At 34.5% G+C, this 58,766-nt stretch overlaps 1 protein-coding gene and 1 pseudogene across 8 annotated transcripts; one reads left to right on the top strand and one right to left on the bottom strand.

Annotated features, from left to right (window-relative positions):
• Positions 1 to 21,175: 21,175 nt before the first annotated feature.
• Positions 21,176 to 47,677, bottom strand: LOC104901234 (probable 3-hydroxyisobutyrate dehydrogenase, mitochondrial). Of its 8 annotated transcripts, none has more exons than XM_048634625.1 (11): positions 47,203 to 47,675; positions 43,562 to 43,650; positions 42,887 to 43,001; positions 37,771 to 37,942; positions 36,913 to 36,995; positions 25,503 to 25,598; positions 24,876 to 25,018; positions 23,651 to 23,735; positions 23,463 to 23,542; positions 22,422 to 22,477; positions 21,176 to 21,484 (listed from the first exon to the last, which is right to left on the bottom strand). In XM_048634625.1, exons 1-11 carry the CDS (start codon positions 47,344 to 47,346, stop codon positions 21,363 to 21,365), a joined length of 1,185 nt encoding a protein of 394 aa, XP_048490582.1. In that variant the 5' UTR covers positions 47,347 to 47,675; the 3' UTR covers positions 21,176 to 21,362. The 8 variants fall into 8 exon arrangements, 7 of the variants coding, with proteins under 7 accessions (XP_048490582.1, XP_048490583.1, XP_048490586.1 ...); XM_048634626.1 differs by having other exon boundaries at positions 37,771 to 37,921; positions 47,203 to 47,673; XM_048634628.2 differs by having other exon boundaries at positions 21,291 to 21,484; positions 22,376 to 22,477.
• Positions 47,678 to 54,355: 6,678 nt separating this feature from the next.
• On the top strand, positions 54,356 to 56,735 carry LOC104901244 (uncharacterized; annotated as a pseudogene).
• Positions 56,736 to 58,766: the final 2,031 nt, after the last annotated feature.

Raw genomic sequence — 58,766 nt, 5'->3', positions numbered from 1 at the left:
CATCCATATAAGGCCTCAAAAGGTGCCATTTTGATACTCGCATGATAACTATTGTTGTAAGAAAACTCAATCAAATCTAATTGGTCCTCCCAACTACCTTGAAAATCAATCGCACATGCTCTCAACATGTCCTCCATAGTTTGATTAGTCCTCTCAGTCTGGCCATCAGTCGCAGGGTGAAAGGTTGTACTCATTTCAATGTTGTCCCAAGATTTAATTGGACGTTTTTCCAAAATTTCGATAGAAACCTAGAGTCACGGTCAGAGATAATATTCTTTGGAACTCCATGTAGTCTCACCACATGCTTAATGTAAGTCTTAGCGAGCTGTTTCTTTTTCCATGTCTCCTTAATAGGTATAAACACGGCGGATTTGCTCAAGCTATCCATAATAGCCCAAATGGTGTCATTTCCACTTCTCGTCTTAGGTAAGGCAATCACAAAGTCCATAGAAATAGAATCTCACTTCCATCCAGGAACATCTAAAGATTGAACCTTCCCCATAAGGTCTCTATAGTCTATCTTCACCTTCTGGCATGTTGGGCACTTAGACACATACTACTACCTCTCGCTTCATGTTTGGCCACCAATAGATACCCTTAAGGTCTTTATACAATTTATCACCTCCAGGGTGCACAGAGTATGGAGTATTATGTCCCTCATCCATAAGACGTCTCTTAAGGTAATTACACTTCTGTGGTACACACCACCTCCCTTTAAACCTTAGACTCCCATAATCATGAATCTTAAAATCTTCTTCCTTACCTTGCTTCATTTTCTCCTTGATCTTATCTAGGTGCTCATCACCAACTTGACCCTCTATGATCTCATCGAAAACTGACAATCCCAAAGAAAGGGTACTAAGTCTTGCCTCACTTTCCCCAGGATTTAAAATTTTTAGGCTCAACCTTTGCATATCCCGACACAACTCCTCAGGGACTATCAAAGCACTTAAGCTATGACTCGATTTCCCACTCAAGGCGTCAACAACCACATTTGCTTTTGCCTCATGATACTGGATGTCTAGGTCATAGTTCTTTACCCATCACGTGCCTAGAATAAATTCCTTACCCATCACGTGCCTAGAATAAATTCTTACTCACTCATATATAAATTAAATAATAACTTTTATTCTTCCATAAAGGGTATTTAATAAAATAATGTCATAATAATATATTTTCCTAAAACAATAATTCTATAAAATTTCTCTATCACTGTTGGTCAAACATCCAACATTATTTCTATGATAAAACTAGTATACTATATATTATTAACCAGAGACATAAAATAAATCTAAGGTACTACATTATTAGTCCTATCCTTAGCTTCCTTATACTGATCAGGCATAAATGTTGCAACATCAGTTTCCTCTTCTTCCCCATCCTCATCATAATCGATGTACTTCTTTTGCCTTTTGGATCTTCTAATGGGTCGCGTATCCTCATCCTCTTCAGGTTCAGTTTCAGTTTCATACCTGAAACAAGCATGATAAATGTCCTCCCTAGTTTTGCCCCTAGTACTATCAAGTTCTATTATGGCCTCGTCATCACTAGGTATTCCTTTCCTCAGGATGCAACGCATAATCCATTCTAGATTAGTGTATTCTCTATCGTCGACGGGTGCAATGTCTTCGTCAACTTCATCGTCACTCAGGACGATGGGGTTATAACAGCTTCCTAGTATGGCAGACATGTTTAGGGAACTACAATACAATAAAACATAATGTCTTAGAGGGCGTTTGGTTCATATTATGGTATAGGTTTGGAATCAGGAATGAAACCAAGGTGGTATGGGTTTGGAACTTGATACTTAATACCTTGTGTTTGGTTTCATTTAGGAATGAAAATTCTTCTTTATTTGATACCTAGAGGTAAGGTATGAGCCATACCACCTCCCCCATGGTTTCTAAACCCATACCTTATGGGTTTGAGGTATGGGTTTAAAATTTAGAAATGACTTAAATAAACACTAGGTATGGGTTTTGTTCATTCCAAACCCATACCTCATACCTAAAACTAGTGAACCAAACACCTCCTTAGTACTTTCTCTAACGTATTCCCACAAGAGACAATAAGAGTAAGTACCAATCAAAGGCAGGAAATCATAGCATCTAGCAGGCAAGAAAATATAAACAGCTAGCAGGGAAGAAAAACATTCATGCATCATTAGCTGGGAAGAAAAATATAATGCATCATTAGCAGGGAAGAAAAATATAATGATGCTGAACTAACTTTCAAATGCAGACGTATAATGTTTCTATCCTATATGCCGTTCATATACTACCCATTCTCACAATGCAATACTATAAACTGTAAAGGCATGAAATATAATGCAGACACTTTTATAACTAATAATAATTAAGTGTCTTAAAAAAAATTTCAACTTTAAAAAAAATTTCGGAACTATAAAGGTCGGAAAAAAATTTTCGAATGGAAAATAGAAAATTCGAAAATTTCGAACCATCCAAAATTTCGAGAGAAAAAAAAAAGTTTCGAACACAATATTATTTTTCTTTTCGGAAACAATATTTGAGAAAAAAAAATTTCGGCCTCTTGAAAAATAAATTTTAGTTTCTCCAAAAATTATACATTCCTATAAATTTTTCAAAATGAATAAGTAGGAGCAATTCTAAAGTTTCTTTCAATGAACTAGTAAGCTAGTTAATTAATTAGGCGCCTATAAGTTTTGAAATACCTAAAGCTCCAGATATATACACATTGTACACCCGATAATTCTCTCTTTTTAGAAAATACTTTTATAATGTACAAGTAGAGAATTACCCAAGTATTATCGCCCGTGTGATAACATATCGGCTTATTCAGAATTTTGCAGCGGAAAACAATTAACTAAACTTTAACATTATTATAATAAGTAAATAAACAAGTGTTTAAGACTTAAACAACCAACTTAAACAACCCAAACAAACTTAAATAAAATATGTTCTTAACAAAATGTAGAAAATAAACTATACTAGTTACACATTCTCTCCATTCCAGATTCCCAATGATGCACATTTGCGAACCTGTAATGTCAATGCTATACTGAATCTGCTCACCATAAAGGATCATCACAGGATTAATAAGGCAAAGCCATGATCACACACACAAAGAAAGCACGTAATCAGCAAAGTTGAGTACTACATACCAAAACATAAACATTCCTAGCATGATACTAAATAATAACGTGCAGGGATAAATAATCATATAATCATATAACATTCTGCAGACAACTTTTAATGAACTAAACTCTAAACATCTTTTTATTACTTCAAATAGAATAGTTATTGGACCCTTGTAATCCCCCATGATTTTAAAGGATTTTATAAATATATTTAAGTATTTATATATTTATATTTAAACACAAATTAGTTTTGAAAGGATTTGACTATTTAAAAAGGTTGACTATTTTAAAAGTCAAATGAAATTATTTTCATGACTTAATAAAGTTGAAAATATTTTAATTAAGCATGTTTTGATAAAAGGTTTAAATACTAATTTATATTGAAAAAGAAGTCTAATGGAATTGAGGAACCTAAAAATCCTAAAAGGATAAAAGAAAAAAGAGTCATGTTGATGATTAAAGTTAAGTTATTTATCTTGTTCATCATCAAATTTCATTAAACCTTATCTCTTTTTCCTAAGCCCAAAAAGGAAGCTCTTTATAAATATCTTAATACCCAATTATTTATTCCACATAAAGATTTATTTTTCTCTCTCCTCTCACTAAATCTCCATGCCACTTTCTGTTCTTTCTCTCCTCATGGTTTTCTTTCTCTCCCTTCACTCGTTTTTTCTCTCACCCGAATCTGAGTGGCTTCGTAGTTCCGTTTATTTTTAGCCAAAACTTCTTTCTTGAAAGTTTTAGATCTCAAAAAGTTATTGAATTTAGGCTCAAGAATCACTCTATTCCGATTCTGATTCTATTAGTTATGACCTCTACAAGTTTCGCAGTTCCGCTGTCATATTTCACTCGCGATTTCGGTATTTCACTCTTTTTCTCCCTTTTTCTTTTCTTCTTCCTCAAGTTTCCATTAAAGACTATGTTTTTATGCTTTCTTTTAATGTTAATTATGATTATTGGTTTTAATTTACCGTTTTAATAAGTAATCTTGATTCATGTATATTTTATATTACAAGAATAAAAAATCAGATTTATTTATTTTAATTAGAATGAAGTTTTAACCATTAAAGCATAGATTTTTAGGGTTTTAAGTACTAGAAAACCATAGTAGTATATTAGATACTATGTTATTTCCCTAGGAACACTACAAGAGGGGGGGTGAATTGTATGTGTAGAAATAAACATAACTTTTTGCGGAAATTTAAACTTAAACAAATAAACAAGCTAGAGGAACACAAAGGATTTTTACGAGGAAAAACTTCTTGGGCCCAACAAGAAGAAACAACCTCGACCACTAGGGATTTTATACTCAACTCTTTCACTAATTAGGCCAAACAACTTTGTTACATCCTAATTCTATTCCCGAGCCACACCTTGAGTTCCTAAACTCAAGTTTCTGAGCCACTGTTCCCTTAACAACAATTCCTCTCAACTTCACTCGAAGTTTTCTCACTCTTACTAGCTTTACTCAAAGCTTCTCTCTTACAGAACTTCACTCAAAGTCCCCTTACCCAAAAACCAAAATACAATTGATCGAAATGAGCTTAGTGGAATTAGAGTAAGTAAGCAAAGAACAAATGGCTATTATGAGAGAATGAAGGTACTGACACTTAATTAGTTAAACTCACTTAATTACTTAGTAAGACACACTTTGGAACTTATTTAGACTTCAATATTTATAGGAACAATAATGTAGAACATGGGAATTAAAAACTGTGTTCATGTCTAAAACCATTATCCCATGATGTTCCTTCCCTTAAGGAACACGTTCCTTAACACACCCTATAATCCCATGATCGTTGTTTTGGACGTGGGCATGTTGTTGTTACTGCTCCTAGATTATAGGAGTTGCTTGAGCTTTATCCGAATATCAGTTCAATTTTAAAATAAATTTAATTTAAAGCTGAAATTAAATCTTTTAAGAAAATATTATCTTTAAATAAAATCTTCAAAAACCGAATAATAATTTTCTTATCTTTTGAAAAACAAAATCTTTTCCTTAAAAGATTTTCTATTGAACTGATTTTTATTTAGAGAAAAATGGTTACCTATTATTTAGGCATGATTTACTCAACTTTATAATTGAACCGTTATACTTCTTCACTCCTAAGTCTAGTTCCTCTTTAATTGTTAAGTTCCTTTAACAGATTCGATGAGTGCAATTTAGTTTGTTCCATAGAAAGGAACAAACTCTCATTCTCAAATAAGACTACCAATGTTCCTTACTAACATTACTTGATCCTTTTACAATGGAACTAGAAAATAAAACGCCTTGCTTTTATTCTTCTTGATCCAATGCTGCTCCAGTATCAACTTCTAGAAACATCTTTACTTAGTCTTTGAAATCCTCTCTTGACTTCTTCCTTGACTTAGTATTCTCTTTGTTCCTTTCAATGATACCTTAAAATTCATACACTTAAATAACTCATTAGTTCACTACTTATTGCATCTTTGTTCTTTTGTCATCATCAAAACTAGGGTTCAACAATGAGATTGATTTAGATTATGATTTTAAACATGTTTATATATGTTTAAAGAAGGTTTCTTGATTTTTTAAAGTTGCTCGAATTTCAGAAAGGTTTTATTGATGGAGTTTTAAGAATTTTAATTACTAGTATGGTAGTACTATGCTAGGAATTAAAAGTAATTGAAGTTTTGATATTAAAATTAGTTTTTGAACATATTTAAAGGGGATTTTAAATATTTTAGAGTTGCTGTATTTTTTATTTAAGAGTATTGATTTTAGTTAAATTGATTTCTAGGCGGAGAATATTTCGTAGGGAACTTTTAGAGAGTTAAAAGTGGCCTACAAGCTAGTTTACACGAGGTACGTACATAATTGCATGCTATGTGATTAGTATCATATTTAAGAGATTTTTAATATAGGAACTTATTATGTTCATATATATATATATATATATATATGATTTCTAGTATTTGATTGTTACATGTTTTATGCCTGTGTGCAAGCATGTGATTTGAGATTTATTATGAATACTAGATTGTATGTTTGTATGGAATAATTGATACAAGCACGAAAAGAAAGTTTATTTATTGATTCGCATGAGGAATTTATATACGTTATCGATATTGAATCATGTTATTCATGTATTCCTGGCAAGTATTATTTTTTTTATCTTATGAGGATTGCTGGCCTTATTTGGTAAGTTAGAGTTATGCCTATATAAAGGTAAGTTGGATTGCTGGCTAGGTTCAACAAATAAAAAGGATTGGATTAAAGGAAGTAATTTTGGATTGTAAGTTGTGATCACTTATTAATTCCAAAGATAAAAGAAGTTCATTGTGATTAGTTGATTATTTCCGTGTTGCTTGTATGTGTGTGTCATTACAAGTAATAATTGGTAATTAACGTAAAGTGTGACGAGAATAGTTGTAGACTTTAGACTGGTGCACGTATAGACTTGGACATTGGGACTTGGGGTTATGGTGAGCGTGCCATAACTTTTTCTAGGATGGATTGATCCCCATTCCTCTTTTAGCTCAAAGGTTCCTCGATATCACAGGTCATTCGGGAATACGGAGTCATGACCGTATTTCGTCTTCGTAATGAAGGCTGGTTGGTAGGACAACTCAGGGTCCAATAACTATTCCATTTAAAGCAATAAAAATATGTTTAGAGTTTAGCAGTAAAAGTTGTCTGCAGAATGTTATATGATTATGTTATTATTTATCCCTGCACATTGTTATGTAGTATCATGTTTAGGCATGCTTATGTTTGATATGTAGTACTCAGCTTTGCTGATTACGTGCTTTGTTTGTGTGTGGTTGATCATGGCTTTGCCTTATTGATCCCGTGATGATCCTTTATGGTGAGCAGATTCAGTATAGCATTGACCTTACAGGTTCGCAGATGTGCATCATTGGGAATCTGGAATGGAGAGAATGTGTAACTAGTATAGTTTATTTTCTGCATTGTTAAGAACATATTTTATTTCAGTTTGTTTGAGTTGTTTAAGTTGGTTTGTTTAAGTCCTAAACACTTATTTATTTACTTATTGAGTTTTAATAAAGATAAAGTTTAGTTAGTTGTTTTCTGCTGCAAAATTTTGAATAAGCCGATACGTTATCACACGGGCGATAAACTTGGGTAATTTTCTAAGTTTTATATTATAATGGTATTTCTGAAAAGAGAGAATTATCGGGGTGTTACAACCCTGAGTTGTCCTACTAACCATCCTTCATTACGAAGACGGAATACGTGAGCCACTACGTATTCCCGAATGGCCTACGATATCGAGGAACCTTTGAACTAAAAGAGGAATGGGGATCAACCATCCTAGAAAAGCTATGGCACGCTCACCATAAACCCAACTCCCAATGTCCAACTCCAGACGTGCATAGTCTAAAGTCTACAACTATTCTCGTCACACTTTACGTTAGTTACCAATTATTACTTGTTATGACACACACATACAAGCAACACCGAAATACTCAAATAATCACAAATGAACTTCTTTTATCTTAGGATTTAATAAGTGATCACAACGTACAATCCAAAATTACTTCCTTTAATCCAATCCATTTTATTTGTTGAACCTAGCTAACAATCCTACTTACCTTTATATAGGCATAACTCAAACTTACCAAATAAGGCCCACAATCCTCATAAGATAATAAAATAATACTTGCTAGGAATACATGAACAACATGATTCGATGATGCTCTATAACGTATATCAATTCCTCATGCGAATTAATAAGTAAACTTTCTTTTCATGCTTGTATCAAATAATCTATACAAACATACAATCCAGTACTCATAATAAATCTCAATTCACATGCTTGTACACAGGCATAAAACATGTAATAATCAAATACTAGAAATCATATATATATGAACATAATAAGTTCCTATACATGATACTAAAAATCTCTTAAACATGATACTAATCACATAGCAAGTAATTATGTACGTACCTCATGTAAACTAGCCTGTAGGCCACTTTTAACTCTCTAAAAGTTCCCTACGAAATATTCTCCGCCTAGAAAACAACAAAATCGAAATTAACAATCTTAAATAAAAATTAGAGCAACTTTAAATTATATAAAATCCCCTCTAAATACATTTAAAAGTTCATTTTAATATCAAAACTTCAATTATTTTTAATTCCTAGCATAGTGCTACCATACTAGTAATTAAAAATCCTTAAAACTCCATTAATAAAACCTTTTCTGAAACTACAACAACTTTAAAAATTAATAAACCTCCTTTAAACATATATAACATATTTAAAATCATATTCTAAATTGATTTCATAATATCTAATACTCCCTCCGTTTCCTAAAGATCTTCGACGTTTCTTGTTGAAGGAGAAACGTTATTTGAAGAAGAAGAAAAGTGCTTGAGAGGAAAAATGAAGGAACGAACGAAGAGGAGAGAGAAAAACCGAGAGGGTGAATGGCGTGAAAGGCATGTGAAGAAGAGAGGAAAAATAATTTGTGTGGGGAAAAATAATTGGGTATTAGGAAAAAGAGATAAGATTTAATGAAATTTGATGATGAACAAGATAAATAGCTTAGGACTTTAATCATCAACATGACTCTTTTTTCTTTTATCCTTTTAGGATTTTTAGGTTCCTCAGTTACATTAGACTTCTTTTTCAATATAAATTAGTATTTAAAACTTTTATCAAAACATGCTTTATTAAAATATTCTCAATTTTATTAAGCCGTGAAAAATAATTTCATTTGACTTTTAAAATAGTCAACCTTTTTAAATAGTCAACTCATTTCAAAACTAATTTGGGTTTAAATATAAATATATAAATACTTAAATATATTTATAAAATCCTTTAACATTATGGGGGATTACAAGGGAGATCATTTAGAGTCGTCATTCACTTAGCTTATGATTTAGCTTCTGTTGGAACTCTGAAACACTTAAGTAATTAGTAATATTTCATGAACGATTTACTTGGTTGTAAGGACTAATTAATTTGAGTTTGGTATGCTTTAATCTAGCCTTGCATTTATTTCCAAGGAGATAAGTGTCGCGGTAGCGCTCCCGTCGAATCGAACCCTCGTGGAATTTTCCCCTATCTCGAGTTTATTAAATGAAGAAGGGTCGGGTCGGCGGGGGTGTTACACCAACGTTGCTGGAATCTTCTTCCACATGCCTTCATCGTCGCTGCGTAGATCTTGTTGAATCAGATCCAGAATTTTGGTTTCATTGTCGTCGCCGCATCGCTGCATCCTGATCCAGGATTTTAGGTTTTTTATTTTATTTTGTGAGTTTAATTATTTGTCAATGTTTTGGAATTTTAGGTTAATGTCACACATATCTTATTCGATTAATCTAGGGTTGTGTTTAGGTTAATTTGTCAACGTCAACGTCAACGTCACCCAGATCTTCTTCGATTCATTTTGGTTTATTGTATGAACAAAAATTTTAATTTCGTTTTGTTGTCGGATTAATCTAGTGCTGTGTTTTTTTGATGTTCTTTGTTTTATGTGCGGGATACTGGCATTTCACCACTATATACCTTATTAATTATGTTGTAAAAGTTTGTGTATACTATTTTTGCTACGCTAAAGAAATTCGTTCGTAGAATTTGTGATGTTTACGGTTTTTTTGATATATTTAGGAGTAAAAGAAATGATAAAAAAAAATTTATTCTTTTTTTTTGGGTCACAAGGGCTGCGATTATGGCCAAAACCGCATCCCTTTGTAGAAAGAAGGATTGCGGTTTGGGGCCTAAACCGCAACCCTTTATTGTGAAGGGATGCTACGGGAAGGGCGGCTGGCCAAAAACTTGGCCCTTACGACTGTTTTGACCGCAACCTTTCCACTGGTGAAAACAATTGCACTCGTATTGAGCTACCTACGTACCCTAGGTGTTACATAAGTGGAGTGATCTCACACTGCAATTTTATGTGATAATGGGGACTCAAGCTGCACGTAGTTCTCTTATACTAATAGCTGAAAGATTTTTCTTCTTTTTTTTTCTTTTTTTTTGATGGGCTAACCCCTTACAAAATGTTTACCAAATATTTTTCCTTTCTGTCATCTGATAGGCATGAGAAAATTAAGGATCTTTGTGGTAGACAAGAGCTATGTTGGCGATCTGCTTGATGCGATAACTGAGAGCATGACATTGGCCGGTTTGTGTCCTGACCATCCAACTGAGGATAATGGTAGTTGTTGTGGAGATTTGACCCTACAGGACTTACCCTTGGGCGTCTAGAAATGGAAGAATCTGACGTTGTTCGACGACTTTGCGGAAAATATCAACTTGTGATTGCGGTTGAGGGCGCACCGACACTATCCTTACATGTACTTCTTTGTGGGTTGGACTAATGATGCCTCGATCAATCTCCGGCTTTGAACTTTGTAGTAAAGATCATGGCATCGATCAGTGTCATGCCCATATTGGCGACAATAAGTGCAGTGTTTTTTCATGTCTATTCTAGGAAGGGGTAAACAACATATACGCTGGGGATTGAATTATACCTTGGCTCCGAAGACGATCATACACCATACTCAATGATTCGTCCATCTTAGCAAAAATCTTTGGATTTGCATTGGGAGTTTCAAGATTTTCCCGAGGTCGTTTTTCTTGCAATTTCAGAGCATCTATGTCGAAGCCATGTTGCTCCATGTGGTTGTGGCAGGTGTACTTGATATTAACCATGTGATTATAATAGAAATCATTTAGGTTCCGCAACAATAAGCATGAACGCTTGATCAGTAATAGGGAAACGAAGTTGTGAGCAGGTATGAGTGCATCTCGAACAGAAGTGCAAAAAAGTTTCTAAGGCGCTTTGACTCAATGTGACTAGCTTGAGTTCTTGACATCAGTTTGTTTATGCTCGAGATCCCAATTAACGAAGGTTTGGCTAGCGATTTCCCAGCTGGCTTTATGCACATAATCCAAAGAATACTACCAGTCCAGAGCTGATTCTTCTAAACACTTATCAAACATCATGGGGCAATCTTCTTCTAGTATTCCCAACTAAGTGGACAAAAGGATCACAATTCCCATCAAATTTCCTAATCTGTGGTAACTCATGATAATAATCTTCATGTTGATATCCTGGAAAGAAATCAGTTATTCGTGTGACCCTATCTGATAATGCCTACTACATTAAAGTCTAGGTCAAAATCATCAATCCTAGATCTCTTCTTTGAGTCATTATCATCATTATTGTCTAGAGGATTGCCGACACATGATTCCTCTGGTGCTTCAACGAACGTATCATGAGTGCCAATGCTTGGAACTCCTACTTCTTCCTCATCATCCTCACTGTACTCCAGCTCTGTTTCTTGAGCACTTACATCTGGTATGGCTGTTAAGATCCTATTCGTCCATGAATTTTCAGGTCCTGCTAGAATACTGTTGATAGTGTAACCATCCAACCTAGTGCCCTCTTCTTCGTTTAGATACAATACAGACTTCTCGGTGTTGGAAACGGTCATAATTTTTGGATCGCCAGAAATAGTCACAACACCCTGATCAGTGAGAAGCTTTACTTTTTGATGTAGAATAAAGGTCATTGCTTTATTTTCATGCAGTCTTCCTAGTAAGAGGCTAAAACATGCTTGAATGTTAATGACCATGAATTCCACCTTCCTTTCCACAAGACCACATTTAATGAGGAGGCTGATTAAACCTAATACTTCTCTCTTGGCATTATCATATGCTCTGACCACCTGGTTGGATGTTACCAGATCTTCTTCTGATTGATTGAGTCTTGTTAGCACACAGAAAAGGCAAACGTTGATTGTAGAGCCATTGTAATCAATACTCTAGGTATTACCCAACCATTACAACGTACAGTGATATGTAATGAATTGTTGTGGTTGATATTATCAAGGAGATCATTGTATGTGAACATGAGAGTTTGATCTACACCATGAATGAGCCCCACCATTTGGTGAGGTGTTATGGAAGAGCTTATAAGGCTTCATTGAGATGCTTTAGAACTATTGTCCTATGAGTCTGGGAATGTATTAACAACTTACAGCTGCAAACATTAGCATTTACTTCTTTCATGCACTTGACAGCATCATTGTCTTTGTTACTATCTTTTGCCATTGGCTCCTTGCCCTTTTCTTTCCTTCTCAATACTTCCAAAGGATTTTCATCCTCTAAATGGAATGGTTTAAAATGACGACCTGCTCTCTAGTTAAATGAGATATGTCCATCTACTCCTCTTCACTAAGATCATTGAGACAGATGGAGCGCCGATATGTATTTTGAGTGGTGAAATGACCTCCAGTGCTTTTCTCCACAATTGTCAAGACCAAAGAGGCATTTTCATCAGCATCATAGTCCAAAATGAATAAAGCACCCATAATCCATGGTTTCACATGGCTCTTTGTTGAGAGTGAAACTGGGGTCTTTACAAGGCATCATTTTGACCTTTTCTTGAGTGGATAGTCATAAACCAAGCACTTATAAAGCTATTGTCAATTCATACATTTGGGGAATTGTCTTGCAGATTAACTGGATTGGTTCGCATCCGTCTAACATATAAGAGATTGCATTAATGGAAAATGAAGGTTTATGATTAGGGAGGGGGGTTTTATGATGTTGGGTTGAGAGTCAGTTGGTTTAGTGGTAGTGGACCCTAAAGAGATTTTTTCATCATCCACAAGATTTTGAATCTGATGTTTAAGCCATGCATTTTTCGATATTATGCCCTAGGCTTTGATGATATTCACAATTTTTGTTTTGGTCATAACTAGGGTAAGGATTTTTACCTTCAACAACACTAAGTAGTCTAGTCCCATTCTCTTTCAGATATAATACATGTTCACCTAATTTCATGGCTTCAGGACAATTTACAGCCCTAAAAATCTTTTCAAACTCCCTAATCCAACTATATAAGAAGGTATGGTCAATTTACCTCTTAAAATACGGTGGTTTAATCTTAGCTAGTCTTTCAAATATGTCCCCGGCGGGATCGGGACGCTCAATTCTTTCTTGAGTCAATTTTTCTGGAAGTAGGCAAATAGTAGAAGGTAAGGCGTTATCCTTGTTAGCTATTCTACTGCGCGACCTGAAATTATAACGTAATTCTACTTTAGATTTCGATACACAACTTGTCATTCTCTACAAAGGCAACAATTGATACAACCATACAAGGTCGCATCAAAATACAATTCTCATGAAGTTACAATAGTGCCACATTCATTCATTATAAATCATTATCAATTATATAATCATTCGTGAACATCATTCACATCAACAATATATACACATGAGGATCAAATAAAATTCAATGACAACAACAAAATAAAATATTTTCCATTTGCGACAGCGTACTAAAAAATTCTTGCTCCCTTTGAATAAGTAAATATTTACTTTTATTCCTCAAAATGATGATGCTAATATTTTTCCAATCAATAATAATTAATAAATATACTTATTCTTTAACAAAGATAAATATATTAAAGAAATAAATTTAAACCATTATATAACTTGTCCCAACTAATCTTAAAGCACATAGTCTATGGAGATACATTATCAGTCTTATCTTCCAAGTCTTCATCATCCTCACCCTCTTCTGATAAAGAAAATTTTGGTTCACCAAAAATGGTCCTCATAATGGCATAATAGATATCCTTTCGGGTTTGACCCCTAGCACGGTCAAACTCCTGAATAATCTCATCATTGCTATTAGGATTGCTAACTTTGAACACATGGCACATCTCCAAATCTAGGCTAGTGAAACTATCACAATCAGAATCAGACCCTTCATCATTCTCATCATCATTCAACACAACCGGGTTGGAGTAGCTTCCTACTCGAGTATCTTCTCGATTAGTCATATCTCTAGGTCTGTTTACTGATGAATACGACATATAATAATAAATGACACTCTCACTTAGCATATGTTCCCAACAATAACAATAAGCAAGAATAAACAATAATTTAAAGCATAGGAATAGCATAAAACAATGAAGCATGGAAGAAAAATATAAACATATTGAACTAACTATTTAATGCAGACATATAATATATCTATCCTATAAGACTTGCCTATAATACCCACCTCTCACAAACTTAAACAAGCAACCAATATAAACTAGGAGTATTAAAATAAATAACTAACCCCCCCCCCTCCCAACACACACACAAACACACACACACAAACACACACACACACACACACACACACACACACACACACACACACACACACACACACACACACACACACACATATATATGTATATGTATACACACACACACATATATATATGTATATGTATACACACACACACACATATATATATATACATAAAATTTGGAAATAGAGAACCAAAAAAATAAAATAAACAGAAATTTTGGACCTAAAAAATTAATTCGAAACCAAAAAATATAAAATATTTCAAACCAAAAAATATTTTCGAACTTATTTGTAAAATTTTGAATTCTTGAAACATGTTTCTTAAGTGACTCAAGAATTTTTTGGTTCATTTTGAAGTACTAAAGTTACTTAATTTAGATGGAATAGACAATGGAAACAGTTGTCCAAAAACCAAACCAGACATCAATTTAGAAGATGAAGTATGGGCGCGACTGTATACTCCTCTGACCTACGATATCGAGGAACCTTTTAAATAAAAAAAGGACACGGTGATCAATCCGCTCCCAAGAAAAGCCATGGGCTACCACCATGTACTCCAACTCATACTAGTCCAACACTTCAGAGGTGCACAAGTCGAAAGCTTATTGCTATTTACTTTTCACTTTAAATTATTAATAAGTTATGTACTTGTTATGACTCACAAAGTAAGATAAACAACATAATCATCAAGGATACGTAAACTTCTGTGTTTTATCGTAGGATTAGATAAGATGATCATCAACTTAACAACCCAAGAATAATTCCAATATTAATTCCATAACCATTATTTATTTGTTGATCCAAGTCAACAACCAACCAACTTTTCATAGGTGAATAACCAACTTACCAAATAAGGTCCTCGGTTCTCATAAAGTAATTAAAATAATCAAAAGGGAACAACATGGTCCAATCCATGAGCCAATAACAACATACTTATTAATCCCTCTTGTGAATTAATAAAATAAAGTTCTCAATCCTAAATGTTTGCATTAATCATCCATGCAAACATAATATAATCATCATAATCAACATGATTCACACAACAGCCTAAAACATGCAATTTCACTTGAATATAAATCACATATGAACTATAAATAGTTTCATATACATGATACTACATAAATCTCATCCTTAGCACATGATACTAATCCAACCAACATATAAGTATGTACGTACCTTGTGTAGACAAAATGCGAGGCTACTTTAACAAGGTTAATAGTCGCCTAAAGAGAATTCTCTGCTACTAAATATCAGCGTGACCACAAATCAATACTCTAATAAATTTCCAACAACTTTACAATACTTGAAACCCTCCCTAAAAGTATTTAAAAACTTTTTAATTATTAAAACTTCAACTACTAATACCTCCTATTATAATACTACCATACTAATCATTAAAAACCCTCAAAAGCTCATTCTTTGACAACTAAAACTACATCATAAGCATACTAATAAAATTCTAGCAACTTATAATGTGTTTAAAACCCTTTAAAATATGCTCAAACATAATCATAAGAGTACTCAATTTCATAAACTATAATACCATACTATGAATTTCCAACTCATAAAACAGTAAAAATCCATGCTTTTGATACTTAAAACTTTACTTTAAACATAATAAATAAATCTAAAATTTAATTACTTCACTATATAAGTTATATAATTAAAAATTTATATTTAAATCATCAAACTATAAACAATCATGAAAACGTTAAATCAATCCTTAAAAACATAAACTTAACCTTCAATACAAATAGAGGAGAAAAATATAACCAAATTAAAGAGAGGAAGGAGAAAGGGAGGAAACGGCAGCGCAAGGGGAGGCGCTGGTGGCTGCACCCTCTGCTGCTGTCGGTCGATGGTGGTGGCCAGTGGGCAACTGCCGGTCGGACGAAGGAGGAGGGAGCCAAGAAAGAGAAAAGGAGAGGAGGGGAGGAGATTTGAAAAAAAAGAAAAGGAGGAGAAAGAAAAGAGACAAAATAAAGTGGAGAGATTTTGGGTAATTTTAGGGTTCATATAGTTAACTCTTTTGGGCTCAGAGAATTGTGTTTGGGCTTTCAATAATTATTTAATAATTGGGTACTTGAGCATAGTTGGGTTCCACAAATCCATTTTAAAATCAGTTTTACTAAAATCAAAAGGATGTTTAAGCTATTTATAAAATTCATAAAATTACAGGGGATTATAGATGGGGTTTGAGCACTTGAAAGGGCTATATAAGACTGATTTGGAGTTTGTTTCAACCGATGAAGCTCCTAGTGACTTGTTTATAATTCAAGTTGGTTTTATCTTCAAATGAAACAAGCTATGTGTTCCTAGCTAGATGTAGTGCGTGTGAACTTTTGGTTCGTGAAGTACATGGTGGAGCGATTGTTGGACACTTTGGCATTCAAAAGACACTTGATACTTTGAGAGAGCACTTCTATTGGCCTAGCATAATCAAAGATGTTCACATGGTGTTAGTAAGTGTGCTACTTGTCAAAGATCTAAAAATACGTTGCATAAGGGTCATTACACTCCCTTACCTGTTCCAAATCATCCATGGGATAGTGTGAGCATGTATTTCATTGTTGGCTTGCCTAGGATTCAAAGAGGCAAGGATGCTACAATGGTGGTTGTGGATAGGTTCTCAAAGATGGAACATTTCATTCACATGCACAAAACAAATGATGCTTCACATGTGGCTGATTTGTACTTCAAATAGGTAATTAGGCTACATGGCATACCTAGAAGCATAGTCTCGGATAGTAACTCAAAGTTCCTTAGTCTTTTTTGGAGATCCTTGGAGAAGATGGTGGGAAGAAAGCTCTTATTTTGCACTAGTCATCACCCCCATTCCCCTAAACTGATGGCCAAACTAAAGTTACAAATAGAACTCTTGGTTTTTTATTGCGTGGTCTTGTGAGAAAAACTTAAAAACATTGGGATGTGAAGCTTGCATATGCGGGATTTGCTTACAATAGGTCTTATTCACCCACTACTTTGCATTCTCTATTTGAGGTAGTGTATGGTGTTAATCCGTTTCTCCGTATTGATTTTGTTTCTCTTCCTGAAAATGAGATACTTACGGAATCTAAGAAGAGGTTGGAGGTTTTCAACAAGACTTGTGCTCAAGTGAAAGCTCTAATTGAGAAGATGAATGCACAATACAAAGCAAGAGTTAACAAACATAGGCGCGAACCTAAGTTCAAAGAAGGTGACTTGGTATGGGTTCATTTGAGAAAAGAGATGTTTCCAAGCAAGACCCCCACCCCACCCCCACCCACCCCCACCCCCCCCCCCCCAACCCTTAATGACTAACAGCGTTAAACTTCATTAGTCATTAATCCCTAATCTCCTCTAACCGTAATTAACTAACCTAAACCTACTTCTAACCTTAAACCTAACCGTAAAATACCTTACCCCTAACACCCCACCCCACCCCTACAGGCTGAAGCACTACCCCTTCCTCCACCACCCCTGCAGCCCCCCCTTCCTCCTCCCCCTTCCCCCGCATCCACCATCTCCTAAATTTCTTACACTCTCCCCTTCTCTAAGATCCTAAAACCACTCCCAATCTTAGTAGTGATGAACTCAAACTCCCCACCTCCATGGGAACTCCTGCAAAAAGCTCTAACTTTCATCAAAATCACCAATTTCTCTCTCCTCTCCCTCTATCTCTTCTTCTTTATGTTCTCTTCTTCCCTCTGTCCCCTCACATTATTCTCCACCACCACCCCTATTTCTCATTCCAATGCCCCTTTCGCTCCTCCTCCATTACCGACGCTTCTAGAATGGGAAATGTCGACGCAAACGATACAATAGTTGACGACTTTAATGTTGGCGATTTCGACACAAAGATAGCAAACGAAATGGTCGCTAATTTCACCTGGAAAGATGAGGAGAGGGAAAATGAAATGAAGGAAGTTAGGGTTAGGGGGGTTGAGCGATTCAACAAGGGAGGGGGAGGGGGAGGGGGGCTTCGGAGGTGGTGGGGAGGGGGCTGCTGGGGTGGTGGGGTAGTGGGGAGAAAGGGTAAGGGGTGGGGGAGGGATGGTTAGGGTTAGAGTTAGGGTTAAGGTATTAGATTAGGGGGTTAGGATTTGTCTTAGGTTTAGGTTTAGGTTAGTTAATTAGGATTAGGGCCTAATGCCTAACAGATGTCTGACACCGTTAGTCATAAGGGCAAGTTGATGTATTTTTTGAAAAGTGGAGGGTATATGGTGAATTTGGAAACTTGTAAGGGTATATGGTGCAAAAAATAATTTGTTAGGGGTATATGGTGAAAAAACTGTACTTTCATTATTGGTGATCTATCTCCCTATTATCATGATGAGAATATGAGGCAAATTCTTTTGAAGAAGGGAAAATGATGCATATTCTAAGGCAACTAGTCAAGATGAACCTATTACACTTCTTATGGAACATATGGGGTTCACTTTGATGGCTCAAAGGCAAGCTTTTGTTACTTTGTTTCTTTGACTAAAGATGTAACTAGTTAGCATTTTCAATTAAGTGTTCTAATTAGTTAAAATATTAGTCAAATTAGTTTGAGTTGTTTTTAGTTATGTTTCGTTGAAATAAGGTTTGAAATATCTAGCTAAATTTGGTCCATGTGAGTCTTAGTTGTCATGAATTATATTTGAGAAAGTATCCTTAAATTTGAGTTGTAAATCGTGTGCAAGGAAGTGTTGTTGTTGCCATGTGATTCTAGAGTATTTAAGGAAAGATGTGCACTTCTTTCCTTATGCTTGTGTTTCCTTAAGTTCTAGCTAATTTCTAGGCTTCAATTAAGGGGAAAGTTTCCTTATTTTCCCTTATGTTAGTCGAACTTTTAGTGTGCTTGGAGGGAAATGTTTTCTTGCTTAATCTATTATAAATAGTAGCTCCTAACCATGTTAAAGTTAGAGTGATTTTATGATTAAACATTATTGTTTAGTTTGTGAATGTTTCATAAACCTAAATTTCCATTAATAAACTTGATTTTCAAGAGTAATTATTTAGTTAATTTTAGGAGCGATTTGAGGGTGTGTAGTATTCTTTGTTGAGTAATTAGTAGTGATTACTTAGCAAGAAATATCATTGTCACTTCTAGTTTCGGATTACTTGTGATTGTTGCATCAAAGGAACATTTCTTTTGAATACTTAGCTTACGTAGCTTGGTGTTCATATCAACTACCGTCTCTCAACAAACACACATATAAATAACATATCGAAATCTTCAAACATAATCCTTGGCAAATGACATAATACGAGAGCCATCAAAAGATCATGCAAAATGACCATGAGAAAATCATACGTTGTTCCCCCTAAAACTGCTGATGATGAAAGATCGAACCTATAAGTGGCTTTAACTTTTTGCAATGACATCTTCATTTTTCTCCCATGAGGATGACGATATCCAAAATTCATTGGCAAAGACATCAACTTTTCGAACTTTTTATATTTACTCTTGATATCTTTTATTAGAATTAATTATAATTTAGTGTTCAAGTAATTGTTTTGATCAGAATTCATGAACCAATATTCATTTAAGGTCGTTTCATCATTGACAAATTTTCATAACAGAACAACAATTTGGTATAGAAATTACATAAATAACATCATTTATTATAAAAATTATAAAAATAACAACATTTTTTACATAGAATAAACACAATGCCAACTAATGGTCTCAACAAGAACATTGTTATGGTCAAAATATGCATGACATAACGTCAGATGAACAACGTCTAGACAATAGATTAGTAACGTAATAACACTTGGAACGACAGTTGAGTCCGTCTGGACGACGGATGAGTGACGTCTGGACGACGGATGAGTGACGTCTGGACGACGGCCGAATGACGCTTGGACAACAGGCGAATGACGCTTGGACAACAGGCGAATGACGCTTGGACCAGAGACGAGCAACGTCTGAGCGACATATCATAAACGTCGTGACGACAAGAAAGTAACGTTGCGACGACAAGAAAGTGACGTCGTGACGACAACAAAGTGACGTTGCGACGCAAGGTGAGTATTGTCGCGACGCCCGAAAGCCAGCAGTCGACGCCCAGCAACATAACCAACTCATAAGAAATCCCTAAGTTCTAGGAGGCGGTTACCAATATCAAAAGAGAGTCAAAAGTTGTTCCTATGTTTGTGGGATCCTTATTTCCACTCACTTGACTATTCAATTGACACATGAGATAAAGGATTACTTGGGAACCAAGGTCAAAACAGTTGGAGAGAATCAAGGAGCCAATCAAGGACAGTTACAACTGATTTATACTCTATGTGACACCAGCAATACTAACCGACGCGACGGATGCAGTCAACCGACGTGAAGGAGCAATAGACCAAACGAAGTTGTTGCAACCGCTCCTCTAATCAAGGAAGCACTTATTACTGCCCTAGAACGTGTCAAAGCAATATACATTACTTGGAGGAGTCTATAAACAACAAGAAGACTAAGTCATAAGTACAACCACTATGTCCTACATTGTAGGAGGCAAATGTCTCTTCGGTCAACCACTTACAACCGCCTAAAGAGCTATAAAAGGAGAACACATCAGCATTATTAAAGGGAGAGGAAGAGGAGACAACCTAGAGAAAATACATCACCAAAGGCCATCCTCACTCAAATACTTTTCACTCCACGATCATCAAAGTAATTGTATTTTCTCAAATATACTCTTGTATAACTCTTCCCTTAGTCAAATACTTTAGATTATCAATGATTGGCATCGTGTAAACATTCAATGTACATGTCTTCAACGTGGCTTTAACACCGGTACCATAGTGGATTGGTGGACATCCAAGCCACCCGCAGTTTTTACCCATATTCATTGGGGTTTTCCGCCTCACCATTTCTTGTCTTCCTTTTCTTTATTTTTGTCATTTGAATTTCATCCTTTGTTTCTCTTATTTTAATCTAGTTATCGACATCCCAACCAATGATCGTCCCTTGTGCAATTTTTGGCATAAACAAACATCATACTATAATACAAAAAATATTTTTTAAAATCAAAACAATATACTGCATAAACAACTGCACCAACAACGAGCGTCCATCCAAAATAGGCACGTATGGTTAATAGCCTATTTTTGGACGCTTGGATTCCAGCTACATATTAATGTCAATTCATATACAAACTTAATAATTTTTTATACAACATGTGTCGACACTAGCTTATAATGATTGTAGGTTCAATTTCAATGGAATTGCTCGTCCTTTCCACCATAATAATGGCGGAACACGCAAGAAAAATCCTTCGCTTCATTGCCCTCGTTGCACAATTTATGGAATCTGAGAAAGGAAAGAAACTTATATAAGTACGAGAAAGTTGTAGCTATTGACACCAGGTTAGATTGATGAGAAGGCATAAGTAAAACTCAAGAAGCCCATCTCCTACCTAACTAAATGTAACAAGTGCAAGAATCTGAAGAAAGAAAACTCGAGAGACATATAAATCTTAGTATTCCGGAACAATAGGCTAGGAGTAAGGAAGCAAAACAACTTACAAAAGCTCTCACCTCAGCTATAATAGAATGTTGTATCAGGTATTGATATGAATTTTAAGTCCGGAAAATTCACAAAAGCAAGAAAACCTTGCCCTCCATGACTACTACAACCCATGGCCAACATTAAGGAAACAAGGAAAGTTCCTCCTAAATTAAAGCCTAGAATCTACCTCAACTTAAGGAAACTCAAGCATAAGGAAAGATGCTCTAGAGTTTCCTAAAATGCTTTAGAATTACACGCTACAAGGAATACACTTGCACACCACTTACAATTCAAACATAAGCAAACTTTTCTAAAATACAAGTCATGACACTAGACTCTCTAATGCACCAAAATTTACAAAGTATTGCGAATTTACTGAAACTAAACAGCTCAACTACTTTAAGTAACATAACAATAATCGACATATTTTTGGTTACATGTAAAACCTTTACTTTAAGAGTAAAGTAAAACCATGCAACAACCTAAGAAAGCAAATAAAGATAGTTGATGAAGTAATCTATGCACGTGTCATGCATCAGGTATATCAGTAGTAAAAAGCAAATTGCTTCTCCAAAATGCAAATTTAACTACATTATGATGGCATGCTTGCTTTGTAATTCAAAATGGAGGGGGGTAGCTAAAAAATAAACAATTTGCTTTAGAAGGTAGATATAAAGTTATAAACAACTGAACTATGAATGCTCATATTAACGATGGTAGGCTAGTAGCAGTAGCACACCATGTAGAGGTAAGATACCCGTATATGTTCTGCATAACTCTTGGTATAGATCCTGTCTAGGAAAAAGAAATTTATCTCCAAAAAGATAGCAACTTAGTCTAGGAAATCATAATCAGATATAGCAATGTCATACTAAAAGTATACAAAGACACTCCAAATAACTTAAAGACGGGGACTAATCGAACATGCACTTGTGTAGTCAAAGAATTAAAAAAGAAAGACATGTAGCAGAGGTACCAGTGACAACTTCATTGAAGCAAAAACAACAAATTTAATTCCAACTGATCATTTCTTCCCTTCGAGCACAGAAAATGCAGAGAGTTAAGAAAAGTCTATTTAAAAATCTAAATCACATTACCATTTCATTTACCAAGTTAGCGCAAATAAACAATGTTTATGACCCACAAAATCTTCAAGTATACTCAAAAGGAAAACCATATTCAATGCAATCAACGAAAGCTTTCAAGAGAAGTGGGAACCCGATGGTAGCACTCCCACCTCCCAATCATGAGGCTGGGGGTTCGATTTTCGTCACCCTTAGGTTGGGGCATAGTGGTAGTTTCCTTGTGGACGAAAATCCCAGATCACAGAGTAATTGTCTGAGGTTTCCTCATGGGTTGGACACTCTTATATCCCTCAACTTATAGGGGCTATGCCATCTATCTTCCATTGACTTCCTTATCGGGAAAACAAAGCCTTTCGGATTGTTAGACGTCACAAACAAGACAAATTTTTAAAGGGGGTCCATTGTCTTGATAGAAAAACAAACAATTCATCAAGAGAAAGAGTAAGCATGTTTATAAAGGTGAGGAAACCCCAACAAAAAAGGTCGGAAACTAAAAATATTCAAAGGCATCGTAATATCGGTCAATTACATAGTACATGCTCACTAAGAACGCATAAAAGTACTTCCAGCACATAAGGTCCATGAGTCCATCACATTGTAACTTAAGCAGCTTAATGATTGCTTTCATCATATGACAAACAACAGTCAAGCTTTCAGAACAAAAATTAACACAGCCCATCATAGGAAGAGAGTACATGTCTTGTGCTTGGCAAGTCAATGGGTGTTTGATTGCTGCCTCATTTGCTGAAGCAGCAGCAATATCCAAGTCCTTTGCCTGCCAAATTGTCAAATGTTAACAACTTTTGATGGCAAACATATACTTAAGAAAACAAATACCGTGGATTGAAAACATAAAGCTCAAAAATAAAGGTCATCAACATACCATAAGTTTAGATGCAAAACCACCTTGATAATCCCTTGAAGAAGGAACTCCATCCATCACCCCTGGCACAGGGTTATAAGTATCACTGAAAAATAGCCATGTTAGTCATATGAATTTGAAAATATCTCAACAATTTTAGGTCAACTTACACTTGAATCTCGAAATTTTGGGTTTGAATATGTTTAAGACTATAAGTACAAGAAAACATGAATTCAGATTATATGATAAACCTCAAATCATCACAATCTAAGAGTTAAGTTCAATAATCAACCACCAAACAAACATAATTGAAGCTTGGTCCTTTCGTGATTGATACAAGAGTGAGTCTGGAAACAGGTTTGGATCACAAAGTCCTTCAGTTTACCACAAAGGCAAGAAAATTATTCTCATATAACTCAAAAGTGGCACATTTGTCATCAACATTACAGTACTAATCACCAACATCATAGATATATGGTACTTTTCCAAAGATATAATACCCCTCCCTCCACCCATTGCAACAAAACCATAGTTATTAGCCTATTTCCCCTTTATATATTAAATACATATCCCTCAAACTATCTCACACACTTTACTTGTCATGGTGCAGTATTACTCGGTTCACAACAAACCACGTCTCACTTCCCAAACACGAGTTATAAGAATATGGATCTAGAATTCCCAAATAACAAGTAACAACAGAAGGGATAGATTCCTAACTCGAGGGATATTTCGTCAATACAATTAACAATACGAACATGGCAGACATGAATGCTAAATAGAAACAGGTGCCAAACTATACAGCAATCGGCTTCAAGAACAATTTATCTATCTTACAAGACACCACCTCTTTCATTAATCAGACAAGGTTGGGTCGCCAAGACAATTAAGAACTTCAGCTGGCAACATTCAAATCAGACCTACTGAAATATTCCATGCATAACATAGATCTGAAGCGTCATAGAATCAGTATTGAATAAAGGATTCAAAGAGCCAATTCTTCTAATCATTACAGCTAATTTAATAATTAAATATTAAAAATCAAGTAGTATATGTATATCTGAAATTTAAGGTTTTCACTTCTGCACAATGCAGAAACAAGAGGTATAATTGCTATTTCTTTTGACAACATCCCAACTTTATTTCCCTGCAAACGGAAATATATTAACAAGATACCTATTTCAGCAAAGAGCACTCAAAGAGTTTATTAATAAAAAATTATATGCAATCAAGATAAGCTAATTACCTACTCCAGCAACGAGCAGTCGAACAGTTAAATATCCTAGATAGAGTACTGGCAGTAACTCCCAAAGACTGACCAACAGCAAGGGCCTCCGACACTCCAATCATGCTAATAGCCATAGCCAGATTGTTGCAAATCTTTGCTACCTAAAATATCCATTGAAGAGAAAGGTGTTCTCAAAAAGGAAACATTACATAACCCAGTTTCTTCAAATCCTCCCCAACAAATATGCTCTAAAGAACCCAGCAACCTTAGCCTCACTCCCAAATGTTTTTCTATTTTCTCTTGGAAATACTATAAGTATTCATCAATTCAGTGAATAATGTATGCCGTTTTGTTAGGGCTGGATTGGACTTCTCTGCAGTTCAAGGCTCTTAAAATCTTTGTTTGTATGGTTAGGCCACTCAACACCTAATTATTTAAAGCATGAGCTTTGGCATGGCATGAAGCATCCGTATCGAGAGTTAATCTTTTCAATGTGCCAACTTTTTAACTAAATTATTAAAGAATAACTCATCAGTAATCACATGCTAAGAACATTCATAAATGATTCCTAGATACAACCACCAACCAGTGAGCACTCAAGACCAGATTATTGGCAAAGAGCTTATATTATACAGGAGAACCTACTGAACCATTTCCCGCTCCACCACAATAAATCGAGTCTCTGCCCATGGAAAGAAACAATGATTCTGCTGCCAGGTAGGCTTCCTCAGAGCCTCCTACCTGAAAATGATAATTAAAAAATTAGAAATCAACCAGAGAACAAAAGAAGAAAGGATTATTATGCATCCAGACATTATAGAATGTCTAGGTGGGCCAGGAACAATAATTGTTTATTGTAGCTTCAGTTTAGAGCCAACTGATTGCTGACACAGCTAAAAGTTGTGACCAAATGGAAATCGGATGTGATCAATATCATCATTCAATGCAGAAAACCTTTGATGAAGATCTCAAACCTATTGCCTTTCCTCATCCTTGCTTACTTTGTATAGTTTTTTCCTTATCTATATGCATTGTTATCAGTGGAATCTTAAAGCTGCAAATTTAACATTTTACAAACTTCTACAGATTCTTGCTAACTTTTGTATGATACAGTGTGGTGTATTGATTATGAAAACAAGATAATAAGAACTGTAAATGAAGAAGATGAATATAGGGAAGGTTGTGTTATGGTGTACATTGATAAACCCAGTAGGGTGAGTAAGATATTCAGCATTTGACAGGCTGATTCTCTCCAATTAGAAAAGGACTTCACATATTTCTCAATGCCTTCCTCTCTCCATTATTCTGCTACTTATACTTACTAAAACCATTATCTGTAGCTAACTTCGTATGAGTCACCCTTTGCTTCTCCATTTTCCCAGCAACAATTATCATTTGCCCTCCCTTCATTCTGGTGTGAATTAAACGTATAGGAGGCTAAGGGTAAGAGGGTTCAGCACAATACGTTAAAAGTAAATTTCGATTGTAGTCAACAGGCTTCTGCTCTCCACTTTTGACTTGCTAGAATTCAGGCACATATATTTTAAAGGGCAGTTTGTGCTATGAACTCGGGTGATCAGAGTAATTGGGTCAATATTAACAACCAGATAGATAATTGTATTGATCAACCAAGGAAGTAAATCAATTAAAAACACTCATTCCAGAAGATTATGAGCTCTCCCAAGTAACTTTTCCCTCTTCTATTTACTGAATGACTTTAGAAAAGAACTCAGCTCCTCATTTATACTCCTCAGGCAGTATTCCAACCACTCTGAAAAGATTTCCTCCACTACTAACAAACTCCTTACATCATTCAATAATTCTATTTAATTACAGCATGTGTGTAACATAGAAAAGTATTAAACTGATTCCCCCCTCTCAAAGGGATCAAATCTTTCAAACCAAATGCTTGATTGGAGGGAAGATATGTTCGATGATCATTGATGGAGGAAGCTGCACCAATGTCGCCTCATCTTCTATGGTGGACAAGCTCAATCATGCTACTTTCTCACATCCAAAACCATATAAGCTTCATTGGCTTAATGATGGCAATTGTGTGGAGGTAACAAAACAAGCTTTAATTAGCTTTTCTTTTGGTGATTCTTATAAGATGAAGTTTTATGTGATGTATTACCTATGGATGCATGTCATGTACTCTTAGGTAGACCTTGGCAATCTGATAAAGAAACCTTGCATAATGGTAGGACTAATACTTACACTTTCATGCATAATAAAGAAGAAAATTGTGCTTAGTCCAGTACCATGGCCGAACCATTAAACCAAAAACAACACTCACCTAAAACACAAAACAAAAAAACCTTAATCCTTTCTAAACCTCAACTTGATAAAGCTGTAGAAAAGGGGAAGGTTATGTATTTGTTGTTGTTATTGGATGAAAATGATGAAACTTAATGAAGTGCACGAAATGGTAAGCCTTTAGTGAAGGAGTTTGGTGATGTTTTTCCTATTGATCTTCCAGTGGTTTACCCCCTAGTAGAGGAATTGAACACCAAATTACTTGATTCCTGGCGCCCCTTTACCTAATAAACCAGCTTATAGATGTAATCCTGAAGAAGCTAAGGAGTTGCAAAAACAAGTTAGTGAATTGTTAGCTAAAGGATTTGTGCAAGAAAGTCTTAGTCCATGTGCTGTGCCTGTCATTTTGGTTCCTAAGAAGGATGGTTCTATGAGGATGTGTGTGGATTGTCGTGCCATTAACAACATAACAGTGAAGTATAGGTATCCAATACCTAGACTTGATGATTTGCTTGATGATTACATGGTTCCACTATATTTTCGAAGATTGATTTGAGAAGTGGTTATCATCAGATTAGAATCAAAGAGGGTGATGAATGGAAAACAGCTTTTAAAACTAAGAGTGGTTTGTATGAGTGGCGTGTGATGCCATTTGGTTTGACAAATGCTCCTAGTACTTTCATGAGACTTATGCACGAGGTACTCAGGCCCTTCATTGGTATCTTTGTTGTTGTTTATTTTGATGATATTCTTGTATATAGTCAAAGTGAACAGGAACATCTAATGCATCTCAAGAAGGTTTTCCTTAAACTAAGGGAAAAGAAGCTGTATGCAAAGATGGAGAAGTGTGAGTTCTTTACTTCAAGTGTGACATTTCTTGGATTCATAGTGTCATCTAATGGCATTTCTATGGATGAATCTAAGGTGGAAGCAATCAAGTCATGGCCAGTTCCTAAATCTATCACTGAGGTTCGAAGTTTCCATGGTTTAGCTTCTTTTTACAGGAGATTTATCAAGAACTTTAGCACCATATTGGCGCCATTGACTGAGTGTATCAAGAAAGGGTCCTTTATTTGGACTCCTGCAGCACAAGAAGCATTTGATCAATTGAAGAACATGCTTAGTAAGGCTCCTGTTCTAGCCTTACCTGATTTCAAGAAAGTGTTTGAAGTGGAGTGTGATGCAAGTGGCGTGGCATTGGAGCTGTTTTGCAACAAGGAGGGCGTCCATAGCCTATTTCAGTGAGAAGCTCAATCAATCTAGACTCAACTACAGCACTTATGATAAGGAGTTCTATGCTATTGTTCGTGCCTTGACTCATTGGACTCATTATCTCAGACCAGCTCAATTTGTGTTACTTCAGACCATCAAGCTTTGAAGTACATAAATGGACAACATAAGCTCAGTCCAAGACATGCAAAATGGGTGGAATTCCTTCAGTCCTTTGATTTTGTTTCAAAATATAAAACTGGAGTTTCTAACATTGTTGCAGATGCTTTATCAAGGAGGCATTCTATGCTTTCTCTATGGAGGCTCGTGTACTTGGCTTTAGTCATCTTAAAGAATTGTATTATGATGATCCAGATTTCTCTTTATTGTTAGAAGCATGCAAAGAAGGATCTCATGGAGCTTATTCATTGCAAGATGGCTTTCTTTTTCGAAAAACAAGCTATGATCCCTAAATGCTCATTAAGGGATTTGCTAATCAAGGAGGTTCATGGAGGAGGACTAGCAGGACACTTTGGCATTAACAAAACTGTTGATGTATTGCAGGAACACTTCATCTGGCCGAAACTTGCAGGAGATGTTCATGCTATTCTAGCTCGATGTTCTATATGTCAGAAGGCTAAAAGTTCCTTTCATCAAGGGCTTTACATGCCTCTACCTGTTCCAGTTCAACCATGGGAAGATGTGAGCATGGATTTCATTGTTGCTCTACCTAGAACTCAAAGGCAAAAAATGCAATCATGGTGGTGTAGATAGATTCTCTAAAATGGCTCATTTCATTCCTTGTAATAAAACTGATGATGCTATTCATGTTGCTGATTTGTTCTTTAAAGAAATAATTAGACTTCATGGAGTTCCTAAGTCTATTGTTTCTGATAAAGATGTAAAGTTTCTTAGCTATTTCTGGAAGAACTTGTGGAAGCTTTTAGGTACTAAGTTGCTGTTTAGTACTACTGCTCATCCTCAAACTGATGGCCAGACTGAGGTGACCAACAGGACATTAACTATGCTGCTAAGGACACTTGTGAACAAGTCTCAAAGGGATTGGGATCTAAAGCTAGCTCATGCTGAGTTTGCTTACAATAGATCACCAACTTATGCTACTAAACATCACCATTTGAGGTAAATTATGGGATTAATCCTTTAAGTCCTATTGATTTACTTCCATTTCCTATTGAAGCACATAGTAGCAAAGAAGCTGAAGTGAAAGCAAAAGATGAAGCAACTTCATCAGCAAATTCGAACCAGAATAGAGAAGGTGAATGAAGCATACAAGGTTCGAGCAAACAAGCACAGGAAAGAAGTTCTTTACAAGCCAGGTGATCTAGTGTGGTTACATCTAAGGAAGGAGGTTTCCTACAAGGAGGAAGAACAAGCTAATGCCACGAAGTGATGGTCCTTTCAAAGTGCTAGAGAAGATCAACAACAATGCATACAAGATAGAATTGCCAGATGAAATGGGAAACATCTCAGCTACATTCAATGTTGGTGATTTAGCTCCATATCTTGCAGATGATTCGAGTTACAAGAAGACCTTTTCGAACCTGAGGAGAATGATGCAGGAGCATCTAGCTTAAGCAACCAAGGTCTTCTTCTACATGATCAAAGGAGAACATGGTAAAGGAGGTTCAATTTCTAAGCCTAACTAGCTCGGTTTTTCTAAAACCTTACTTAAGCACTTATTAGGCTAATCTATGTTAATCTCTACTTAAGCAAGATTAACTAATACTAATGACACCTTAATCATCATTATGTATTGGTAATCAAGTTTAGTAAGTGATTAGTAGCCTAATTACATGTTAAGTTAAGTAATCATGTTTAAGAGCTAAGCTAGTTTAGCTTCATTGTAATCCGGTTCTAAGCAAGCTTAGGAAGAAGTTTTTGCTGCTTTTGGATGCCACCTCAAGCTGAATTGAAGACTTACGGAAGTGTATAAAGCCATGTGAACTTCACATGGGTGAAAGAAGCCATAGCAAATGAAAGAAGAGTGCTTCATGCCAAGGAAAGCTGCTGCCCAGCTCCCAGCGTCCAGTCTAGCTTCTCTTTGAAGCTTTTGGGCAACAATCATTCCTACTGCAAATGGCTCAAGCTTTTGGGGATATTTAGTTTAATATATGTACTTTAATATTCCATTGGTAGTTTTTCTGATTTGTAACTTCCAATAGGGTATCTAAGCTAGTTTGTAGGAGGTGTGCTGGACTGATTGTAATTTTTGTTTCTTGTATTTTATTAGCTTAGTTGGCGTAACTATAGTTGTCCAAATCAGCTGATTTTTGGACACAATGTAAACAAATATGTTAGCTTTGTACTCTTTTGGAATCAGATCATTTTGAATGAAAATTGAAGCTTTTATGCTCAAAATACTCAGCTGTGTGCTAAGTGTTATTTCCAGTCAGTTTAGACCTTTATCAAATCTTTGCTTAATTCTTTCACTTAAACGTTGATTTAGTGATTGAATCACAAAGTAGACTCAAGCTAGAAGCTTATTGTTATAGCTTAGTATTTGATTGGTGGTAATTTGGTTGTGGAAAGTGGTGGTTGTTCAACTTGTTTGAACCGGTTTGATACAAACTTTTATGTTCTCTTTCTTTGTTCTTACTTACTTGTTCGAATGCTCTTGAATGCTTAATCAATATGTATCAACGACCAGCTAAAAGCTTGAAAATCACCCACGATAAGAAAAATAATAAGTTATGGCTGACATAGAAAAGATACATTAAGAAGCTACTCGAGAGGTTTATAGTGCATAAGGCTAAGCCAGTAATCTCCACTTGCAGGTTATACTAATTTTAGTTGTCAACAATGTCCTACAAATAGAAGATGAATAAAATTCCTCATGCATTTGTAGTTGGTAGTTTGATGTATGATATGGACTGTGCTACAATGCCTATTCAGTAGTAGTGTCAGTAGGTTCCTCTCGAATTTAGGTAAAGAGCATTAGGAAGCTGTAAAATAGATTTTAATTTATCTTTGTTGCACATATAAATGTGCTTATTCTTTGGTAAAGGAGATCTTATGTTAAAAGAGTACATAGACGCAAATATGGCAAGTTATGTCGATTTGCGAAAGTCACTATCTAGGTACATGATAACTTTTGCAAGGAAGCTATATCATGGCAGTCAAGATTACAAAAATGTGTCGCTTTATCATAATGAGTATATTGAAACTTGTAAAGAGATCTTATTGTTGAAATTTTTTCCAACAAGAATTTTCAGAAAATTCACTAGGTTTCCTCGCACTTTTGAAAATACACGAGGTACCCCTCGGTTTCACGATAAAACACCCAAATGCCCTTAATGACTAATGAAGTTAACCACCGTCAGTCATTAATCCTAATTTTTTGTTTTAAACCCTAATAAACCCCTAATCCTAATCCTAACCCCTACCTCTACCTCTAACCCTAACCCTGCCCACCCTTGCGGCCCCCACCCCACCATCCCCCCCTCACCCTCCCACCAATCCTGCGGTACCCTGCTCATCACTTTCCTCCTCTTCAGAACCAAGAACCAGGAATTTCAATCAACAAAAGTTGGGTTTGTCTTAGGTTACACTTATGTCCCCTTTCATAAGGTTTGTAACAAAAGTAACACTCTCCTTTCAACTGCTTCTTTCTTCTTTCCTCCCTAGAAATGTTAATATAAGGTCTGTCAAAATTGGATTGGAAAGGTTTAGTGTAGGTTGGGTGTATTGTAATTATTTTATAGGAACTAGGAGGGGTAGTTAACAATGGTGGTAAAGAAGGTTTTGAGTGATTCTTGGTTGTGAAAGTGGGTTTGGTTATTGTCAATTGACTAGCTGCTACATTTTCTTCCTGGAGCCTAGCATAATTTACTGGCTTAAAAGCTCTTACAAAGGGTTTAAGGTTAGATTTTAACCCACTAATGAAAGAATCCAAGAAATAAGAATGATCTCAACTCTTCAAATTCATCCACATACTCCTCCAAGCTACCCTTTCGTGAAATTTTATTAAATTTTTCCACAATATTGACCCCAACTTCATCTCTAAATCTAGTAGATAAGTCCAAGATAAATTCAGACCAGTGAACATTCTTTCTTTTAACAATGTAACTAGACATCCAATGTTCTGCTTTATCAATCATGTTTAAGCAAGCAAGATCCACCTTCTGATCCTCAACAATTTTGCACAAGGCAAAGTACTTACTTATTGCACTTTTTAATCCACATTCTAGAATTACTACCATCAAATTTAGGAAAATTCAATTTAGGCACATACCCTTGAACCCGATTGAAATTGGATTCTGAATATCTGGGTGTTCCTCCCTCATATCCCTTCTTGATTCTGCTTCCTTTAACCTCTCATTCATCTCAGAGAAGGATTGCATCATAGACATCATTAATTCTTCAAATTGTTTAATCTAGGTCGGTTGTGCTTCAATCTGCTTGCTTGAAGCTAATTATTGATCTTCCATGGCAGCAGCTAACTTCCTCGTCCCAGGTGCCAGAATTCCAGTTTTCAGTCACAATTGTCAAGGAAAATTTGTGTGAGTTTTCACTCAGACTTTATAACAAATACCTTTGCGCTAAAGAGCTTAACAATGGCGTTTGAATAAGAGTCGGCTACAGATTGGCTCTGATACCAATGTAGTAGCAGTTTCAAAGAGTGCTATTGATATGATTATTGAACTTTGAAAGCTAATAATCAAGTTTATGACTTCCAAGATTTCGAACAAGTACCTAGAAACTCGAACCAAGATATGAATTTATTCAAGAACACTCCTGAACCTTGAATAAAGACTCTAAACACCCTTAAAATCACTCCTGAAATTAAGTTGTTTAACACTAAGAACTAATCACTCCTGAAAAGTTATTAATGGCTTTCAATTGTAAGCATACAAGCACACAATTAAAGAAGAAGGAAAAATACTCTAAAAACTCTAAATTTATTGAAGGAATTCGTCCCCTTTATATAGGGTACAAGCTAAGCTAATTCAACTAGGAAAACATAACATTATCCTACTCCTACTTTACTTTGGACTTCTAATTAGACTCCTAAAGATAACATGTACAAGTCACATGTTTATCTTTTTAACAACTCTATCTTTTTAACTACTTAAACATAAAACAATAAAGATAAACATAGCAATCCTAATTCTACTAGGATTCTATGTAGCAAGCTAGGAGTAATCCTAATCAGAGTAGGACTCCTCTTTACTTCCTTTCCCCACGCCATGAGTAATCCTAATCAGAGTAGGACTCCTCTTTCTCCAGCTTCCATGTTAGCACACAAGCCAAGACTTGGTTCTTGTTCTTGTTTTGGAACCCTAAAGTCTCCATGGTCAAGTCAATAGGCTCATGGTTAACCAAAGCCTTTGCATCCATATCATTCTCCCCCTCCACAAAAGAATTTGCCCTCAAATTCTCATCATCATAGTAAGGAGATAAATCACCCACATTGAAAGTAGCACTTACACTTCTATACTCATCTGGTAAATCAATCTTGTAAGCACTATCTCCAATTACTCCAACAACCTCAAATGGTCCATCAGCTCGAGGCATAAGCTTGTTTTTCCTTTTATTTGGAAACCTTTCTTTCCTTAAGTGTATCCAAACAAGATCACCAACCTTAAACCTAGGTTGTTTGCGCCTCTTATTTGCTCTTGGCTTGTATTGGATATTCATCTTTTCAATCTTTGCTTTCACTTGCTCACAAGTTTTGTTGAATGCTTCTAATCTCTTCTTTGCATCCATAATACTTGTATTCACCTGCTTCACAACCAAAGCATAAGCACAACCTCCTTTTTCGACTTCATGCTCAAACTCCTTAGCATTTAGAAAGTAACTTGGTGCCTTAGGTGGTTGTTTAGGCGCCACCTGATTAGGGTTTAGAGGACGTAATCTAACCCTTTTTGAACCAACCAATACAGAATATTCATTAGTGTCCCCTTCATGAATAACCTTCCTATCAAATTGCCATGGTCTTCCAAGTAGAAGATGGCATGCACTCATAGGTAAAACATCACACCATAAATCATCCTTATAGCTTCCAATAGAGAATGATATAAGTGCTTGTTTCTTCACTCTCATTCCAGTGCTATCATCTAACCAACTCAATTTGTAGGGTTTAGGGTGTGCCCTTGTGATTAGATTGAGTTTAGACACCACATGATCTGCAATAACATTAGTGCAAGAACCACTATCTATTATCACATTACAAGTATACTCACCTACTTTGCATCTAGTATGGAAAAGATTCTCCCTTTGTGCCATGTTAGGTGTGTGATCCATGTGTAAGGTGCGTCTAATGACTCCAAGAAGCCTTGAATCATCTTCTGCAAAAGCATCCTCTTCTTTATCACCTTCCTCCATGCTTTGCTCCTCTTCAGGGATGAATTCATACTTCTCTTCATCCTCTTGTAAAGCTAAGTATTGCCTCATGGTAAGAGCTTTCTTGGTAGGACAATTACTTGCTATGTGTCCTCTCCCTTGACACTTAAAACACTTTCTTAGCTCCTCAAACTTCTCCTTAGGTACGGCTACCTTAGGCTTTTCCATGTTAGTGTCTTCCTTAGGTGGAAAACTAGGCTTATTAGTTTCGGACCACTTAGTGTAGGAAGTGGTTGCTTTGCCCTTTGCATTAGAATCAAACCTAGGTGTGTATGCTCCCTTAGGTTTCTCTTCCATGTCATGTTCTTCAAACTTCATAGCTAGCTTGGTTACTTCCTCAAAAGTGTGGTAGGAAGAAACTTCAACCCTCTTAGCTATGCTTCTATTCAATCCTTTAATGTATCTTGCTATCTTGTGCTTATCTTTCTCCACTATATCACATATAAGACCTAGTTTTTCAAACTCCATAGTGTATTCATGTACACTTTGGCTACCTTGGCTCATTGATGTAAGCTTTATGAATTGCCTTTGTTCATAATCGTATGGCAAAAACTTATCTTTGAGCTTCCCTTTTAGCTTCTCCCAACTACATAGCTTAGGCTTGTTTTTCTTAGCTCTTTGTGCATGTAAGCCTTCAAGCCAAATCCCAGCATACTTTGTGAGTCTTATGGCAGCAACTTTGAAAGTTTTTCGATCATCAAAACCTCTATACTCACTTATCTTCTCTAGTTGGCGAATCCATTCTAATAAATCTTCAGGTTTGCCCTCACCTGTGTAATCTTCAAGCTTTAACCCTTTATCATCTGGATATGAGGATCTTGGTGGGCGTGATTCAGCTGCATCCCTTTCCTCCTCTGAGTGTGCGCCTATGTATGACACACTATTGGGGTTTAGTCTCTTGTTGATGATGTCTGCCATAGCATCTACTTGTGCATCCTTCTTGTGGATACTTAGTGTTATAGCATCTAGGTGTGCATCTAGGCGTGCATTCATATCCTTCATGGCCTTAGCTAGGTCACTTAATTCGGACATAGCTAGGTTATCTCTAAGCACCTCCTACAACTTTTGATGTTTTTATGGATCTTGGATCCTTTTCTTTCACCAATCACTAATAATATTGTAGTACTTTGATGAAACTTTATGAAAAATCAAGAATCTTGGAAAAAAGATTGGATCTTTAAGACTTTCTTGAAGATCTAATACTCCCCCTAGGGTATTTCAGCACGCTCCTAGAAAATTGTAATCCCCCACCCTTTTCCTTCTATTTGACCATTTATTTCCCTAATTTTGTTTTACTTAACTTCTAAAAGCCATTTTGCCTTCCCCATTAAAAGATTTTCTCATATCCTTCAATTGATGAAAATGATAAAAAAAAAAAAAAAAAAAAAGGAGGTGAAGAAAAGACAGGGCAGGGTGGGGGGAGGATGAGTACAAAAACAGAGAAAGGCCACTTAAGCAAAATTCAGAACAATCTTATTTAGATCTGAACTTACTTCCATTCCTTCTTTTCCGTTCTGGCATTTCGGGGCTGTTAGTTGAACAATTCAATAGTGCATCGATATATTGAAATGCCTCATAAATGTCAGCTAGCAAGCTTCTAAAAAATATAGATGTTCTCAACGCAGGATGGCATTTTGAGAACCTCTCCGTCGTGTATCTATCCTGGCGCTCCAGACTGCTTCCTGTTTCCACCCAGAAACGCGACTGCTTGTCATTTCCGTACTTCATAGATTACATTGTTCATGGAAATGAAACTCCGTTGCAAACATGTGCTTTCTCCTAAGCTTCCATTACCACTCAATAGCACCTCTAATTTGAGAACGGATATTTCCAAAATAAGAGATATTCGGGAGGACAACTATTACCATGGGCATTCGAATGGGACATCTATCACAAAATTACATCTAAATTAATTAACATTACCACCACTACTATGCCAGCTGAACGAGCTGTGTTAGCCAAGTTTAGTAATAAAAATGTCAGGAAAAAAAATAGTACTTAAAGGTTAATATTTCACGATATGAGGGAAAGCCTCCAAAACAATTAGACGTCCATTAAAGCATACCCTAATACACAAACTATGGAAACTGGGAAAAACTCAAGGAACAACAAGAACCAAATTTAGAAGACAAATTACAAAGCCAATAAAAGCTACTTTACCCAGGCTGTAAAATAAACAGCATCCCTTGCAAATGAAGCAGTAATAAGTTAGAAGAAAAAAAATTACCATGAAGGTCAATGATCCAGCTTCTGCAGCAAGTATACCACCAGAAACAGGAGCATCTAACATAAATGGCTTCTCCTGACAATCTACATTAATTAGCAGAATTAAGACCACAACAGGTGCAATCAATCAAAGCTATACCAACATTAGTTAGTGCTATGTTACAATTGCCTTTAACCTTTAAGCCATGCAAATCGAAAGAAGACTTGATTTAAAGAGCATCGTGCAGAAAAACAGAGAGACGTCTTCTAATATCAAGTATAAAGCTTGACAATTTTTTCGAAAAAGAGCTATTAATTAATTGATGTTTCCAGGTTTTCCTGCTTTTTGACAATTTTGTGTTTCTCCATCTTCCAATTTCACGTTTTGGCATCTAGTTATAGCTGACAGGATCTAGTTTCCCTAAATTACGACTGCACACAAAAGCCTCCACCTACTCCAGAAGCTTATCCTTCCAAATGGAAGAGGAAGAGAAAGGCTGCAAGTTAGTACTGTATAGTGAGTGGCTATAAGAGAACAACAAGTATACAATATGCTGCTGCCCTTGGAACTGACACAGAAAAACACACAAGAGTATTCAACAAATTGGTAGGATCCTTTAATTTCCTATCATGACGGCTTCCTCCAAAAGTTGAAATTCCAAGATAGATCACCCCCTCTACCGACAGAAGAACAAAAGGAGAATGAAGGGCTGAGGAAGAAAACACAAGAGGGGAGATATTGGAGCCATAGAAGATAACAAGAGAAATGAATCAGATCACCCATAATTCCAAGACCTGGATATTGACTCGCTTATTTAAATTTGCACCAGATCTAGTATAACGACATTTGATAAAGATGATCAATTTCACATAGAAGTACCTAGCTTTTCCTTTAAGGCACAACCAGAAACAGACAGGGAGATTTTTCTTGACGTCAGCGGATCGATTGTAGAGGAATCAATAAATAACCAAGGTTGCAGGGCACTGCTACTATGAAGCAAACCATTTGGCCCCATATAAACATCCATAACCTGTATCAAGCATATAAGTACCTGAATAAGTTTCTCAGTAAGCACATATATAGCTAAATTGGACCTAAAACAAAATATTTCAGTCAAGTAGGGAAAAAGGACAAAAGAAAAAGCGTACTGTCTTAAAGAGCATCCGAGAAAATAATCGTATAAAAAAAAATTGAAATTACTCCCCTTAGTATCATGTATACAGATGCTTTCATTTGGGAACACCTCAATCTCCCTAAATTGGAGGTGAAGAACTCCATAATGCTTTTTTATAACCGACAAGGTCCTAACAGTTATGTAATCGTAATCCAATTTTGGCGAAATAATCCTAAATTAGTAAGGGAATAAATACAATACAGTGCCTAAGCAGCTATCCAAAGCAAGGGATCATTAAGTCTTTGTCGTGACTGTTTATCTTTTATGATTTATCATGTTACTTGGTTTTGGCTGGAAGTATCAAACAGAAGTACAAGTCTAGGCATTAGACTTATCATTTGGTTTATTAGAAAAAGCTTGATTTTGGCTCACACAAGTGTCCGAGTGTCCACATGATCAATGCTTAACAAAGGCAACTAAGGTGAAACAAATAGTATGTAAGTGATAGGTAGAGGTCCTGTTGTGATACTGTAACGGGTGAGCCAGCAATTAAAACACTCAAGAACTCATAAACTTCAAAATTGAAGGCATTCTGATCCATATCCCACTAGATAGATATTTGTGACAATTAGAAATCAGACTTTGGTGGAGAAACTCCATTGTGAAACCATGTCTTAACCAAGGAGAGAGAAAGAAGTAAAAAACCTGCAATTCTGTATCAAACAAATTGAGTAAAATGAACGAGTTGCAAAGTGTATAGCTAACTGGAATATATTTATATTGTTAAAAGCAACTATTTAGTCAACATGGTTGACTTCTCTAACCAATATCTCTAACATCCCGATCAAACTCGAATTCTAGTAAATCATTCCAGTTTGAACATATTCCCATAACACAACTGCTATCAAAACCGAGCATATGGAATAAAGTGGAGCACATATGCTGCTCTACTGTGCAGGCGGCTACTAGTTGAGATGTTCAACACTAGATATCAGATCACGAGTACAAAACAACTGTACAATAGCCACACTTGAGCAAATGGAGGGAGTGAGCTGCCCAATGTCATCTGCTTCGCTGCTCGTATTCTTTAGATGGCTCATAAGCCACTTTTAGTGATCTAACGCGGTAATTACCAAGCGTTTTCATACAATACAGAAAACTGCTAGACCATAAAAATTCAAACGAATAGCAACTGAGTTATCCAACACAAGCCGAAAAACAACAGGTTGAACTGCACAGCAAAGCTGCTGATCTAAACTATAGCAATATACCCAGGTCAAAGATGCCTTATATGCAGCGTAACAATAGCATCAACCCTAATTAACTTTGGGAAGTCTGCACCCAACTATATATCGTAAACATGCCCCGGCAAGCTTGGAAGGGTTGTATACCAGTCCAAGCTTGAAGGATAAAAAGAATGAAGACCAGGTACAGTTTATAAGTAGGACCACATATTGCAGATTGTAGATTATAGATTGCAGAAATGTAGAGAGATGCTCCATACAACTGAACTCACATAGTGAACCAACAGCTTCACAATAAGCCACCAGACTACCAACCAACAAAATCGCCAAAAAACAAGAACAATAACTCCAACTAAGCAATCAACATGCAATGAACCAACCCCAAGAGATTATTTCCAAGAATGAACTTAAAGACCACAATGGCCGTTCAATATTCTGGTGTCCTAGGCGTAGAGGTCCCACACCAATCCATCCCGAACTTGGTGGTTAAACTCTACTGCGGTGACGATAATGTAGGGCAGGTCCTGCGGAAAAATAGCTCGACACCAGGATACATGCACAAAAGAAACACCAAGCGACCAACCCCGACAAACACGGGAACTATCAACATTGAATAAGGAAGGTGGGACCGATGGTGGCAAGAAGAAAGGAAGAGTGGTGAGGAAGAAAGTGGAAAGAATTATTTAAAAAAACATTGAAATATAGGAGAAGCAGATCAGAAATTGATGAGATGGAATTGTGTAGCTATTTAGGAACGGAGAAGAATTGTAAGGAAAAAGGAACAATCAAATTGAACAAACAATAAAAGCGAAAGTGTTTAGAATTGAACATAAAAGAGCATGAACTTGAAATGGATTTTCAAGTCATAAGACTATGAACTTCTGCAGTAGAAAGCATTCCATGTGTTCTTGCATAGCTTCTTCTAAAAGGGCCTATTTTTGTGATGCATCCATTGTTGCATTAGATCCAATCAAAAAGGAACTATTTCATCCCACTTGGGGAGACTGGATTCATTTTTCGTTCTTTAATTAAGAATGAAATGAAGAGGCTCACTTTGACTGTTATGAGTAGGTAAGTGGGCGACCCCTTCCCTTTCACCAATATGTGACCCAAGATCCCATACTTCTCTGAAATGATAGAGAGATCCATCATGGTATTCATTAAATTCAGTTGAATTCTATACCTATACGTGTCAAAATACTAAAAAACACAAGGTTAGAGTGATAAGACCATTGAAATGGAAGTTAAAGTCATAAGACTATGGATTTGAGGTTAAAGTCATAAGACTTAAGAATATCAGGATAAAGTCACAAAACTATGAAACTGGAACCTACAAAGTAGGCTTAGAACGAAAGTTTCGAACCTAACAAAGTAGGCTTTGAGGAAAATATAGATCGCAAAAGATCTTTGAACGAAAGAGATCAAAGAAAATCTTTGAACAACAGAAAATGATCGCAAGAGATGGAGAATAGCACAGAAAATGATCACACAACAAGGAGTACAGAACAAATTCAGGAAATGATCAATCTTGAAAGGAAGATCTGACCACACAGTTACTAATAGCAAATCAAAATATCAGTTGGCGATAGAATAAAGCAGAAGCTGAACAAAACTCACAAAAGCATAAGAAAAATTCAGAAAAAAAATTCAGGAAGAAGTTGTTGCAATCATACCAATTATGAACAGAACAAAAGAAATGATAGAAGGAGGTGAGAGTGAGTTTATAGAACAAAAGTTGTTGCAATCATACCACTGACTCGGGCATTTATATAGAATGTAATATAGAATTTTTTCTCCGGCGAAGAAAGTGCCACATGTCACCTTGTAATGGAAAAGTGCCACATCTCACCTTGTCATCGGTGGTAATTGTGGGTTTTTTCCATGTCATAACACCTATGATGTGGATAACATTAGATATGCAACTGATCTAGGAGCGCTCTTAGTTTGTCGATTTACGCAGCAAAGATATAATTAATCTTAATATGCAAGGATTATGGTTTGTTTAATGTGAACGATTATTTTTAATTGCACAATTTCGTCATGTTAAATTCCTCTATAGATATGTCACTTGACACTGTTTTCCGCAAGTATCCAAACTTTTAAGGGTGCCTACTTTAGTTTGTCGGAGGTTGTATTTTCTCTCTTCACACAGAAAGCTAACTCAAAATCTCATAGCAGGTAGAGTAATTAGAAAAAATCTATAAGGCTTCACCTTATTTTTCTTGAACTTATATAAAAAAAGTTATCTTGCCTTATTTGAAATTATAGGAACTTTCTAAAACATATTGAAGCTTTTTCAATAAGGTGTTGGAAATGATTGGAACTTTTATAAGACATTTTTATTAAGATAAAGAGAACACACCCTAACTCTAACTTATGACACCTAAAATAGATAATAATAAATTTAGACAAAAAAACAGAAAATTTGCAAGAAACTACATTAGAGAATGTACTTTTTGTGAAAAAATTACCTAATAAAAAAATGAGGCACAAAAAACTACCTAGGTAAGAATTATTGAGGCAAAAGGTACCACTGGCCAAACTTCGGTAGGTTGGCTATGTTTACTAGCGTTGATCCTCCATGAAGGCTGCGATTTTGTTTTACTTTATTTTTTCTTTTTCCTCTTTTTAACCTAGTTTTCACCTTCTCCAATAACACAGATTTACCTATTTTTGTAATTTCGCTATTTACAAAAAATAAATTCAACCCAAAAATGGGGAATGGTTGATTTGATTTTAAATCTAGAAATTAAACAAAACCAAAGCAAATATTTTTGCTATTTCTTCTTCCTCTCTAACGCAGGAACTTGTACACTTGTTTTTCCTTCTCTTCAGTGTGGAATTTTTACAAATACCTTGTAGTTGAAAACAAAAAAAAAAAAAGACGAAGAAAATAGTGAAAATGCGATGGGAAGTTCAAAGACAAAAACAACAAAAGTATATGATCTATAAACCACAAATTATCAAAAGTACATAATCTATATGGCTAAGAAGGTAGAAAAAGGCTGAACATCGAAAAAAGGAACAAAAAAGGGCAAAAATATTTATAGTCAATGCCAAAAAATATAGTTAAATCAGGTCACTAGAAAACATTTATAAGTTAGTTTTGTGCTTCATCAAATCTATCAGAATATCATATTCAGCCTGCTATATATTGATTCATAAACTTTTTTGGCCAATGTTTGAAAAGAACGGATGTAACGGGGATAAAAAACGTCCTAACACGGCGAGTTCGCGTTACGAATTGAACAACACGGCGAGAATTATATGATTATTATTGTGGCGTTCGGTAACGAGATTTCGCGGATAGGCAAATCCAAAATCCGTTACAGAATGGTCGTTCTGTAACGGAACGAACAAGTTTTAATTCCATGATCTCTTATGTTCAAAAATACCCTTTTAGCCTATTACTAACATGTCCTATTTGTCCATCATAAAAATAGCATAAAAGAACCACAAAAAGGTCAATAGAAAAGAGAAATAAAGAAAATACACTCAAAAGTTTCTTAGGTACAATTGCACATAGCATGGTAATTTCAACAAGTAAAAATAAAAAAGATCTTACCATCATCAATGGATTAAAATTTAAACGAAAGAGCACATCTCTGATATTAGCTCACATGCAAAAATCACTCACATGAGTGGATGAAGGCAACATCGTAATCACAACATCACTTGCTTCAGCAATTTCCATAGGTGTCTCCTTCACTAGAACTCCCCGGTCCACAAATTGCTTAGCTGCAACTCCATTCCTAGAGACAAGTGTTTTAAGTAAATTAAAAAAGAAGAAAATACAGTAATTTATATATGACTTTGGGTTCTAGTGAGACATTTTATATATCACTATCATTGCAGAACTTTGCTATGAGACGTTCACTCTTATAGAGAAATAATTGTTAACCATCCAAGTAACAGAATTATATCTCTACGTTAATTTACATTCAGAGTGCAGACGCTTGTCTGCAGAGCAAAAGGAAATTCTCTCTGATTACATGAAACAGAAGGATTGACAGTAACACTAGAGCCAGCAATTAGGTAAATGAGTCACGTTGGTGTTTGATTTGAAATTATCTCAAAATAGTCTAACATTACATGAAATGTAGGATAATTGTATAATATAGCTAATGGATCATAGCAGGACATGTTTAAGTTAATTTGTGATCATGTTAAACAAATTTAGGTTTCTCTCAACAACTTCAGATAGTGTTGTCGTGTAGCATTGTCGTGTACAATAAAATGTTCCGAGTTCTAAGTAAAATTTTACACAATCGTGACAGAACAAAATAAAACAAAATACGTGTCCTACACTCACATGTCATGGACAGAAACTCTGAATCCTGACTTGAGAAGGTTGGTAGCCATGCGTGATCCCATATTTCCCAATCCAATAAAACCAACATTCTGTAAAGCACAAACATAATTATAATCAAATGTTTTGTAAGGATGTAGATATGCAACAGCATATAGAAGCAAAAGTAAGGAAAGAACATCGCCATCATTGACTTGAAATGATCTGTACATTTATTTCTTTGAAGAACTATTATGAACTAACATAGTTTAAGCATCATTAACGGCAGAAAATAAGGTTTCGAGAGGCTTGATTCTGAACTCTTAAAGGCTCACCCTAAACTTGCATAAAAAAAGGCTCACCCTAAATTTTCATCAATGTACAACCTATTGATACCTTCCTAATGTTCTCTTATTTATATAATCGCTCCTCCAACTAATTCACTCAACTTTCTCCTCAAGATACTACTAATTGCACTACCTAATATGCGTATTCCTACTAATATCCATTCACAGCATTACCTGGCCCCAACTTCCACCTTGTCCTCAAGGTGGATAGTAGCCGGTAAGGTAAAATATCGCGGATGCGGTCGCAATTGCTATTCATTCCTTCCTAATGTTCTCTTATTTATAGAATCACTCCTCTAACTAACTAACTTATCTTTCTCCTCAAGGTACTACTAGTTGTACTACCTAATATGCCCCTCCTACTAATATTGATTCATAACAAGAACCTTCAAAATTATCTACACGCATAGCAAAATATTATTTAGGTACCCTCGCAATTATTTTCTAAGTAACTTATGATAGTGTGCCTCATTTATACGTAAACATGCTTGGATCCAACAAAATTTGCAACCTAGCGACCATGTAATAAGCAGATGTCACTAACATTAACATTGTATGCGTCCAACCTTTGTGCCAGAGTCATAAACAATTGTATTTATGTTAGGAAAAGGTTAGAAATTTTCTATAAATTATTTCATCAATGAATTTCTGAGTTAGATTGAAATTCAATTTCTGATTAATACTTCTACGCTACAATAGGTTAATTTGACGAACCTAAAAATTAGCTTACAAGTTAATCTACACTTTTCTAATGACCCTAAAATGAAAGTTTAATCGACAATATCTTTAAGTTCACAAATGATGAGGAATGCATTTCGTCAATATTATTCAACTAAAGAATCATAAATGCATCATTTGAGGCTGTAACCAACTAACCATATCACTTACCAATACTTTATTTTTTTTTACTGTTCCATTTGCTTTTTTCACGAGGTCAAATTTAAACATTAGACTATCAATATCTCAATCTTGTATTTTTAAATTATTATATAAATTTCATGTTCTGAAAAGAAACAATAAAAGAAATCTAACAAGATCTCCCATGAGAATTTTGACCACGAAAAAGAAATACAACAATTAACAAAACACCAAGGTCTAATTATCTGAATGAAATTGATTTTGATGAAATTTTTCCTATTATATTATTAGATTGTTTCACTGAGTTTTTACAAAATTTACTTCAATAAATTATTGAACAAGTAACTTATACTACCACTGTTCTTTTTAATCTACACAGTTTGATTTTCACGTTTGCCAACGCATAACTTTGAACATTAATATCTTTAATTATGAACGAGTAAAGATTATACAGAGCTAATCTTTCAGAAATATACGTTCAGAAGAATCTTAAGATCCCACATTATTACATTTAGCTTTATGTATAAATCACAAATTGTGGTCAAAATTCGCAATTTTCCCCAAATGGGCCAAAAATAGCCTAAAACCGACCATTATATACTTTTTCCGAACCACAATTCGCGAGAAGATAAGGGAATTATGTTAGAGTGGATCAAACTAAAATATGATAATAGTGTCAAAGGACAAAGTGTATAGATTAAAAATAAACGGGAGGGAGCATTATTTATTAAAGATGTTCAATGGATATTATAGATATGCAAGTGAACAACAAACAACTAACCTCAGGAGTACTTATGAGTTACTACTACTACTACTATATATATATATATATATATATATATATATATATATATATATATATATATATATATATATATATATAACTCGAATAGCAATCCATATTCATAAACTTTTTGTTAAGTTTATGTCTCACAACCAATACCATGGTCCCCCCTTTCCTCATTAATCAATCATATATTATTATACAACGTTAGGAAACCTTACTAAACACTAACTCCTAAAATATATCCAACTAGACTCCTAGTTGTATAATATATAATCTATATCTCCTAATTCTATACTTTAATCCTATCTCCTACTACTAGAGTTCTATTATAACAATAACATCATATATGATAATCTATCCTCAACACCCTTCCGTAATGGTAATGGCAGTTTTTAAATTCTTTTGTTTATAACATAAATTATATCATATGTGCCACAACACATTACATCAAATTCCTAAACCGATCGCCCTCCACATACCGCTCAACTCCACTCAGCAGCAATCTACATTGAGAATTCGCCTTTGTTTGGCTTCTTTTCCGTTGTATCGCATAGGTGACCTTCTTGGGCTCCAATAAGGCCATGGAGAACGATTAGAGTCGTGGTTTTCACAAGAGAAGAAAAAATTTCTACTTTAGAGGCGGTTAACAAACCCGGCCCGGTGTCTTTTGCAGAACCCAGATGGCAAGGGAATAATATTTTCGAGCTTTTACCCAAGATCTTAACTTGCTCTTGATACCATGTTAAGTTTATGTCTGACAACCAATACCAATTTAATATTGGTCCGCTTTTCTCATTAATCAATCCTGTATTTATAATACAAGGATAGGAAACCTTTCTAAATACTAACTCCTAAGATATCCAACTAGACTCCTAGTTGTATAATATATAATCTATATCTCCTAATTCTATACTTTAATCATATCTCGTACTACTAGACTTCTATTATAACAATAACATCATATATGATAATTTACTGGAAACTATGTTATCCTCAACACTTTTACATATTTCATCTCTCTTTATACATATCTTATATCAGTATATACATATTTCACATCTGTTTATACATATTTATATCAGTTTATACTTTAACATCAATTTATGCATTTTTTTTTCCATTTATACATATTTTTTCAGCAATATTTATGCATTTCATATCAGTTCACACATATTACATATCAGTTTACACATATTACATATCAGTTTACACATATTACATATCAGTTTATACAAATTTTAGAAGCATTTATACCCATTTGTGCCTATGATTTACTTTGATTTAAAAATAATAACCTTTATTAACATTTTTACCATTGAGCTCAAACCCTTAGTTTTGCACAGTGCAAAACTAGGTGTTCTTTAGTTGAATGTGGGAACTCGGAAATTGTTCTGCAAAAACTGTTTGGTTACTCATGGAAAGTCTACTTACTTAGGTCCCCTAGGTAAGTAAGTTCCAGTATTGTATGGGAAGTAGAACTTCTATATTTTTGCCAACCAAACAGCCTCTCTTATCTTACTTCCTACGAAGTCCAATTCGCATATATTTTTATGTCGAACAAACAAAATTACTTAAGAAACACAAATGAAACAAATTCATTCATGAAATTCAAGAAATCACATATGAATAGTACTCAACTGTTCAAGGAAAAAAACATGTAAATGCACTTTTACCTTTAATCGTGATTGCACATCCAACGAAGAAAAGCTGCGGCCTTGATATTGAGATTGAGATTGAGACAGCTTGAACACTGAAGAATTGCGCATCAATTTGCACTTAGAAGTAGAAAACAGTAACTTGATTTTCCAAGATCCCATTACTGATATTTGTAGTTCAGAAGCTAATTTGAGCAACGAAACAATTTTTGATTGGCTGAGCTTTAGCTCTGATTGGAGTAAAATGGGGTAGAAGAGGGTAATCAAAGTGATAGAAGATGATGATGTAGTACTGTAATTCGTCAGCTTTTTATGTGACAAATTGGGAAAATTTAATCAAGTTAAAATTTGTGAATGAATTAGCCGAATCTGTGGGAAGTTATACATTGCATAGGAATTGGGAACAGTTGTGATCATCAATGCATCATGAACTACCTAAAAACACTTCGACTTTTAATGTGCTTTTATGTTTGACGTTTAGAGGAATCAACTCCCATTTGGCTTCTTCTATATCGATAGGTTCGACACATCATAATATCATATGTCCGTACAGTTTGAAGTAATTTTTTTTTTCTTTTCGCAATATTGAAGTTATACACAAACTAGTTTTTAGACTCGTGGATAATGTACTAGAATTTTTTTTATTTAATAAAATTTTATATTTCAACATTATTGCATGCATAAAAATATTTCAAGATTACGTCAAAAGTTGATAAAATATAAGTTAATAAATTGAATAATTAATATACATGTTGCTAATAGTAAAAAGATAAGCTTTTAAAAACCTCTCTAGGCGTATGATAAGGGAGTTGTTATCGTGCACCATCTAAGAGATGGGTAGGAGAAGGAAGGAAAATATCGGTTCAATAAGTAGCTCGCTGTCTCCGGGAACGTCCACTGAGCAACCTGGAGTTCAAATGAGGCAATAGAAGTTAATAAGGAGGCAAACCCCCAATAGAACAGTAACAAACCCTCTTATTGTAAATCCAGATGGAGAAGTTCAAAGGAGCAATCCATCTCTAGCTGAAGTTGCATAGAAAAAATCGCAAGGATTCACCGGAGTTATTCGTATCTCTGATAAAGGTATGTGTTTAAGCTTTGTTGCTCCTACCATTACTGAAGGTACTCCCACAGCTCGCTTAGAGAAAGTAGAGATAGAAAAATTGAATGCAAAATGGAAAATGTTTTAGTTGTATATGTAGTTGGTCAAACAAAAGTGAGAAACGCAAGAAACAAGATTGTTGTTTTGCAGAATGGGCAAGGTGATTTTTTGCAGAACCAAGAAGATATTCAGAAGGAGATGGTGTGTTTTTACAAGCAGCTATTGGGGTCTTGTGTAATCCCCCGTAATTTTAAAGAATTTATAAATATATTTAAGTATTTATATATTTATATTTAAACCCAAATTAGTTTTGAAATGATTTGACTATTTAAAAAGGTTGACTATTTTAAAAGTCAAATGAAATTATTTTTCATGACTTAATAAAGTTGAGAATATTTTAATTAAGCATGTTTTGATAAAAGTTTTAAATACTAATTAATATTGAAAAAGAAGTCTAATGGAATTGAGGAACCTAAAAATCCTAAAAGGATAAAAGGAAAAAGAGTCATGTTGATGATTAAAGTCCCAAGCTATTTATCTTATTCATCATCAAATTTCATTAAAACCTTATCTCTCTTTCCTAAGCTCAAAAAGGGAGTCTTTTTATAAATATCCTAATACCCAATTATTTTTCCCCACACAAGATTTATTTTTCTCTCTCCTCTCACCAAATCTCACGCCACTTTCTATCCTCTCTCTCCTCATGGTTTTCTTTCCCTTCCTTCACTCCTTTTTCCCTCACCCGAATCTGATTGGCCAAATTTCTCATAGTTTCGTTTGTTTTAGCCAAAACTTCCTTCTTGAAAATTGTAGATCTCGAAAAGTTATTGAATTTAGGCTCAAGAATCATTCAATTACGATTCTTAATTATTCTATTAATTATGGCCTCTGCAAGTTTCGCAATATTGCTGCCATATTTCACTCGCGATTTCGGTATTTCACTCTTTTTCTTTCTTTTTCCTTTTGATTTTTTTCATCGTTTTCTTATATATTAATTTCATATATATTATATATTGAAAGAATAAAATTTCAGATTTGTTAGTATTTTAAAATTGAAGTTTTAATCATCAAAGCATGGGTTTTTAGGTTGTTAATTATTAGAAAATCATAGTGTTATGTTGTACACTATGAGATTGTCTTAAATTATGATTTTAATCGTATTTACATACTTCCTCCGTTTCTAAATAAGTGCAACATTTGCTTAGTGTTTACTGTTCACAGTTTAAACTTTAATTAGTTTTGGTGATTTACATTTTAGGAAAAGCATAGTCATGTGGGGTATTGTTAGATTCGTCTGAATGTGAATTTTTTTAATATCAACTTTTTATAATTTTTACTTATTGATAATTGAAGATATTAATGGTTAAAATAATGCATTGGCAAACGTGAAAACAAAAAGTGTTGCACCTATTTAGAAACGGAGGAAGTATATTTTTAAGAGGTTTTATGATTTTAAAAGTTGCTGGAATTTCAGAAAGAGTTTTATTTATGGAGTTTTAAGAGTTTTTAATTACTAGTATGGTAGTACTATGCTAGAAATTAAAAATAATTGAAGTTTTGATGTTGAAATCAACTTTTAAACGTATTTAGAGGGGATTTTAAATAATTTGAAGCTGTTGTAATTTTTATTTAAGATTATTAATTTCGGTTATGTTGTTTTCTAGGCGGAGAATATTTCGTAGGGAACTTTTAGAGAGCTAAAAGTGGCCTACATGCTAGTTTACACGAGGTAAGTACATACATGTTTGCTTTGTGATTAGTATTATGATTTAAGGAGAAAGAAATTTTAGTATCATGTATAGGAACTTATTATGTTCATATATATATGATTTCTAGTATTTGATTATTACATGTTTTATGCCTGTGTGCAAGCATGTGATTTGAGATTTATTATGAGTACTAGATTGTATGTTTGTATGGAATATTTGATACAAGTATGAAAAGAGAGTTTATTTATTAATTCGCATGAGGAATTAATATACGTTATAAGATTGAATCATGTTATTCATGTATTCCCTGACAAGTATTATTTTTATTATCTTATGAGGACTGTGGGCCTTATTTGAGAAGTTGATAAATTATGTCTTTGTAAAGGTAAGTTTGATTGTTGGCTAGGTTCAACAAATAAGAAAGTTGAGATTAAAAGGAAGTAAGTCTTGGATTGTAAGTTGTGATCACTTATGAAATCCTAAGATAAAAGAGTTTCAATTGTGCTTGGTTGATTTGTATCTATGTGATTGATTGTATGTGTGTCATCACAAGTGATAACACGTAAATAACGTAAAGTGTAACGAGAATAGTTATAGACTTTAGACTGGTGCACGTCTAGAGTTGGACATTAAGAGTTGGGTTACATGGTGAGCGAGCCATGGCTTTTTACAGGAGATGGACTGATCACCATTCCTTTTTCAAGTTAGCAAAGGTTCCTCGATATCGCAGGTCATTTCTGGAATATGTGGTAGCTCCCGTATTTCGTCTTCGTAGGTGAAGGCATTAGTAGATAAGAAAACTCAAGTCCCATAACTATTCCATTAAAGTAATAAAAAGATGTTTAGAGTTTAGTTCAGTAAAAGTTCTGCAAAATGTTATATGATTATATTATTATTTATCCCTGCATATTATTTATTAGTATCATGTTAGGAATGTTTATGTTTTAGTATGTAGTACTCAGCTTTGCTGATTACGTATTTTGTTTGTGTGTGTGTGATCATGGCTTTGCCTTATTGATCCTGTGATGATCCTTTATGGTGAGCAGATTCAGTATAGCATTGACATTACAGGTTCGCAGATGTGCATATCATTGGGAATCTGGAATGGAGAGAATGTGTAACTAGTATAGTTTATTTTCTGCATTGTTAAGAGCATATTTATTAAGTTTGTTTGAGTTGGTTAAACTAGATTGTTTAAGTTTCAACCACTTGTTTATTTACTTATTGAGTTATAATGAAGTAAAAGTTTAGTTAATTGCTTTCCGCTGTAAAATTTTGAATAAGCCGATACATTATCACACGGGCGATAATGCTTTGGTAATTCTCTAAGTTTTATATTATAAAGGTATTTCTGAAAAGAGAGAATTATCGGGGTATTACATCACTAGGGGAAAAAAAAGGAAGGACTGCGCTGGAAGGGCTGCGTTTTCTTTATAACGCAACCCTTCTTTTATGAAGGTCTGCGTTTTTAAAGAAAATCGCTGCCCTTTTAAGCGTTTGTCTTTTGGTCGAACTCCGCCTTGTCTTTTGTTCGTTGGTCGAATTCCGTCGTCCGTTCGTTGATAGCAATTTCAGATCTATAATTTTAGGGTTTTTTTTTTCATTTTTGTTTATTTTCGTTTATTTTTCTCATTTTTTGTTCATTTTCGTTCAATTTTTTTTCATTTTTGTTCTATTTTCGTTCATTTTTTTCTCTATTTTCGTTCGTTCGTTGGCAGGAACTTCAGATCTATAATTTTAGGGTTTCTTTTCATTTTTTTTTATTTTCGTTTATTTTTCTCATTTTTTGTTCATTTTTGTTCATTTTTTTCATTGTTGTTCTATTTTCGTTCCTTTTTTTTTTCTATTTTCGTTCGTTCGTTGGCAGCAACTTCAGATCTATAATTTTAGGGTTTTTTCTTCATTTTTGTTTATTTTTCGTTTATTTTTTTCATTTTTTGTGGAACTAATTTGATGTTCTTGTTAATTTATAATTTCGTTTTGTTGAAGTATTCATTTGATCCTTTCATCTATAATGTTGGGGTCACAAGTAATTTCGTTTGTAAATTTCAGCTGTTCTTGGTATATTTAGGAGTAAATTTAAAAAAATGTAAAAAAAAAAAATTTATGGGTTGAAAGGGCTGCGTTTTTGTGGCAAAACCGCAACCTTTTGTACAAAGAAGGGCTGCGGTTTAAAAACGCAGCCCTTCACTAAAAGGGCTACTATCAAAATAAGCAGCCCTAAGGGCCTTTTTTAGCGCAGCCCTTCATGTGTTTTTCCACTATTGATTTTGACATAGTTAGGGCTGGTAAGTGTCTCTTAGATTCATCTAGAGCTTACCTTGTCCAACAGGGCCGGCCAATGGCCTGTGCAAACAGACCATCAGCACAGGGCCCCAAAATTTTGAGGGCCCAATCCAAAATATCGCAGCCCAACATTTTTTTAAAAGAAAAAAAATTTTGGTTTAATTCTCTGTCTTCTCCTTCAATCTTGCGTGCAAACTGCAAACCCAAATCACGTTCTTTTTCTAACTTCCCCTAAATTCTCTCCCAATTTTCAGAAATTTGTTATCTTTTGAAAATCTTCTAAATCCTTCCTTTCTCAATTTCTCTTAACAACTTCCCAAATTTCTCTCACTCATTCCTTATCAACCGTTGTTAAAATATGAAAATATCAATTCAGATTTATTCATTCAATCTTCCATTAACGGCTAAGTTTTTCACTATTTATATATTTCGAATTCATTTATATTTTTTCATCAATTATCAATTAATTCTGAGACAACATAAATTAAAATTCATATCTTCAATTTCTTTTGTTATTTTTTCATCTGAAAATTGGCGAGACAAAATAAGTTGTGAAGGTTGTGGGTGAAAAATTTTGGCGTTCGGTCGACGGGCCTATGGGATGTGGGTGTTGATTCTGAAAGGCTGCAGCAGGTTTTGATCGGAAGGGAAAGCATAGTTATCATTCACTAATACATTATTTGGAGGTAATTATTCAATCCATCAATGGTGTTTAATTTTATCAATTATCAGTTTTTTGTGTTTAATATATTGGTTTGAAATGGCTGTGTGATGTATTTGGACAAAATTAATATCAATTTTAAAATTAATTATAAGTTACCCCAAATTAGCAATTGGATTTCGTAGGATTGTAGAAGGTAGTTTGAAGAGTCTTGTAAACATTAGTGTGAGTCACTAGTAATTGGTAGTCATGCTTTCATTATTGATAGTCAAGTTTGGGGTAATATTAGATTCAATAAAACAACAAGCCCAATTATCAAATTTTTTTTTGAAGAATATTAGAGTTATGTACTGTTGTAGCTTTATGCAAATATAGGCCCTGTTATGTTGCCTGTGTGTTGGGTTTTCTAAGATGATGATGTAATATGCAAGTTTTTCTGAGGTTAGAGTTAAGCTTCCCACTAATGAATCTTTTGAAAAGCTTTTGAGGGTTCGTCATACAGTGAGTTTTCATTGTTTTGTTTAGTGGTTTAGTTTTGTATTTTATTTTTTGGGTTGTAATTTCTTCTTTTTGAAACTTAATTGATGAAGGAAAGATGGAATATGAATGGGTATTTTTAGTTTTCTGTTTTTGATTGCTGAAACAGGGGAATTAGATGGGTGAATTAAGATTTGGGTATCCAATTTGGTGTGAATTGTGTAAAAAGGTTGAAACTTGAAATGGGTACTTAATGTTCTATGTTATCTGAATTTTGAGTTGCATATTAGTTCCCTGACTTCCCTCATTTAGTTTTTAGTAAGTTTGGGGTAATATTAGAAGTCTCAAAAAGTTTGGGGTAAGTTTGGGGTAATATTAGAAGTCTCAAAAAGTTTGGGGTAAGTTTGGGGTAATATTAGAAGTGTTTAAAAGCTTTTAATATTAGAAGTGTTGCATATTAGTTCGTGTTGTGTGGTTGCAATGAGATCACAATTGTTTTATAATTTTAAGGATTAATGATATTGTGTATATTTTAAAGAGATTTTTTTCTTTGATTTTTTCAGGTTGAAATCATTGGATAATTATTGATTAATTGGGGAATATTCATCACAAATTGGAGTATTATTGCTTAATTGTCAGGTTGTTTCGCTCTTTTTTTTTTACTTTTACTTACGTGTTAAATTATTGATTGTGTGATTTACACCTTAGTTGTTTTTTTTCTATGCCTCCTAAAACTAGAAAGTATGAATCTGGGTATGAAAAACGTAAGAAAAAAAAAGGCTTGAGGAGTTAACTCAATCCCAAAGAGGAGCTCTTCATAAATTTATTATAAAAGAGCCTCATATTCATGTTGATAATCAAAATATTGAGAAGGTAAATGATGAAGTTCTTGAAAATGAGGTTACTAACGAGAATGTTGATATGGAGAATCAAAATATGGACTCGGATAATAGAGGTGATGTGCATATTGAAAATGATAATTTAGATAATCAAAATGTTGTTTCTAACAATGACTATGATGAGGATGTGGAGGATAATAGTAATGATAATGAAAAGCAAGAAACCTCATTTGAACCTTTGTTTGATATATTTGATCCAAGAAACTGGGATGCCCTTGATTCTAAAATGATTGATGTATTAGTAATGAAAGGTGCTAAAAGAGATCTTTCTATTGTGAAGGGTCATAAAGACAAATTTTCTAGACGATTTACTGCTAATTTATACACTAGAGTTTTGTCTAATGGGGAGAAGTGCGATAGAGATTGGCTTGTCTATTCAAAAGAGCTTGATAAAGTATTTTGTTTTTCTTGTAAGGTTTTCAAAAGAGGGATTATTGGTAGAGGTCAATTGACGAACGAGGGTTTTAGTGATTGGGCACATATTGGTGAAAGACTTAGAGAGCACGAGACAGGCATGGAACATGTTAATAATATGGCTACTAGGTATGAGCTGCGTTTGAGGCTTAATAAGAATGAAACTATAGATAAAACATCTCAAAATCTAATTGAAAAAGAGAAAGAGCACTGGAAGAATGTTTTGAAAAGAATCATTTCAATAGTGAAATTTCTTGCTAAACATAGTTTGGCCTTTCGGGATTCTAAAGAGAAATTGTACCAAAATAGCAATGGTAACTTTTTGGGTTTAATTGAAATGTTAGCAGAGTTTGACCCTATTGTTCAAGAACATGTAAGACGTGTTACAAATGATGATGTTCACTTGCATTATCTTGGCCATAACATCCAAAACGAGTTAATACTTTTGCTTGCTTGTGCAATAAAAACTGAAATCATTAAAAAAATCAAACAAGCAAAATATTTCTCCGTGATACTTGATTGTACACCCGATGTTAGCCACCAAGAGCAAATGTCTTTGATAATAAGATATGTTGATGTTTCTTCAAATTCTGTTAGCATTGAGGAATCTTTTTTAGGATTTTTAAATGTGAATGATACAACTGGCCAAGGACTTTTTAATGTTTTACAAAACGAATTGAAAAATCTTGATCTTAACATATTTGATGCACGAGGACAAGGATATGATAATGGATCAAATATGAAAGGAAAACATCAAGGTGTTCAAAAGAAGTTTTTAGACATTAATCCGAGAGCATTTTATACTCCTTGTGCGTGGTTGTCATAGTCTTAATTTAGCATTGTGTGATATGGCTAACTCATGTGGTAAAGCTAAAGATTTTTTTGGAGTTATTCAACGAATTTATACAATTTTTGCAAATTCTACTAAAAGGTGGCAAATTTTGAAAGATAATGTAAAAGGATTGACTCCAAAGTCATTATCATCCACTCGTTGGGAGAGTCGTGTAGATAGTGTTAAAGCTATAAGATCTCAAATGTCATATTTTAGAGAAGCTTTACTTGAAGTATCAGAAAATGATCTTGATTCTAAAATAAAAAGTGAAGCAAAATCCTTAGCGACAAATGAGCTTGGTGATTTTGAGTTCTTAATGGCAATAATCATTTGGTTTGAGATATTATCTGCAATTAATATAGTTAGCAAGCTCTTACAATCAAAAGATATGCTTATTGATGTTGCTATGGAAAAAATAAAGGGGCTAATATCATTTTTTCAAGGATATAGAGAAACTGGCTTTTATAATGCATTGGATAATGCTAAGGAAATTGCTATTGAAATGAATATTGAGCCAATATTTCCTCAAAGACGTATAATTAGGAGAAAGAGAAATTTTGATGAGAATTCAGATACCCCATTAGTTGAGCTATCTAGGGAGGAGTCTTTTAGAGTTACTTATTTTCTTTACCTTGTTGATCAAGCCGTTGTTTCCCTTGAAAAGAGATTTGAGCAATATCAAGAGTATGAAAGTATTTTTGGATTCTTGTTTGACTTGCGCAAGTTACAATTATTGGATCATCTAACTTTGTTGTCTTGTTGTAATAATTTTGAAGAGGCATTAAAACATAATGATCAATCTGATATCAATGGGAAAGAATTATATGTGGAGTTAGATTTTCTAAGAGGAATATTGCCCAACGAAAAAATGGGACCTATTGATATATTAAATTTTTTGAAGGGCATAGATTGTTTTCCTAATGTAAGTGTTGCGTATAGAATTTTATTGACTATTCCTGTGACAGTTGCTTCCACAGAAAGAAGCTTTTCAAAATTGAAGTTGTTGAAGTCTTACTTGCGGTCCACCATGGTACAAGAAAGGCTTAATGGATTAGCTTTAATAGCAATTGAGAATGATCTTTTGGAGACCATACAATATGAAGATTTGGTTGATGAATTTGCTTCAAAAAGCGTTAGAAGAATAGCTCGTTTTATGTACGTAGGAGGTTAATAATAGCTTTAAGTTGTATTGAGATTTTATTTACCATTTTAATAAAAGTAGTTTAACTTTTCATGGATTCAATTTGTAAGAATATAATCGTATTTTGATAATTTTTTAATACATATTTTTTTATTATGAAAATTTTAAAATTAGAACAGGGCCTCCAAAATGTTTAAGACGGCCCTGTTGTCCAACCTATTACTCATGAAGAAATTAATAGTGTAATCCCCCGTAGATTTATGAATTTTACAAATATATTCTAATGTATATTTATATTTAATATGTATATTTTAGTACTTAAATAATTTATTTCTTGAAAGGTTGACTATTTGAAGTCAAAGGAATTATTTTAATGATTTAAAGAAATTAAATATTTTAGTTAGTCATACTTTGAAATATATTTGAAAAGGTTAAAACACTTTTTGGGTTGTGAAAAGGATTTTAAATTGGGTCTGAGGAACCCAATCACTCAAATTATCAATCATTAAATATTAGTTTTAGCCCAATCACCTTTTTCTAAGCCCAGAAAGGGGAACCTATATAAATCTCATAAATTCCAAATTCCTGCACACTTTCTCTCTCCTCCTTTTCCCCCCAAATTTTTGCCCCCTCTCCTTTCTCTCTCTTTTCTTTTCTTCCTCGCTCTGCTTCCTTTGGTCTTCCTTCTTCGAACCGACTGGTGCAGCCACCACCGACCAACCGCCACCATCCGGCAGCAGCAACGCTGCCTCCCTCCTTGTCGTGTCTCTGTCCTCTTCTTTCTGGTTATTTCTTTCTCCTCAAGTTTTATTTTAATGCAAAGTTTATATTTTTAAGGATGGTTTTTAATATGTCTATGTTTAAAAGTTATAGTTTGATGATTTATTTATGAATCTAAGATTATATAGTTTATGTAATGAAGTAATTAAATTTCAGATTTACTTATTATGCTTGAATTAGAATTTTAATTATCAAATCATAGATTTTAAGATTTTATGAGTTAGAAAATCATAGTAATATATTATAGTTTATAAAATTGAGTATTCTTATGATTTTAAGTATGTTTAAGTATGTTTCAAAAGGGTTTTAGTATATAATATGTTGCTGAAAATCAAAAAGGGATGTTGATGATGGAGTTTTTATGATTTAAACATGAGTTTTTAAGGTTTTTAGCAGGTAGTGTAGTAGTACTATACTAGGATGTTTTAAGAATTAAGTATTAATGATGGTAAAGGTTTTTAAACACTTTTAAGAAGGGTTTAAAGTAATTTATTATTGCTGAAAATTTATAAAGTATTCATTGTGGATTATATTGGTCATTTTAGGTGGAGAATTCTCTTTAGGCGACTTTTAAGGCTGTGAAAGTGACCTTTGAATTTGTCTTCATAAGTTACGTACATCCCTATGTGTTGATTGGAATAGTATCATGTCCTAAGAATGAGAATTATATAGTATCATGTATAGAGAACTATTTTTAGTTCATATGTGATTTCTATTAAGTTGAATTCGCATGGTTTATGCCGCTGTGTGAAGCATGTTGGTTCTGATATTTATATTATATTTGTGTGGAATATTGATGCAAGCATATGGGATTTGGAAACTTTATTTTGTTTTTCACATGAGGGATTAATATTTATGTTGGTTTGGATCATGATTGAATCATGTTGTTCCCTTTGGATTATTTAATTATTACTTAATGAGGATTGAGGGCCTTATTTGATAAGTTGATTATTATAAATATGAAAGGTTGGTTGGTTGTTGACTTGGTTCAACAAATAAAGGAAGGTGATGGATTAAAAGTTAGAATTAATCTTGGGTTGTTAAGTTGATGATCACCTTATCTAATCCTAAGATAAAGATGAAAGTTTATGATTGTTTGATGATTTATTTTTTGTCCTACTTGTGAGTCATAAAAAGTGAATAAATTATTATCATGTAAAGTGAAGCATGAATAGCAATTGCTTTAGACTTGTCCACATCTCAAGTGTTCGACAAGTATGAGTTGGAGTACATGTGGTAACGTATGATTTTTCTTGGGACCGAATTGATCCACGTGTCCTA

This window comes from Beta vulgaris, chromosome 8 (genome assembly GCF_026745355.1).
Source record: "Beta vulgaris subsp. vulgaris cultivar EL10 chromosome 8, EL10.2, whole genome shotgun sequence".
Taxonomy (NCBI): Eukaryota; Viridiplantae; Streptophyta; class Magnoliopsida; order Caryophyllales; family Amaranthaceae; genus Beta; species Beta vulgaris.
This window is presented reverse-complemented; position numbering and strand designations above follow the sequence as displayed.

Bases quoted from the DNA above. Each gene is read 5' to 3' on its own strand.
- LOC104901234 (XM_048634625.1), bottom strand. From the start codon at position 47,346: ATGGGATCTTGGAAAATCAAGTTACTGTTTTCTACTTCTAAGTGCAAA. The intron at 25,599-36,912 runs GTAATTTTTTTT...TATCATTTTCAG, and splicing joins CTGGATCATTGACCTTCATG to GTAGGAGGCTCTGAGGAAGC. The intron at 22,478-23,462 runs GTACTCTCTTCC...TCTTTTTCCTAG, and splicing joins ACTTGCCAAGCACAAGACAT to ACAGGATCTATACCAAGAGT.